General features: G+C 35.9%; 1 pseudogene; it reads right to left on the bottom strand.

Moving 5' to 3' along the window:
- Window positions 1–41,323: 41,323 nt before the first annotated feature.
- LOC143572096 (uncharacterized) lies at window positions 41,324–47,162 on the bottom strand (annotated as a pseudogene).
- Between the last annotated feature and the right edge of the window lie 24,927 nt (window positions 47,163–72,089).

Raw genomic sequence — 72,089 nt, 5'->3', positions numbered from 1 at the left:
CAATTATATTAAGGATGTTCTTTTACCACTCGTTTAATAAACGGAACCATATTAAAGGTTCCAAATAAATTTTTCGTTTAACATTTCCGTTAATATGGATACATTATTATATATAATAATTATTTATTTATATATCAAACATAATAATAATAATAACAATAATAACAACAACAACACAACAACAACTTAAATCCATAAAAGTCTCCAAACTCCTTTTAAACCGATTGGTAGCCATTTTATCACGTTGCATTATTTTTTTATATTGTTTATACTCTCTAGTTATTTTTTTACAAATAGTAAATGTAATAATATTATTAAGTAAATAACTAATAAATAAAATAATCTAAACCCTAAAAGGGGCCAAATCTTTCAACCCGATTATAAACCGCAATGTTGAAAACTAAACTAATAACAAACTTGTACGTAGAACCCTATCGAATCCCAAATCTGTCATAAGTCTTGTTATTATAATTATTTCATTAATTGATTAATATTATCATTAATAACTAGGGACATTTGTTGACATATCCCAATGAGCTCAACCGTTTTTATCTTAATTTATCGTCATCTCGTCTTCGTTAATCCACTCGTTGAGGTTAATTTACATGCCCCCTTTTTCCGTCTTTTATATTTTAGGGGTAGCATGTATACCTTATTAACTTTGCTCATGATTTATTTTCTCATCTATTCAAAACACAATTCAACCTATGTTTATGTGTGATTATTGCATGCTTTATGACTATGCTCTATGTGTTTAAGTGTTTATTTTATGTTTGGTAGTTGGTATCTCATCCTCATCTAGTATGATCATACATTTACCCTAGTACATTGATTTCGTATCAACAGGAACGGGTCCACATCTATATAATTGTTTACATTTGCATAAGAATTGTAATGCTCACCATATACATATGAATTGCGATTTACTTATTTATGTATAAAACAAAACTTATGTATTCTTACCAACATTCGTGTTGACAAACTCTACTTTTATACATGCTACAGGTTCAAGTATTTGGTGTATTCAAGATCGAAGATAGTTAGTTAACCTTAGGATATTTATTCAAATTACAAGTTATAATGTATTAGTTCTAGTTATTGAATTTGTGTACTTGTTTAATGTTAATGAAATTAAATAATTATTGTCACTTTAATTAGTGTCTTTTGAGCTACTGTCCAATCAATACGTTACGCCCCAACATGTTCCACCGCTGTTGGTCGGGGTGACACAGGAGCTGGTTTAAAATTGGTAAGCCCAAGAAAGCAAGAATTCACATATGTCATCCACCTAGATTTCAAAAGTAAAAACAATGAAGGAGATATTGAGGCTTTTTTAGCAGGGTTGCGAATTTCAACAAGTTTGGTGTGTAACACGTCAAAGCCCTTGTTGATTCAATGCTGATATCAAGTCAAGTTAATGAAACTTATGAAGCGAAAGACGAGGTTATACCGTTATATTTGGAACAAGTTAGGCAACTAATCCAGAAGTTCGCGTGATGTAAAGTTTTACACATCAAGAGGAGCGAAAACAAATCCGTAGACGCACTAAGTAAGCTAGTGTCCACAAGCTTCGAGCACCTAGCAAAAGAAGTACGAGTAGAGACCTTGGCGAAACTATCAGTCCCAAAAAGGCAAGTTTGTATAACACAAAATGCAGATGAATCATGGATTACACCGATTAAGTCATATCTGGTGGAATGAATTCTTTCGTATAAGAAACCGATAGCTCAAAAGATAAGATATAAGGCATTACAATACCACTTGAAAGTAGGAGTATTGTATAGACGATCCTTCTTGGGACCATTACTTCGATGTGTCGACGCGGAGGATGCTAGTTATTTGATACGAGAAATCCATGAGGGCATCGGTGGCTTACCTGCGGGGCCAAGGATGGTGGTCGCGAACATTACAAATACAAGGTATTATTTGCCCGGGATACATGTAAATGCCGTGAAAGAACTCCGTATATGTGATGCATGCCAACGCCATTCCCCCAGTACCTTATAACCAAAGAACGATTTGATACTGGTCTCATTAGTGTGGCCCTTTCAAAAATGGGCAATAGATATTATAGTGCCCTTCCCGGAAGCACCCGGGAGAATCAAATTTTTAGTGGTAGCAATTGATTACTTCACAAATGGGTACAGTCCAAGCCACTAGCTTCCATTACCACCATTACCATCAAGAAATTTATATGGGAATTTGTCATTTGTCGGTTCAGGTTCCCGCAAACGATAGTCAGGGACAATGGCACACAGTTTGCCGACAAGAACCTATAGGAATGGCATGCAGAGCTGCACATCAAGCAAGTATTTACATCTGTGGTGCACCCGCAAGGAAACAGTCAGGCAGAAAGGGCCAATCGAAGCATCTTAGATGGGATCAAATCAAGGCTGGGAACAAAATGAGCCGGATGGGTAAATGAACTCCCATACGTCCTATGAGCGTACTGGATATTCAAGAAAACAAGCCATGAGGAGACCCATTCAGTCTAACTTATGGGACTAAAGCAATGATACCCGCGGAAATCGGGTTGCCTTTCGCAAGGGTGTTGTTAGTCAACGAAGATAATGAAGCAGAACCACGATTGCATCTGAATATGTTAGAAGAAAAACGAGAGTTTGCAGCAATGAAATAAGAAAAATATAAACGCTAAATTGAGAAGTACTATAACATACGAGTTAAAAAATGCAGATTTAAGGTTGGATGTTATGTATTCCGCAATCGGGAAGTGTCCAACGCAAAACCTTTAGGGAAATTGGCACCAAGATGGGAAAGGCCTTACAAGGTCACAAAAAGTATTGGGAAAAGGTGCTTACTCCCAAAAGAAAATAGAAGGGACACCAGTCCCGCGCACATGGAACGTAACACAGGTGTGGAAATGTTACATTTGATAGCATGTATTAAACGGGCCTAGGCCCATAATTATTATTTATGGTTATATAAAATCCTTTCTTATAATTTACCTTTTCAAGCGTATTCTAGATGACGTTCACAAGCAAGTGCATAATAGAAAAACCAAGATTGAAAAGGTTACAAAGAGAAAAATAAACCAAAAGGATTTCATTAACGTACAAGAGTAATATACAAGAAGCCCGCGTCATATATGGTAAACAAAAGAAACAAGATATAAGCATGCCAACATGGGAACACAACTGTGTTTTAACAATCATAATGGGAGAGGTTAGTCATAGGCACCTAACTCTTCCTCGTTATCTTCCTCTTCACCACCGCTTCCATAATCACCTCCATGACCACTGGCGGAGGGATCATCACCATGATCAGTCGTTGGGGAATCGACGTTAGTAAAAGTTTCCCACAAGCGGAGAATCCCATTTGGTCTATCAGCCAACTTGGAGACAACCCGGACAACGCCAAAATACAAGTTGTCATACTTCATCTGCATCTACTTGTAAACTTGATCACAATCAGTATCATGCATAGAGAAGTCAGTGATGGGACGGTTGGCCAAAAACAGTTGTTGCGCCTCCTCGAAACCTGTTTTACAACCAGACTGATGAGCCACAGACAAGTGCATTGCGACACAATTAGTTAGTTTAGAACCATCCTTTACTCTATCAACCAACACAGGAAATTTAACATACAAGATAAGTCATACCTCACGAACAAATTCAGTCATAAACCAAGCCTGGTCCGCTTGAAGAGTTTTGATGGTGGTGTCGCACATGAGAAGCTCCTCATCCTTGCCGACAACCTTGAAAAGAAGAGTAGCAATCTCAGACATCAAATATGTCACTTGAGCATCCTTGGAAACAGCGTCAGCTTTCAACCCTTCAAGCTTAGTCTTCAGATTGGAAATCTCATCATCTTTTCCCTAAATAGCTTCATGACGGGTGGTTATCGAAGAATTGAGATCAATAATTAAAGAGTCTTTCTCTTCCAACACAACTATCACATCCCCACCTACGGCAAAAACATGCCGTGGCACGACAATATTTGTATCATATCTCAAAGACACTAACAATATAAAGCATCAATATCTAAATTTATTCATTCATTCATAATTAATGTGGACAAAGTGTTCAAACTAAAAGAAAATACAACATTTGTTTTATCTTTATTTGTTATCCTAAAGTCCAAACTAAAATCTCCACTTCAATTCACTTGATATAACAACCTGCATTATGCATAAAAATAATTTGTCAACAACACATGTTGAGCGAGTAACCACAGTTTAGTATAAATATAATAATAATAATGAGAAATAAAACAATTCCTTGCGTTAGTGAATAACATTAATTAATATAAACAAATATTTATGTTTTTTCAACATGCCACTAGATTCAGACATGTCTAATCAGATAAGTTCTCAACCAATAAGTGTGTATTTTTGAACATGTCACTAGATTCGGACATGTCTACTCGGGCCACGTATGACCAACCAACCATAAAAGCAATAAACACATAAATCATATAGTAATCAACAATTAATCGAGCAATGTCACAACCACGCATATAAGGGAATTGTGTTTGAGTGAAATATGTAATAATAGTAGTTTCTAGTAAGCATAATACCCCCTAAACAAATAGAGAAAAGGGGGATGTGATTACTCACCTTAAATAAAGTAGGCGGTAATGAGAAGATGGTTAAAGTGAACTAGTTAGTTCCACGAAAGTCCAGAAGATTCAACCTGATTTAAAGTGTAAAAGAAAATAATTATCTAACTAAGCAAGACGTGAGATAAAGGGTTTATAACGGAGTTGGGATCGTTAAGTCGTCAAATATATTTAACGTAAATTAGTTGTTATCAACACAATTAGATTGATGATTGGGAGTGTGTTTAATTAATTAGCGTTTAGACGAGGTCCAACCCATGATTCCTGACTTAAATCAAGGGTCAAAATCAAAAGGAAGGGGGTGGTGCTTGGGTTCGACGCGGGGAAGAAGGATACAAAGAAAAAAAATATTGCTTTTCAAAAATAAATTTATGCTTTACCCCCTGGCGTTTGATTAGTTTGCCATGTTAGGAATGAACTTAGATAAGGGTGGATTTTGCACATTCGCGATAGTAATAATTTTTATAAATGAAACGAAGCTAATGCGGGTGACACAAAATGAACTAAATGCTCAAAGACTAAATAAAATAATAATCTTATTGATATGATTTATAACAAAAGTTTGAACATAAAATAACATAAACAGAAATATTAAACAGATCGAGTCTTTGGGTCCAAAAATTGACGAATGTTACAACAGTATCATGGGCCACAACTAAAGCAGCAACAGTTGCATTTTATGATTCTAGGTCAGTTTCAGCCTTCCGCGCCTGCTCACGGGCACCATCCAGATTCAAATTTTCGTTGGCAAGACTCCTTCCAGAAATGGTTGGCTTCAACATGTTTTGCAGCAGCAGACTCTAGCGCTTGACGAGTAGTGGTAAGTTCCCATTCAACGGTACGCGCTTGCGTTCGATATCTATCCGCATCCTTCTCTAGTTTTTAATGTCTCTTAGTCATGTGAGACCAATCCTCTCTCATGCCATTTCAAAACCGGATAACAAAAAATCGAGCCACCCATATGATATAATCATCATAAACATGACCGCGAGAACGCCGATGTTGGTAGTCACGTTCCACTGAGGGCAGGAAGTTGTTCATAAAATCATGACAAGCAGCAAGGTCATTGAAGCGAGAGCATCGAGTGATACTACAAGAGGTAACATAAAGGTCAAAATCAGTGCGAGGCTGGGGACCACGAAAACTATGACATTTGTGACAAAACCAGATACACCTCAGTATTTACATGCCGAATAAGCGATTAACCGCTTATTGCGTATCAAACAAACGATTAAACAAACGGGTCTTGTTATGACCCAGATATCCGGGGGGCCATCTATAAGTGATATACATTTAATATAAGTCAACATATTGATATTGTGACCTTAGTACTATAGTAAACCAGTTAAATAGAAACATGCTCGTTTAACTACCCGCTATAAACTTAAACGCGAAAGATAGTTACAAAACAAGCATTGTATCATCCGTTAAGCCGAAAAAGACTTACAAAACACTTAGTGGAATTTTTTAAGCGATTCGTGAAAATATTTTCGAATTTTGCAAACAAATAGTATTTTTTTTCTAAATTTATAAGAAATTAGCCGAAAAACACTTGTTTTCGCACTGTTTTTCATTCCCGATATATGTTTCGTGTAAAAAACTGAACCTGAAATAAATTTGGACTCGGCATTTCACATTTGAACATGAAAAATGAGATAAGTGGGCCAAATTGGTCCTAAAGGGGGGGGGGGGGGGACTTACGGCCGCTAAAGGGAAATACCCCCACTTATTTGTTATATAGGTATTTTAATACAAAAAATGTCATTTTTAGCCAAAATATCTTACCTCCAACTAGCTAGCTTGTTTCTTCATCATTTTCCAGCCAAACCCTAGGTAAGTACCACCATTTTTATCAATTTTAACTATGTTTAATCATGTTTGAGTACATATAAACATAGTTTGATTACCAAAAATCACTTCTAACCATGCAAAAATCCTAAAATTGTCCAAAAACATGTTTTGATTATACACATGGTTAGGAACATGATTTGATAAGATTTTTGGCCATAAACACGGATTAAGGGGTTTAAGTCGCGTTTTTTACGGTTCTAAAGTTCGTTTTTGGCTCGAAAAGATAATTTGGAAAAATTTTTAGGTTCTGGAAATTTTTCAGGATGTTTTAGGAAATATTTGGATCACTCAGGAATTTTGTCGGATTTTTCAGAAATCATTTGGTATAAGTGGACGATTTTCGGGCTAATTATAGCATATAAAATGAATTTTTGAAAATTAATAAATCAGTAAATAATTACAGAAATATTTTTAAGAAAATCTACATATTTTAATTGATAAGTTTCTAAATTTTCCTAATTTAATGATAAACGGATAATTAATTATGCTAAATTGAAGATTAAACAAATTCAATTCTGACAAAAACTGACGAGTTTGTGATTAACGAACCTGTTGGAATATCAGAACATCAAGACTGATCAAAAATCATATTTTTGGGTTAATTAAGCGAGACCGAACTTTTTGTGAGAAATTCGGACAATTTGGATGGATTGTGCGCGTTTTTCTCCAAACCAGACTGAATAAACGGAAATGGGTCACTTAGCCAATCCAGCCCCCTAATTTGTGATCTTTCTTTATAACTTCAACCAACACATTTACCCAGATTTACATACTCATACCTATTTTCTAAACGCATAAACAATCAACTTGGCCCAGCTGGTAAAACAGGGAAACTAAGCTAAGTTCGGTTTTAAGTATTAGACATTGAACAACATCACAATCTAAGCATTGACACTTTCAGGGCATGACCGCCATACCCAGACTAGTTATATAGCCCAGTTTAGTGTGAAGATTATAATAATATTAAAATATTAATATTATTATAATATTTTTTAAAGGATCTGAGTGCTAGCAAGTGGAACAAATCACTATCCGATTCCGTGTTAAATACCTACTAAACCATGAGTTTCATGAGCCCACTTTTAAACTGTTTTTACGAACTTTTGGGGTTAAAAAGATGTTGATACATATCTATATACTTGGAATTGTTTGATGATGGGAATTACCCAAATGCTAACACAAAAAAGTCTCCACGAACACGGTGATTAACTTCGAGCCGCTGGCTTGTAAATAGTACTATTGGTTTGACAAACCCACATGGAATCAGCCTGGTTGCCGTGTCACACATAACGCTGTTTGCACATGACCATAATTATACAAACACACTATGTAGTGTTAGACATAGCTACTCTGGGCATGTTGTGGGCAGAAGGGGGGTCACAGTAGTTGATTGTGCGTGGGAAATGGAGGCACGTAGCACGAACGAACAGTCAAGGCTTCATTATATCTTAGCATAATGACATCATAAACATAAAAACAAACGTACTTGCGAACATACATACATACACACATACATACATACATACATACATACATACATACATACATATTTGCGTATTTACAAACTATGATTGTTGTACGCACAACTGTTATAGTACATGAAATATGACAAGTGCTGGGAGTTGAACCGGCTCTTTCATTAGAAGAGAATGGTGTTTGGCTACACAAGTGTAACGAATGAAAGAGTTAGGAATTGAGGAGCATCAGTAACGAATGAGACGCTTGCATGGCACATAACGAATGAACATACAACAAGCTTCACGAATATGAGTCAAATGGAAACTTAACGAATGAGAGCCAAAGAAGTTCACGAATGAGTGCATGGAATTAGTAACGAATGAATGGAATCAACTTCACGAATGAGCATGAGCATGTTAGTACAAATTGGTGCTGTACTATAAATAGATTTCACATATTTGTTAAGTTAGTTAGACAAGTCATAACAAACCGTTCATATCTTACGAGAGATTGAATTTTACTGAAACCCAACCGAAATTTATATACTAGCTTCAACAAGTTAATATTTACATCTTGTTTTCGTACTCGGTCATTTTCGTTCACCGATTAGAACCGAAACGCACCGAAACAAAGTCTGTGCGTTTTCAGTTTCGTAGATCAATATCGAGTTCATCGATAATCATCGGAAAAAACAAGTGGTGTCAAAGCTTTTGGTGCTCGATTCTATGCCTAATCGTTGAATATCGTGTTAAAGCGTTAACCGACTGTGCTCGATTTTGATTCTGAAGCGTTCGTGTACTTCTTATTGAGTTTTGATTATTACGGATCAAAATCGGTTGTTGTTTGACATAGAGAACAGTTTAGGATTCATGTACGAATGATTTCGAGTTGAAATCTTGTTTCGATTTTATCTTTGGTGAAGTTTTTTGAGTTTTCCGGCTTGTTCTCATAATTTCGGTGATAATTCCGATTGTAACCGTTTCTCCGACGAGCATAACAGATTTTTCTGGTAACATCCTTTTAATTCCTATCAAATCAGATGTAATGCACACAAATTTTCGTTTTAAAAGGGATTATGCCTTACAAAGCTTGTATTTTAAACGAGACTCGTTCCAGCATCCTAAAGGACCTCCTGGTCGCTCCTGTAAGCCATGTTGTTCAAATTTTGACACAAGTTATCTCAATTAACAAGTTTGGGGGGCTAGAATGTAAGATTATTATAATTAAAAACCTAAAACTTTTTCCCCTTTGTTCTCTTCCGATCGGCACTAATCCCACAGCCCCCACCTCGTTTTTCGTGCAGCTCCAGCCGAGTTCCAGCCCTCCCGAGTTTAATTCAAGGTCAGTTCTATCTTAATATAACTCTTTTCACCATTAAACCCTTTGTTGAACACGTTAGGGTTGAGTTGTGATTATAAAAGTTTCTGACAAATTCGTACTCGTTTATTGTTTGGTTTGTAACTCGATGAAAATTTATTGTTTTTGATCGATTCTTGTTTTCATGATGTTCTACTTTGAGTCTAGTTTCCAGAAAGGTATAATATGTAATTTTTGGACCAGATTTGAATGGTTTTTTATGATTTTATAAGATCATGTGTCAAAGCTGATGCGGGGTGACAGATTCTGGTCTGTCTTTTCGACATCATAACTCTTTTTTGAAAAGTCCAAATTGGTTGGTTCCACTTTTGGATATTTAATCCAAACTCGATCAATATCGATTAGGTTTGCTACGGTATAAATCTAAACCCAAATAAAATTCGTAAAATTAATATATTTAAACAGAAAAACAAAAAAAAAATATTTGAAGACAAAAAAAAATCTAATGAGAAAATAAACAAAAAAAAAAGATTTAGAACGAGTTACTAAAAAAATAAGAAAACGTTGATTGACAAAAAAAATATATAGATTTATTAGATTAAAAATTATAAGAAATATGATAAAAATAAAAAATAAATTAAAAAATAGAAATATTAAATTTAAAAGTAAAAGCTGAATACAAAATAAGTGAAAAACACCAAAATGGTCAATAATTTTTTCCATCAATACTAGTTTGGTAAACTTTTTTAAAGAACACCAAAGTGGTAAATACTTTTTCCGCCAACACTAGTTTGGGAAAAAATTCCAGATTCTGGTCTGTCTTTTCGACATCATAACTCTTTTTTAAAAAGTCCAAATTGGTTGGTTGCACTTCTAGAGCTTCATATTTTGAGTTAAAATTACAACGCAATTGGAATCGTTTAATTTGGTTTAGTAATGATTTTTAAACAAATAAAATCATTCTGCTGCGCAATTAAATAGCTGCATGTACCTTTCGGTGTTGGAGGAATATTTATGATTTTTATGTGCACTAGAAAAATATAATAAAAATATATTTATAAACCTAAGACATTTATTAAACTCTGGTAAAAATTTCATAATTTATTTATATGGTTTTCCTATGTAATAAAATACATCTTTGCATGCTAAAATCAGCGTGTTATACTCGTTATTGATCGATACGTTCATTTTAGGCTTAACTGGTGGCTGTCCAATTGTGTTCTTTCGGGGCTGTTCAAAGTGATAATTTTGCTCCGTCATCTTCCTAGGTATGTCATATGTATCATAATTTTGTATCGTGAGCAATGAAGCTCGTTCGGTTAGTCAAGTGTCAATAGATTGAAAACTATGATTTCGGTTGTCTAGTTTGTTGATTGCTGCGTTTACTACGTTGTTTGAGGGGATTAGCAACCAATTCAGATTGTTTAGCCTCGGTATGTTATACGGTCTGTGAAAAACTTAATTTTATGTTAATGAGGCTGAATTGGTTGTCGGTTTCTCAAACGGGTCGGTACAACGCAAATTCGTGTTTAATGGGTAGTTTATGCGTGGTTCAAGCGAATTACCGACCCATTCAACTCGTGTAGTGTCTTGTGGACTTGTTGGCTGTAATTATAAAAAATTTGGTCCACACGGGGCTGAGATGGTTGCTAAGTAGATAAAAAACTCGTTAACGCGCGTATTCGATATAATTAACAACTTTCGGGTGTAGTTTGGAAATCCATTGTCCCCGGAATTAACTAAGGGTGGCTATGGTAAATACAAGGCCTCGGGGGCTAATGTAATTGGAATTGGTATAGATGAGGCTTTAGGTCAATCAAATCATGTTAGAACGCCTCGTAGGATAAACGAGTCGGTACCGTTTAGTTAGTAATCTTTGTGTGTAATCTGACAGGATTGTGATTTGTGATTTTGCTTAGAGGTCCTTTGACTCATTGGTATTTGCATGACTCGTGTCAGGTGAGTTCATGATGCCCCTTTTTAATCTTTTTACGTTTTGGGCTAGCATACACACTGTATTACAATTTTACCCGATTTTACTCGTTACAACTATTTGGATAGTATTTCATAGCCTTATTCGTATTTGTGCATTTATGAAACTATGTGTGGATTATATTCTATGCCTTAGGATATTTTAGACTTGTTTATGGTCATATATTCCTTAAGGTTATATATATTACTTATGGTCTAGGCTCAAGGATACTATTAGGCCTAGTATTAGTTCATAGATTATCCATTATTTATGGATTACACGTGATTATATTCCTTGGTTGATTAATCAATTAAGATGTTCGTAAGTGTGTATTTGGATGTGTATGTTTTGATAAACTGTGACCGGGTCAAATATATTACATTGGGAGGACCCGGGGTGAGGAGGCCCGTGTTGAATGTTTATGTCCCGGCGGGTCAAATATATTACTTGAGTCCTTGACTTCATGTCTCATGATTTGGGGTGAGGAGGCCCGCCGTCCTGCTAAACCGTGATCGGGTCAAATATATTACTTGGGGAAGACCCGGGGTGAGGAGGCCCGTATCACGTGTTTAGGTTTGTTAAACCTTGACCGAGTCAAATATATTACTTGGGGAAGACCCTGGGTGAGGAGGCTCGTGTTGCGTGATTTTGTTTTGTTAAACCATGACCAAGTCAAATATATTACTTAGGGAAGACCCGGGGTGAGGAGGCTCGTGTTGCATGATTTTGTTTTGTTAAACTATGACCGAGCCAAATATATTACTTGAGGAAGATTCAGGGTGAGGAGGCTCGTGTTACGTGATATTTGTTTTGTTATACCGCGACTGTGTCAAATATATTACTTGGGGAAACCCGGGATGAGGAGGCCCGTGTTGCGTGTTTAACCATGAAAAAAAAATTATTTATTATTTTATTTACTTATGATTTGACCAAGGAAATTTATTTATTTATTTACTTATGATTTTCTTCAACATTTTTATATTTATTAATTTAAATTGATTTATAGATGTCAATTATAAAAACATGAACTCACTCAGCCTTAGCTGACTTTGTGTGTATGTTAGTTTGATTTTCAGGTTAAGGCTAGGGATTATCGCTTGGACATGCTGGAGACTACTCGGACGGTTGAAGGCATTTCTGGTCGAGGACTTCAAATAAAATAAACAATTTATTTATTTATATTTTTATACATTCGATTTTGGGCACCAATTCCCGGTTTTTGGGAATTTTAATACTTATTATTCCGCTGTTTAATTACTCTGAAATGGTTTTAAATAAGATGAACTTGTTTGGTTTTAAATTTTTATGAATTTTAGATATGATTACCAACTGTAGGATTCCCGGGATTCGGGGTCTTACAAGTTGGTATCAGAGCCATGGTTCGAGGGATCCAAGCATTCTTGAATGCTTAGACTCGAACTGTAAAAGAAGGGACTAGAAATGCCAACCGCGAGTAGCTGCACGCCAAGAGGTAAATTTTATATTTGTTTATTCATTTTAATAAGCATTAGGGTTGTATTATGTGCATACTTGTTTAAGTGCTAGATAGGATGCTAATATGGTTAAGGCCGGGGTGCTTAGGATGGGCGGGTAGAGTAAACGATTAATAACACTTGATCAAAGTTATTAGTAGTTTACCATTACCATCCATTTTCTAAACGCTACTTGCGCTTGACTGTGTTAGAGTTCTGTCTTTGTAGGGATAGGACATGGCTAATACTCGTGTTAATAACGTTAAAGTTCCTCTCATTCGTTAAATTCTACCGTTTATTTCTCTTCCACTCGAAAGCTTTTGTGTGTAATAGTTTGGCTAAGATGTAGTACGCTATCATTCAGTGGAGGTTTTACTTATATCAGTCCTGTGTATAATCTAATGATTAGGAGTTGTCTCAACCTGAGCTCGTTCCGTTTAGGGGATTCGGGGACGAATGCCTTTTTAAGGGGGTAGACTTGTAACGCCCGCAAATTTTCGTTAAAAAGGGTTTATGCCTTACAAAGCTTGTATTTTAATCGAGACTCGTTCCGGCATCCTAAAGGACCTCTTGGTCTTTCCTGTTAGCCATGTTCAAATTTTGACACAAGTTATCTCAATTAACAAGTTCGGGAGCTAGAATGTAAGATTATTATAATTAAAAACCTAAAACCCTTTCCCTTTTGCTCTCTTCCGATTGGCACCAATCCCACAACCCCCACCTCGTTTTTCATGCTGCTCCAGCCGAGTTCCAGCCCTCCCGAGTTTAATTCAAGGTCAGTTCTATCTTAATATAACTCTTTTCACCATTAAACCCTTTCTTGAACACGTTAGGGTTGAGTTTTGATTATAACAGTTTCTGACAGATTCGTACTCATTTATTGTTTGGTCTGTAACTCAATGAAAACTTATTGTTTTTGATCGATTCTAGTTTCCATGGTGTTCTACTTTGATTCTAGTTTCCAGAAAGGTATAATATGTAATATTTGGACGAGATTTGAATAGTTTTTATGATTTTATAAGATCGTGTGTCAAAACTGATGCGGGGTGACGGATTCTGGGAGTTTTTTTCCCAAGCTAGTGTTGGTGGAAAACGTATTTACCATTTTGGTGTTTTTTAAAAAATATTAACCAAACTAGTGTTTGTGGAAAAACGTATTTTCCATTTTGGTGTTTTTCATTTATTTTATTAACCTTTTACTTTTAAATCTAGTTTTTCTATTAGTTAATCTATTATTTATTTTTGTTTCATATTTCTTATACATTTTTTATCCAATAAATCCAATAACTTATTTTTTATATTTTTATCAATCAATATTTTTTATTATTTTACTAACTCGTTCTAAATATTTTCTTTTGATTTTTTTTCTCAAATGTATGCATTTTTTTTTGTCTCTTTGTTTAATTATATTCATTTTACGAATCAACATATTTTTTTACTTTCCATTTTGATTCGATTAATCTATTATCTAATTTTATATCATATTTCTTATATATTTTTATGTCCAATCAATCGAAAATATTTTTTTTATTATTTTTCTTAATAGTCAACATTTATATATTTTTGCTAACACATTCTAAATCTTTTCTTGTAGCTAAAAAAGAAAACGTGCAATTAAATTTGACTCGCTTAAATGTTAATGTTGAAGAAAAAACACCAACAAAAGTCAGTAAAACCCATAGGTTGGTAAAAACACATGCGTTGAAGCGATTATTCAATGATAATTCGGTTAGTATCGGCTATTTTCGTTACATTGCTGGAACTAAACCTAAAAAATAATTTCGTAGAACTATCATATTTAATATTAAAAAAATCGCTAAAGCCCGAGTGTTGATAACAACCAAGAGTCGTGGCGGCTATTTAACGCGAATTTGGTCAGTATGAGCCAGGTTTGTTAAGGTATCGGATCTAAACCAAAAATAAAAACTTGTAAAGCGCGCATATTTAAAACAAAATAAAAAAAACAATTTAAAATAGTAAAACTCGGGCATTGGTAAAACGCAAACATTGTGATATTTAATCCAAACTCGATCAATATCGATTAGGTTTGCTACGGTACAAAACTAAACCCAAATAAAATTCGTGAATATATTTAAACAGAAAAACAAAAAAAAATATTTGAAGACAAAAAAAAATGAGAAAATAAATAAAAAAAAGATTTAGAACGAGTTACTAAAAACAAGAAAACGTTGATTGACAAAAAAAATATATAGATTTATTAGATTAAAAATTATAAGAAATAACATAAAAATAAAAAATAAATTAATAAATAGAAATATTAAATCTAAAAGTAAAAGTTGAATACAAAATAAGTGAAAAACACCAAAATGGTCAATACTTTTTTCCATCAACACTAGTTTGGTAAATATTTTTTAAAGAACACCAAAGTGGTAAATACTTTTCCATTAACATTAGTTTGGGAAAAAATTCCGGATTGTAGTATGTCTTTTCGACATCATAACTCTTTTTTGAAAAGTCTAAATTGGTTGATTCCACTTCTAGAGCTTCATATTTTGAGTTAGGATTACAACGCAATTGGAATCGTTTAATTTGGTTTAGTAATGATTTTTAAACAAATAAAATCATTCTGCTGCGCACTGAAATAGCTGCATGTACCTTTCGGTGTTGGAGGAATATTTATGATTTTTATGTGCACTATAAAAATATAATAAAAATATCTTTATAAACCTAAGACATTTATTAAACTGTGGTAAAAATTTCAAATTTATTTCTATGGTTTTCCTATGTAATAAAATACATCTTTGTAAGCTAAAATATGCATGTTATACTCGTTATTGATCGATATGTTCGTTTTAGGCTTAACCGGTGGCTGTCCAATTGTGTTCTTGTCGGGGCTGTTTAAAGTGAGGATTTTTCTCCGTCATCTTCCTAGGTATGTCATATGTATAATACTTTTGTATCGTGAGAAATGAAGCTTGGTCGATAGATTCAAAACTATAATTTCGGTTGTCTAGTTTGTTGATTGCTGCGTTTACTGCGTTGTTTAAGGGGATTAACAACCAATTCAGATTGTGTAGCCTCGGTATGTTATATGGGCTGTGAAAAACTTAATTTTTATGTTAATGGGGCTGAATTGGTTGTCGGTTGCTCAAACGGGTCAGTACAACGCAAGTTCGCGTTTAATGAGTAGTTGATGCGTGTTTCAAGAGAATTGCCGACCCATTCAACTCGTGTAGTGTCGTGTGGACTTGTTGGCTATAATTATAATAAATTTGGTCCACACGGGGCTGAGTTGGTTGCTAAGTGCATAAAAAACTCGTTAACGCGCGTATTCGATACAATTAACAACTTTCGGGTGTAGTTTGGAAATCCATTGTCCCCGGAATTAACTAAGGATGGCTATGGTAAAATAGAAGGCCTCGAGGGCTGATGTAATTGGAATTGGTATGGATGAGGCTTTAGGTCAATCAAATCATGTTAGAACGCCTCGTAGGATAAACGAGTCGGTGCCGTTTAGTTAGTAATCTTTGTGTGTAATCCGACAGGATTGTGATTTGTGGATTTGCTTAGAGGTCCTTTGACTCATTGGTATTTGCATGACTCGTGTCAGGTGAGTTCATGATGCCCCTTTTTAATCTTTTTACGTATTGGGCTAGCATACACACCGTATTACAATTTTATCCGATTTTACTCGTTACAACTATTTGGATGGTATTACATAGCCTTATTCGTATCTGTGCATTTATGTAACTATGTGTGGATTATATTCTATGTCTTAGGATATTTTAGACTCGTTTATGGTGATATATTCCTTAAGAGTATATATATTACTTATGGTATAGGCTCGAGGATACTATTAGGCCTAGTATTAGTTCCTAGATTATCCATTATTTATGGATTACACGTGATGATATTGCTTGGTTGATTAATCAAATAAGATATTCGTAAGTGTGTATTCGGATGTGTATGTTTTGATAAACTGTGACCGGGTCAAATATATTACATTGGGAGGACCAGGGGTGAGGAGGCCCGTGTTGCATGTTTATGTCCCGGCGGGTAAAATATATTTACTTGAGTCCTTGACTTCATGTCTCATGACTTGGGGTGAGGAGGCCCACCGTCCTACTAAACCGTGATCCGGTCAAATATATTACTTGTGGAAGACCCGGGGTGAGGAGGCCCGTATCACATGTTTTGGTTTGTTAAACCGTGACCGAGTCAAATATATTACTTGGGGAAGACCCGGGGTGAGGAGGCTCGTGTTGCGTGATTTTGTTTTGTTAAACCGTGACCGAGTCAAATATATTATTTGGGGAAGACCCGGGGTGAGGAGGCTCGTGTTGCATGATTTTGTTTTGTTAAACTGTGACCGAGCCAAATATATTACTCGAGGAAGACTCAGGGTGAGGAGGCTCTTGTTACGTTATACTTGTTTTGTTATACCGCGACCGGGTCAAATATATTACTTGGGAAAGACCCGGGGTGAGGAGGCCCGTGTTGCGTGTTTAACCAAGAAAAAAAAATTATTTATTATTTTATTTACTTATGATTTGACCAAGGAAAGTTATTTATTTATCCACTTATGATTTTCTTCAACATTTTTATATTTATTAATTAAATTGATTGATGGATGTCAATTTTAAAAACATGAACTCACTCAGATTTAGCTGACTTTATGTGTATGTTAGTTTGATTTTCAGGTTAACTTTTGGGCAATTTGAGACCCTTGAACAAAAAGCTAAACAACAAAGAGTTTATCTTAATTCATTGTTACAGTTTCTTGAAACGTCTCACAGTTCTTATGATGTGAAATTTTTGAGACAACAAGCTGATAAACCGTTTCCAGCTTGGAAATCAAAGATTCCATCAGCATGTGCTAATCATGTTGAGGATACTGGCTGACCTAAGACTGTGGTCTGGGTTCCAGTTTCTCATTAACTTATCTAGTTTTTGTGCAGGGATATCTAAGAAGATCTATCAATGTCATTTGGGTTTTTACTAATTCAAATTTGTTGATAGTGGATTATCTTACATGATGGGTGCTTTTGTTTAGTTTGATTTGATTGTTATTTGCAAAGTTTAAAAAATTCATAAAATTTTCAATCGACAAACTTGTTCACCATTCATATTTTAAAATGCAAGATTTCTTTTTGGTGAATAAGATCTTCAAAAGAGTTATCCATGTTGGAAGATCGTTTTCATTTTTCATTATTTTTTACAAATTTTTTGTTATTATTTATATTTTTAGAGGGGAGAAAATTAGAAAACTCCAAAAAGATTGTTTTTTATGTATGAAAAATATAAAAAATACAAAAATATGTTTTTAATTTTGAAAAATATAAAATTTGATAAATGTGATCCGACATATATGGAAAATGATAGTACATTGACTTGGCGAATCTAACACATGAATAAACTAGACTAAAAAGTGCCGTAAGATCAATTGCATGATGTGTATGATAGGCTTAACAGATCATATAAGTGCTAAAAAGATATAAACCTAAATGCTTGACAAATCTAATGGTGTTACATCTTGATGCATAGTTAATATCTGTATTAAGTATCAAAAAGTTTAAAGATTGCTGTGTGTGCATGTGTTTATTTTGCAAAGAAATTAAACTCATTTTTTTCTTTTTATTTTGCAAAGAAATTCAACTTCATTTTTTCTTTATTTTTATTCAAATCTTGGATCCTCTCCTGTGCGATAAGACTATCCAACCTGAGGTTTAAGATTTTGATATTCTGCTTTATTTTCTTGGTGTTTCGTATAAAGCCTTGGACTTTCTCCGCGCGATAATATGGTATTGTCCGACTTGATTGTTAAGGTCTTATACAACTTCAAATTATTTTTATCTTTTCATTTTGTTAAAATGGAACCTTATCAGCATGTAGTAAAACCGATCTTAAGGGAATTTTAACTTTCTGCTTTATTTTCTTTTTATTATTTTTGCATGAGTCATAACTAAACAATTTAAAGAAAAATGAAACACGTACATGTAAAATTCACTGTATAAGAGATATAAAAATTGTGTATGATTGGTGGGATCCACATAAGATTTGTGATTAATTGAACCATAATACGTATCATAAAGTTACTGAAGGATCTGTAAAAAGTTTAAAGTGGACATTATACCTGCAATAATCATTGGGTTATGTGCATAATAATGTTGAAATTGAAGTGTAGTTTAGGATGTTACTAGTCAATATGATCCCATGTCGCGATCTTTCTCACAAAAATATGTACTGCTTACATTTACTACTCTATTTTCTTTTCGTTATTTTGAGGAAAATACAAAAATATTTTAGGTGTGTTTTGATATAAATTTTGAAAAATCAAAAATATTTTAGGTTTGTTTTAGTATAAATTTTTAAAAAACCAAAAAGAGTTTTCTTTCCAATTTATTTTTGATCTTCCGACAAGTGATATACATTTTTAAATGTTTTTGCCGTGTTACAAAAATGTTTTCACCATTACACATTCTTGTTCATACTATTTGTGCTTAAATGCTAAATCAAGATAAACTTTACGGTTTATTGATGGAATGTGTTGATTGACTGCTGTTTTGACTGAGCGATGTTTATTCAACCCTTGAATCTTCTCAAGATGGTGAATTTAAGGTATGATAGAGTTTTCGTGTTATAGAGGAGTGAAGATGCTGATCGTGTGTACAAGATTGATGCTGATAAAGATTAGAGACATACAGCTAACGCCAAGGAGGAGTTTGTTAGTGAATTGTCTGCATGGCATTATATGTATAAAGACGCACGTGAAGACCAACTGAAATCGACAAAGACTAAAATTTAAACGAACTCCAGCAATTGCCAAGAGGAGTTTGTTAGTACATGAAATGTGACAAGTTCTGTGAATTGAACAGGCTCTTTTGTTAGAAGAGAATGGTGTTTAGCTACACAAGTGTAACGAATTAAGAAGGAGTTAGCAATTGAGGAGCATTAGTAACGAATGAGATGCTTGCATAGCACATAACGAATGAACATACAACAAGCTTCACGAATGTGAGTCAAATGGAAACTTAACGAATGAGAGCCAAAGAAGTTCACGAATGAGTGCATGGATCTAGTAACGAATGAATGGAATCAACTTCACGAATGAGCATTTGGTAACGAATGGGTGCTGCACTATAAATAGATTTCACATATTTGTTCAGTTAGTTAGACAAGTCATAACAAACCGTTCATATCACGAGAGGCCGTATTGTACCGAAACCCTGACGAAATTTATATACGAGCTTCAACGAGTTAATATTTACATCTTGTTTTCATACTCGGTGGTTTTCATTCATTGATTAGTACCAAAACGCACCGAAACAAAGTCCGTGCGTTTTTGGTTTCGTAGATCAATATCGAGTTCATCGATCCTCATCGGGAAAAACAACAACTGATTTCTTGAAACTCGTGAAACTCACCAACTATTTATAGTTGACCCGTTTTAACATGTTTTTCCAGGTATACCGGACATGGACTAGAGTGTCAATGTGCTACGTGTTTGACTTGCAATCAATCCTGGGTGAATTGATGCCAGTGTGCTAGTAAGAAGTAAATCCGCTTAACGGACTGGATTTAGTTTGTATCACTTAGTTGTAAACAAAGTTAGATCGATGTGAAATATTGTAAATTAGTTTGTATTGTTCTTTATTGTAACATTCGTTATTTTTAAAACCCGAAAGTTAAATATATTTATGATATGTTATTATTCGGATTGTTGTTATTCAAGTAAATAAATTTATTATTCGAGTATTTAATTTCATTATGCTTTACTCGGATTAGTTTCGTTATTTTATGAAGCGTTAATTTTCACCCTTAATTATAGCTTTAACCTTTATTACACCTACCTTTAAACACGAGGGACTAAACTGCAAAATAACAAAAAAAAAGATCAACCTCTTTCCCTTCTCTTGCTTCTTCCTGTCGTGACCATAACCCCCCCTCTTTTCTTGCTCCGTAATTCTAGGCATAATAAACGTAATTGAACATAATAAATCATTCCTTGACCAAAATCGCGCATAACCTACACTCTAATTGGGGTAAATGACAACGATTGACAGTGAATTCGTTTTAGAATAAACCGCGACAAATTTTAGGTTTTGGTTCGATAAAAATATCCAAGATTGTCTTAGCTGTTACATATGTGCAAAATATTTTGATCGTCTAATTTTAAGGTTTAAGTTAAGTTGGGGTGGTCTGGTTCCGTAAAACTATAATGAAGCATGGTAAGGCGGCTTTAGGGCTTTGAGGTGTGGGTTCCATTTTAATCATACGAACTAATAAAACTGTCACACTTTATTTTTCCTGGTAAGTAGTGAGGCATGGGTTTAAGTGGACAACAATATCGGCAATCGCAGTTTTTGTGTTCCTTGTGCTTAATTAAGATAACCTAAAAAGCATTTTGTAAAAATAATCTCTTAGTCTGATTCTATTGCAAAGTCTTTTTCAGGACGAAAAAGGATAATGTGATGGTTGGGTAATAGTTAGTTATTTTTATATATTAATTAGTTATATTTAGGTAAATAAATGAATGAACATTGGTACTTCAAGTGTTGCTATGTGTTTTCAGGACAGTGGAAGTTAAGGAGCTTAACCTGTAACATCCCGAAAATTCCAAAATAATATTAATTATATTACTTAATAATAGAGGGAAAGTTACTCGGGTTATCAGGAAATAAATAAAAGAATAGAGGTTGGTATGGGTCGGGCTAGTGTCGGGTAATGGACGTTGGTTATGGATTTGGATTAATTGAGATGGGTTAAATGAGAATGGGATTTCAGGGATATAAATACCCCCAAAATCCCAAAATATCTTCATTTTCACCAAACTCCCTAACACACACACACACCACACACATACCGCCGCCGGACCGAAGGCAGATCCGGGCAGATCCGGCAGACCCGAGTGAGAGAGAGAGATTAGTGGTGATAGGCAAGTAAACGAGATCCAAACAAGACCAAAAAGGTATGGTTCTTGATCTTTGAAGTTTAAAGATCCAAGCTTTTTAGTGTATAAACGACCGAAAATGGTCGGGTAGCGTAGTGGGTGATATTGAACCATAGCAAGGGTGTTAAAATCGCTCGAAATGCCGATCGGAAACTAAAACAGCGGCTGTCTGGGCAACTTCGCCTTCATCTGGGCAACTTCGCCTTCAAAGCGACGAACTTCGCCTGCAAGCTAAGTTCGCCTGATGAACTTCGCCTGCAAGCTAAGTTCGCCTGATGGCAACTTCGCTGTAAAGTTAAGTTCGCCTAACTGGTAACTTCGCCTGAGGCCAAGTTCGCCTGATGACAACTTCGCCTGAAGCTAAGTTCGCATAATGGCAACTTCGCTGTAAAGTTAAGTTCGCCTAACTGGTAACTTCGCCTGAGGCCAAGTTCGCCTGATGACAACTTCGCCTGAAGCCAAGTTCGCCTGATGGCAACTTCGCTGTAAAGCTAAGTTCGCCTAGCTGGTAACTTCGCCTAAAGCTAAGTTCGCCTAAGGTTAACTTCGCCTAAAGTCAAGTTCGATTAGAAAATAAATTAAAAATCTAATGAAAAATGTGTTAAGACGGTTAATGGAAATGAAATTTTTCCAAGCTGACCTGGCAGCCCGACCCCAGCCAGGGGCTCTGCCCCTTGGACCCTGCTAGGGGCTGCCGCCCCTAGACCCCGCTGCCAGGGGCGCTGCCCCCGGACCCCCGTTCGTGGTGGGTAGTAATTAAGATTAGAAAGATGTTATAAGTAGTGATAGTTAAATTGATATGTATACTTGTTATACAGTCAGCCGTGCACAACTGAAGAAAGGGATTACGACCAACGGAGAACGTAACCGTGTTCAGGTGAGTTTCTAGCCCCATTTATGTGTTACGTTTTCGGGGCTGTGTGCATACTCAATATGTTTGTTAATACACTTATCCTAAGAGATAAGTGTATGCCTTATATATGAATGATTGCTTGATGGTACGTGAACGATCTTCGGATATTGCACGTACTGTCAGGTTGCAGCGCTAAGAATAAGGTAAGTATGTTATGTATGTTTATGTGTATGAACATGATAGAGATAATAGAAGAAAGAAATGATAACGTATGGTTGTATGGTTACGAAGAGGGTTCCGAGCCCTAGTAATACTCGAGGAATGTAGGGTGTAATGCTCTTTATAACGTAAGATATGAAAGTAAGATAATACAAAAGAAAGTAAGTAAGTATGAACGAAAGGATATAATTTTATGTGTATGCCGTGTATTGTATATGTGATCGATACGATTGATTGCTTGACGGTACGTGAACGATCTTCGGATATTGCACGTATCGTCAAGGGAAGTGACTAGCTCCTTACATGGATATTAAATAGTAAAGTATAGTGTTCCTTTTATGGAAGGTATAGTGTTCCTTTTATGGAAGGTATAGTGTTCCTTTTATGGATAGTAAAGTGTTCCTTCTATGGATAGTATAGTGTTCCTCCTATGGAAATTATATATGGTAGGGTAATGGTAATGGTTCTCTTAATAGATATTACGTGACGATCCTCCTATGGATATTTATACAAGGTTAAGGTAGTAATATGTGTCTTCGGATACGGGAAGTAATATATGGGAATAGATTGTATGTTGCCTGATTAACTAGAACTCACTCAGCGTAGCTGACTTTTAGTATGCACGCAGGTGAACCGATTACAGAGCTAGCAAGAGGATGACGCATGGCATGGATTGAACGGCTGGCATCTGAAGAAAGAAGTAAAGATGTTTTAAATATAAAGTTTTGTGTTATGGTATCAAAGAAAAGATTTAATGTTTTGTAACAAATGATTGATGTTTTATATTCCGCGAAAAGTTTTAATAAACTCTGATTTGAAGAACTGTGTTTATGAGTAAATCCGACGCTAAAGTAGGGCTACCGGGTTCGGGGCCTTACATAACCGAGCTAATTCAGAGCCATCCAGATGAAGATTAAGCAAGCCTCGAGAAGATGGAAGCGTGGGTAGTAAGAAGGATTCGGGAAAGGTTTGGATGAGAAACCTGAAGCCGAAGTGAAAACTGAACAAGACGGGTTACCAAGAAAATGCCTTTTAGTAAAACTGGCATATCTCGGCCTAGAAAATGAGTTACGGAATCCATAATATATGAATATTGGGTTTCTCAACGAGACAAATCTGAATATGAAGTTAGTTTTCTTTGCGCAACGTGAAGAAAGGGTGAAAGAACTTCGCGCGACGCGAACCGACATAAAAAAAAAGTTAGGGTTAATCACTATATAAACCCATTAAAACCCCCATTCACTATATCATGACTTCTAGAGGTAAAATAGGCGGTTAGGCGACTTCCTACCATTCCAAGGCTTCCGGTTCATCTTGGGTTTGCATGTCATCAAAGATAAGTCATTTAATCGATATGTCGATGTTCGGCTAAGTCCATTATTCATTCTAGGCTAGGGTTTTGTGTAAATCCTCTTAAGACTAGATTTATTAAGCTTAATGCTATGAACTTGATTTGACTTTATTGTTTTTATCTTGTTTAACTTAGTGCTTGATTGTTTAAACAATTTATATTTGCGATTATTGGTTAGTGCATCACTTGTTTGGTTCTATTCATCAACATTTATGGTTAGGCTCTTGTGTCGTTGAATTTATAATCACCAACTATTTTCACCTAATTATTTTTCATAAAATATAAATTGGTAATTAGGTAGATCGAGTTCAATTGTGTCAACAATTCAGTTAGGGTATCGTTTGCCATCACAATCAAACTACTAGGTCTAGTAATTACTGCGTAATCAAGACAAGTGAATCAGGGATTAAGTTGACTAACACATTACCTGAACCTAGAATGAATGCTTTTTATTAATATTGTTTACAAAGTCTTTTTAATTAATCATTTAGTTTTAATTAAATCTTTTTCTAAAATTGCTTGACATCGACTATCCGCATTAGTTTAATAACTAACTTAGTAATATCAAATTAGCACTTTTCTTGAGTTTCTGTGGAGATGAACTTACTTACCAGTACTTATTACAGGTATTTAAGTTAATAAAATCAATTGCTTGAGTAGACCGCGACAGCCTATGTCCAAATGGTGCCGTTGCCAGGGACTCATTGCGCTTAGTGCTAGTTTAGCTAGTCTAGTTTAGTTTCATTTAGCATAATTTAGTTAAGTTTTAGTTTATTTTCTTTTCTTCATTGATTTAACGCGAGGTGTGCTTGTTTGGTGTATGCAGTTAATCTTTCAGGTTGATGCATACCAGATTTTCCCTAGACAATGGGGTGTTGGAGTTTGATCCTGAGATTGAGAAAGCCGCGAGAAGAAACCGAGCAAATCAAAGAAAGGGTGAGTCCTCAAGGCCGAAAGAGGAAGACATGAACCATCAGGAGAATAACCCATACCCAATCCCACCAGTGTTTCAACCCGACAATCTTAACTCACTACATGATCAAGAACAACCCGCTTCACAACACATTCAACAACATCCTCCAATCCATGACTTACCACCACTAAACCAACCAAACCCACCACTCAACCAACATGTTAACCAAAACCAAAACAGGAGACCTCAGTGACAGTATCAGATGAGAAACAATCGTTCCATAAGATCTGAGCCACCAAACAATCGGGTTGAGTTTGAATATGAAAGGGTAGCTAATCGGCGAAGGTTATTCAATGAGTTTGATGAGTTTGAGGATGAAGAAGAGAAGGAAGATGCTCAAGGGGCTCGTTATTATGGAAGACGACAACAACAACCCCCCGAAATCGAACACCCGAGCCCGTTCAACCGCCGAGAAACCGTTGAGCCCAAAGAAGACAAGAGATTCCCGAGCCATAATTTCCCGAGTATGAGTTTCATGATGGGGTCCCAAGGGCATTTGTTCCACCGCCCATTCAGGGGGTTCAAAGTCACTTCATTCCACAAGTGGCCACGAACCCGCTTCCCATTGTGATACCGGTTAGAGAAGGAAGAACGTTTTCGGTAAGACAAAGTAACCTGCGGCCTACTTTTCATGGGAAAGCATCAGAGGAGCCATACCTACACTTAAAAGAATTTAATGCTATTTGTACCACCATCTCAAGTCAAGGGTTCACTGCCGATGAAGTCAAGCTAGTTGTTTTCCAGTTCAGCCTTAAAGATCTAGCAAAGCAGTGGTTCTTGTCTTTACCATCAGCAAGCATTTACATGTGGCAAGATCTGGCTTAGCAGTTTCTGGACAAGTATTGCACACCACAAAGAACGTCCGAGGCCTGAACCTCCATCAAAAATTTTCAGCAAGGATCGGGCGAAACATTCCATGAAGCTTTCATGAGATTCAGGAGGTTACTGTCCTCATCATGGGATAACATTGTGGGAGTTGATTAAGGCATTTCATGACGGGTTATCGAGTGACGATGATCTTCAGTCGACCACAAATGGGTCGTTTTTGACGAATGATTAAAATGAAGATTGGTAACACTTAGAGTGGCATGCAATGAACTCAAAGAGACAAGCTCAGTCAAACCGCATGGTTAAAAGGGCGGTTGTGAAGGCCATAGATAGTGGAGAGTCGGATGATTGGATAGAGAGGTTGTAAAGAAAGTTGGATCAATTGATGGGTGTTGGTACGAAAGAAAAGGGCAAGTCGGGCAAAGCTTATCCCGTGTGTGAAGGTTTGTGGTGGAATAGGCCATGTTGTTGCAACCTGTGGGGTTGTGATGGAAGACGAAGAAGAGGAAGAAGAGGAGGTGAATTTTGTTTAGGGTGAGAAGAGGAACAACAATGGTAACATGAATTCAAACACCTATCACCCGGGCCTCCAGAATCACCCCAACTTCAGCTATGGAAACCCGAACACGCAACAAAACCCGAAACTTTCAAGGTAATTTCCAAAAAGCAGGTTATCAGTAAAATCAGCGTCAGTATGGGAATGAGAGGGGTAACGGTCAAAATGAGTACAATCAAAAGGAGTCAGGGGTTATAACAAGGGTTATCAGAAGAGTTATCAACAAGGTTAGTAAAGTCAAGGAGCAGCTCAAGGTCAAGGAAGTTCTTCGGGTAGTAAGGAAGAGTCAATTAAGGATGTGATGGACTTTTTGAAGCAGATGAAGTCGGATCAGGAGGCTCAGAATAAAAGCGTGAATCAAAGATGAGAGCTCCAGAGAAAGCTAATGCGTCGAGGGATAAACAGGTGAGCCAGCTTGTAGAAGAAGAGGCTAGTTTGAAGAGAAATCCATCCAAATTACCAAGTGATACCGTGAAGAATCCGAGCCATTAGAGTAGCAGTTCATCAAATGGTAAAAACGTACACATTACTGCAATTACAATTAAAGATCATGGGGTGAATGACATGATTGAAGAATTTGAAACAGGGGCACCACTTATTCCCATTTAGATTGGCGAGTTCAAGACCACCAAGGTGTTAGTTGATTATGATGCGAGTGTAAGTGTTCTATCGGGGAGTGTTTATGACCGGTTTGAGTTTGGACCTTTACAAGAAATTGACACCACATTGGTGTTAGCTGATTTCACTTGAAGACAGCCCCGAGGGAAGTTGGTTGGAGTTGCAGTAAAGGTTGGTGATTTCTACTATCCTGAAGATTTTCTTGTTCTTGATTATACACCGGTAGAGAATGAAGAAGAGCCGAGAGTGATATTGGGGAGAACATTTTTGGCAACATCAAATGCTCAAATGTTGGGTTGGATTTTTAATAAGGAAGATTCGAATCTTCTGAACCTCCTCAGGAAAAAACTAAGTATGGACTTCGAGCAAGCTTAGACTATCGAGCATGGTTTTACTACTTCGAGCAAGGTCTTCAGAACCATTTTTGGTTGATTCTTCTAAGTGTTAAAGCTTCGAGCAAGCTACACTTCGACAAGCAAGAGTGTTCTTCTATCAAGTATGGATTGCCAATCGAGCAAACAACTTGATCATTCAAGTTTTAACCAAGTGTTACGAGCACAGGATGTCCGAGCATATGGTGACGAGCATGGATGCAATAAGAAGATGTCATATAACGAGCATGGTTCAATCCCTCGAGCAAGATTTACATCCGAGCATGCTAAAGATTGCTGAATAAGACAAGATTGAAGGCATCAAGAAGAATGAGCTTGCTCGATGGACTAGTTTGAGCAAAGCAATGATTGGTCAAGAAGAATGAAGTTTGCTTGAGGAGAATATTTTCTCTGAAAATATTCTAAGTAAAGTATGCTCGAAGACACTTATCAAGCATACCCTGCATACTGAAGTATGCTTGAGCAGGATACACATTATACTCGAAGACACTTACACTTGTATTTAATTTTGTCAATGATTATGTAATAATTAGGGATTCTAGAAGGAATGTCAGGGTCTATAAATAGAATCCTAAGTTTCCATTTAGACAGGAGGAGACGCACGGAATACGAGAAACATTCCAAAAGAATATTCCTTTGTTTCATCGTACAGCCGCCGCCATCACGAAACCCTAGACATTCCATTTACTGTTTCATTGAATGATACATTTAATACAGCAAATCTTTGTCTTTGAATCTGTCTTTACTAATTATCATTTATTGTTTCGTTTGTTATTGTATCACATCTTCACTCCTATCCGTTGGATATCCTGATTCCGCCGGGGTATTCAATAGGCCTTTGGGTTATTGAGTCTGTGTGTTCTTGTCAGCCTTACTAAGGTTTGCACCAGACTCCCTATCCTGAAAAGTGGTATCAGAGATTTGGAAGCTCGCTAAAGGCCACGGGACTGAAGATTTGTGATAAAGCTTGAAGCTTTACTGTGTTTGACTGCTTGAAAGGTGAGATCTGCTGAAATGGAAGACCATGAAGTATCTACGAACAAGATTCCAAGACTTCTTGGACAAGATAACTTTATAAAATGAAAGGTGCTTTTTGAAGCGGCTGTGAACTACAACGACCCCGAACTCTGGACTTCTATCATAGAAGGATAGTATGTTCCCTCTACTGCTGCAAACAACAATGCCACTATTGAACTGAAAATGAAGAAAAGAGATGACAAAGCTCTATCTATGCTAACGCTAGGTCTATCCTGGGAAATACTGAAAACTGTCAATCATCACAAAACTGCGAAGGAGATGTATGATGCAGTTATTGACATGTTTGAGGGCAATACTGAACTAAGAGACATTAAAAAGGATAGACTGAAGCAACAATTAGATAGATTCAAGTTCAAGGAAGGCGAAAGATTGAAATCTGTGCTGTAGAGATTCATGGTCGTTGTAAATGAGATTAGGACGACTGACTCGCAAATCTCTGACTTTGACCTAAATAAGAAACTATTATCTTCATTGTCTAGTGAATGGTATACAACCAGCAAATTATCAAAGAAAAGGCCAATTTTCCCAACTTTAAGTTGGATGATGTGTTAGCTTTCTTAAATGCTGCTGAGCATGAGATGATTGAGAATCACATGATCAGAGAAGATAAGCCCAGCTTCCCAGTGACAAATGCTCTTGTAGAACCAATGGCAATTCTTTCTGTCAAGAACCAGCAACAACCAATTATTGAAGAACCAGCTGAAACAGGCTCGGTGTATGGAGGAAGTCAGTCAAGGTTCAATGTACAAATGACAGAAGATGACAACATCTCATCAGCAAGTGGACACCCTCCGTACATGCCAAGCAATGAAATCCATGGAACAGACTATCAAGCTCTATTCTCTATGTTCACTGATTCATATCATACCTTTGTGGCCAAGAACCTGATCAACACAAGCATTGTGAAGGAAGATCTTGAGCAAATTGATGCAGATGAATTAGAACATATGGACATCAAATGGCAGGCTGCAATGTTAGCTGTGAGAAGCAAGAGGTTGTACAATATGACAAGAAGAACAAGCTTCTCTGGACGGAATGATAGAATAGGGTTTGACAAATCAAAAGCAATTTGCTACAACTGTCAGCAACCTGGTCACTTTTCCAGAGAATGCAATCAGCCCAAGCAAGTGGGAAACTAGGTTAATCAAAATCAGTTCTACCAGAATCAAAACCAAAATTTCCAGCATCAGAGAAATCAAATGGCCAATCAAAACCCCTACCAACAACAGAACAGACCCTGGCAACAACCTTTCCAACCTCAAAGAAATAACCAATTACAAATTCATAACAACCAGAACAGAGTCAATCCAAATACTGTGAATCAAGTTAGAGACCGAGGGAATGTTGCAGTCATAAGAGTACCTCAAGATAGGGAGTTTGACTGGAGTAATCATGCGGAAGAGATGGAAAAATCAAACTTTGCTTTCATGGCCAAGGTGCAGGACAAAGTAGAATCTTCAAATGCACAGGTATATTCTGATATCTCTATTTCTGATATTCTTTTGACTATCGTTGAAATTAATCAAGAGATTGGAAAGAGAAAGTCAGAATGTGGTAGAAAGAAATCCTTTCTTAATGTGTATGAGACTTAAACCTGATTAAGGGATTAGAAGAAGATTGTATGCAAGCATACATAACTCAATCAAGAATGACTATTGAGATTGAGGGACTGAAAAAGATGTATGCTGATGAGAAGCTTAAGAATGCTGAATTGATGATTCAAATGGAATTCCTGAAGAACATGGTATCTACTGGAAATATAGTTGGATTCGTGGACAAAATGACAGATGAAGAGAAATACAAGAAGGTTCCACCACCTTTTTGTAATAGTTATCCACTAAGAGTAGACAAAGAGAGCAGGCATGAGTACTTGAAACAATTTAAGAATGTTTTTGAAGATGGAACTGAGTTTGTAAAACAATATGAAAATTTGATTGTTGATGAAGAGGGAGAGTTTGTGATGAAGAAAAATGAGAAATCAGAGGAGAAGAAGGTTGCAAAGAATGATGATATGAAGAAGAAATGGAGTGAATACTCCAGTGAGGAGAGTACTTGCAGCTGTGGCAGTACCAAATCATCAAAAGGAAAGAAAAAGAAGAAGGGATCAAGCAAAAAGAATGATGAAAAGATTCCAATTTTGCAAAAAATAACCCTCAAAATGAAAAAGAACTTGGAGAAGATGGGAAGAGAGCATGTGGTGTTTGATATATGTGCCCGACCTCATTCAGAAATCAAGAAAAGGAATGATGTACCAAAGAAGTCCACATATGATCAAACTCATCCGCCAATTTATCTAGTTTACTCCAATCATGAACTGTGTGATATTGGGGATGTGGATTATGTGCCTATGAGAAGATTTGCTAATGAACCAGAAGGAAGCTCCTCAAGATCACCATCTAAAGTGAAGCCAATTGTGTTTGTCAAGGAGAAATCTCCTTTAGTGCCTGATGTGAATAGGCTAATCAAAATGGATTTTAGCAACTCCTTGTGCCCAAAGACATCCCTAGGCTTTGGCTTTCCCAAGCCAAGTGATAGAACCAAAGACAAGAAATTGCTTGAAGATATGGGAAGTTATGCCAAGGTGTGGTGCAAAAAATGTGATGCTTATGGTCATCATACAGATTCCTGCTGGTTTGAGAAAGATAAGTTTGTTGTGCCAGATGTGGTTTGTGGTTTTGATATGAAAGGATACAAATAGATGTATCAAAGGTATTTGAATGAAGAGAAGAACAGCTCAAGTGATGAAAAGAAAACATGATTGGAGAGAAGATTGAAGCAGGTTCTAAAAATCAAAGATGATTCAAAGGAATCAAGCAAACCACTGAAGAACAAAAGGTCAAATGACAAAGAAAAGCCAAAATAAGACCTGGTGTTCTTAATGGTGATGAGAAATTTTTGATGAAGCAAGGGTTTGAACCAAGAGGGTTTCAGTGGAAGACAAAGAAGGAGTTAAATGAGTGGAAAGACTGTGTGATTGATCAGATTGAAAACATCATTAAGTCACCAGTCGTGTCAGTTGGGTCAGACTCAAACTCAGATGAAGAATGTGAAGTAGTCTATGAAGATCCACTTCCACTTCCAATTCCAACTCCTGATGAATCTCCAATTGAATCTGATTCGCAAACTGATACAGTTTGTGACTCAGAATCTAACTGATTCTCTTATGTATGTTTGTGCAGGAACAGTCCATAAATTGTAATGATATATGGTATATGGACAGTGGTTGTTCCAGGCATATGACTTGTGACAGAGGAGCTCTTGTCAACTATGAAAGAAAGTATGAACGTCTAGTTGCTTTTGGGAGTGATCAACATGGAGGGAAGATTGTAGGAAGAGGCACTCTCACGAATGGCAAGGTATCCTTTGAGAATGTGCTTCATGTTGAAGGACTACAATATAACCTACTCAGCATTTCTCAAGTTTGTGACAAAGGATACAAAGTGGCTTTCAATGATGAACACTGTCTAATCCTAAAGCCTGAATTTGTGATTCCAACTGACATGATTATGATGATGGCTCCAAGGAACGGCAACCTCTATGAGCTTAGAATGAATACTGCTACATCTAGAGGTGGTTCATGTCACACCCCAACCTACGGCGGAATATGCCGGGGCGCGACATAATTGTATCATAGCTCAAAAGACACTAAAGTATAATACATGTGTCAACATCTAAATTATTCATTTCATATATCAAGTACGCAAAGCACAACATTGTCTCAAAAGTAATAAACATTACAATTGACAAATATTTAATTTCATCTAAATGTCTTTATCCGTCATGCAACCTAAAGTCCAACTATTCTTTAACTCGTTTTCTTCATCCAATATAGCTACTTGCGCCATGCGTAAAAATACATAGTTTGTAAACATAAAGTTGAGCAAGTAATCAGGGTTTTTGAATATATATAATATTAAAATGACAATTCCTTGCGATAAATATGAATTATAACAACTAGCATAACAATAAATATAAGAATTGTCTTTTCACTCGAATCACATAGATAGCGAGCTACTTCGACGGCGTATGATCATACTAATGAGGATGTGGATGAGGATGAGATACCAACCACCAAACATAAAATAAACACCTAGTCACATTTGCACATATAACTAGTTGAGCAATACCATATAACGCAAATAATGGAATTGTAGTGTGAAATAAAAATGTGAACGCATAACGCCCCCAAAATATAAAATGGTAGAAAGGGGGATGTGAGTTACTTACTTTACAGGTGGAATAAATGTTGATATGATGATAAAATTAGGATGAAAACGATTGCGCTCCTCGAGGTACGTCAACAAAAATGGCCTAATTCTTAATGATATATTAATTAATTATATATGAAATAATTATAATAACAAGAGTTATGACGTATTTGAGATTCTATGGGTTCAAGTAAAATTTTAATTTATATATTATTAGTTTAACTATCATAATTATTATGGTTATTATTATTATTATTATTATTATTACTATTATTATTATTATTAGCATTTATTATTATTAAGTTTATGTATGATTTACAAATAAAAGAGAATATATATATATATATATATATATATATATTATATATATATATATATATATATATATAATAACGAGAAAGTTAAACGAAAATAAGTTTTTTTTCAACAAATAAAGTTCGGTTCAACGAGTGATCCTAATCCAATAACAATATCCGAATAAGTGAAATCCCTGAACTAAAAGTAACTGATGCAAAACCTGTATTTATTATTACCATTTATACTTCAATTTACCTTAACGGTTGTACGAAAATTCTTGAAATGTTTACATGTAAAACAATATTGTATGCTATTTATAACAAGAATTGATGACATAATTTATAAATTATTTTGAAAGACCCGATAATTTCAAAATATCCGCACAATTTTTATTAATAAATAAAAGACATAATTTTGTTCAAGTTCCTTATTATTCACATACGATTTGTTCATTAAAGTCTTATTATATTTGTTCATATTTATAAGACTTACACTTTAAAATAATAATGATATTAATAATAGTTATCTAATATTTAAATATTAGAGCAGAACCAAGTTTGGTTAGCTATTTATCAAAAAGAAAATAAATAAATAAAATAAAATACAATATTTAATTGAAAGAAACTCATACCACTACATACAATATAATACAGTTATGGATAAATAATTTTTGCATTTTGGTTAATAGTGACCTAAAACAGAGGGAATAAGTTTTCAAGAAAACAGGCTTTGATAAATTCCGAGAACGCACACCAAATTGAAGTTTCAAAATTTGCTTTTAATGTTTTCAATTTAAAAAAAAATAATAATAATAAAAATAGAAAAATAAACGTAAGCTTTCATTCGGAAAAACAGAGACGAGCAGAATTAATATAATAATTACCTCGAGCGGTGGTCTAATCGACGACTTAAACGGTTTGGCCGGAGTTCACTTGTGGCGGCGGCGACGTAATAACATTATGGATCGATGAGGTGACCGGGGTTGTTTCCATAAAGACATGACAACGTCACGTACAAGACATAAATTAAGTTTCTCAATTTGACATAACAGCCCTCCAACTATACCCTTATATGAAATCAAATATTTAAAAATATAACCCTTTCAGATTTATAAAATTCATATTAGCATTTATAAATTTTAACACTACCATAGTTAAAGGATTTTCAGTTCGAAAAATATGGATAATGACTTCATGATTAAAATACTCGCGTGATGAACTAAAAACAGTAATGATTAAATAAAATAATAACAATAATTCATCCTTTTAGTTAAACAAGGAAGCAAAAGAAAAAAAAATAAAGATATATATATATATATATATATATATATATATATATATATATATAATTTTAAACGGCTCGGGTTTTCAGGTTTGAAATTTGACGAATGTTACAATTCATGCTTTTTTTCTAAAGCCACTGAAAATGAGACTAAGTTGTGAGATAGGAAGACGTGTCATGTCAACTTGAAGTATATGAAGAAGCTAGAGAAAGGTGAACATATTGTTGGCCTTCCAATAAGAGAATTTAAGGTTGAAGAAAAATGCACATCTTGCCTCAAGGAAAAACAACATAAATCCTCTCATAAGAGCAAACTGATCAATACAATTGATGAGATATTGGAATTACTCCACATGGATATGTTTGATCCTGTGAGTGTTTCAAGCATTGGAAAGAAAAGATGTTGTCTAGTCATCACTGATGACTACTCAAGATTCACATGGGTTTACTTCTTGGGAACAAAGGATGAAACACTTGAATTGATCAAAGGATGTTTGATCAGAATGGAAAATCTACTTGACAAGGAGGTGAAGGTCATTAGAAGTGACAATGACATAGAAGGCAACCTGAAAATATAGTGATAACCATTCCCAACTTATGCCTTAATTGAACATTAAAATGTATCACAGAAAAGCAATGAAAATTATGCTAAGTATACCTGCTGTTAACCTGGCTTAAGTCATAATAACACTGACCATGAAGTGGTGTGAAATTGCCTTAAACAATCTGATCCCATGTTGAGATCTTTCTATAAAATGTTTTAAAGAAATATTCAACGGAAATTTGATCTCTTATTTCACCTTAAACTAATTGCTTATGTCAGTTCAATGTCCAAAATGATTATCTTTTTTGCAAAATTGCAAATTGAGCAAAGTTTATCAGTAAAAATGTCTAGACTGATAGACATATGATGTGTTGGTTTCACAGTCTAAATTGAAAAGCATTTAAGTGTTTCGAGTAAAGAAACTGTGCTTGTTTGTGTGATTATATTGCTTCTAGTATACTATGTCAACTGTTAGATTCATCTATGTATTTCGAGCATGCATCTTATTTTTAAGCACCTGCTATGATATGATATTCGATGTTATGTGTTTCGAGCATGATTGCATGTTGGATACTTAGACCTAAGTATTCGAGCAAAGGAAATTGAAAGATACGAGATGTTAAGTATTTCGAGCAAACTTGTGTGCTAGATTGACGTGAGGTTGTAGACTCACTCAAAAATAAACTGATTACTACTAATTAGATAGCGGTAAGCAGGTATCGAACACAGGGAGTTTGTGGAAAGTGCGTTCACTAGTAGTTTTATCGAATGTCTGACTTAAACTAATTTGCAGAAAATAAATTCAAAGATTTGGTTGTTTGGTTTGATTAGCAAAATTAATTAAAACACTTGACACGATTTTTCAATCAAAGATGAGAGGATATGCTATCCCTCGGTTTCAGGTTTCAATGAATGTTAATATAAACGTTTAATCTGAGACGAATTATAAAAACATAATTCATGAATATGCAAATGATTGTGGTAATTGAAGACTAAGTACTTGGATTAATAAACGCAAGGCAATCACTCAAAAACCAATTGGATTATCCAACCCCGAATTCCACCTGATTAATCCTGATTGCCTATGGCACCGAGAACTGACAGATTAGAACACGAACTTAAAAAACTAACAACTTATCAATCAATACACGAATATCATAATAATGCAATCAATAAGATTAAATTACTATCTCAGCAAAGACATAAATATTCAATCAACAAACAATACGAAACCTTACAATCCGAGGGAAAACACAAAGGAGATTAGCCGAGCATGGTTTGTTTCGTCATTCCTTCGATTACAATGAGCATAGGAATCAAAAACAAGTCTCTAATGATTACACAACCCACAATTGAGTTATAAAACCTAAAAATCGCCTCCTAAGTCTCTCCAATCGAATAAAAATGAAAAAACTCCCAAAAGTCGTCCCAAAACGAACTATAAATGGCAGTTACATATTCTGCATCAGGGTCCACCGTAAGCTACGGTGGCCACCGTAGCTTACGGTAGCCTTCAAAAATCCTACGGTGGCTTCTCTCTGTTTTACGCTAGGCTTTTCATCAGTTTCCACCGTAGCTTACGGTAGACACCGTAGGTTACGGTGGATTTTGACATGATCTTGTTTTCTTCATAACTTTCTCGTTCCATGTCCGTTTTCCTCACCGTTTCCGCCCATGTGCTCGTAATTTCGTTCTCCATCTCCTCCTACTTGCAATTATACAAGTACGCGTAGTCAACTAATTCCACAAAATAAATGTGTTAAGCGTAGGATTTTAATATCGTTTTTTTAACAATAAAAGGTTGTCCAATGGACCACCCGTCACATTCCCACACTTACCCGTTGCTTACCCTCAAGCAACTCAATCATCAAAGTTAAACATTAACTCATTCAACAAAACGCATCTCGATTAAGGTCCCAAATCATACCCTATTCTCACATGTTTCGTACTTGCAATATTAACGCGTTTATTTATCAAACCTAGAAATTCAACCAAACCTAACACGTTTCCTGTTTTTTCTTTCACGCAACACACCCCTCTTGAACTTTCCACTTAATAACTTTTCTCAAAGCTAGCATGATGTGCTAGTCCACCCAAATGCACGTGTGCCAATCTACTATAATAAGCTTGTGTAACTATCGAACCTCCACCTAATGAATGCATAGACATTCGCATAAATCAAGAGGTCTTATTATGGGTTGTAACGGGGCCAAGTGTTCGGGTACGAAATGGGAATGTCGAAAGTAGCTCAACGATTCGATCCGGCTTATTACATAAATTCTAAGAAAACCTAAGAAATAAAATAACAACTATATACACGACTAACTTTTTTTTTTTATTTTTTTTGCAATAAACAACCTTCTAATAAACATCATATCAAATACCCAACTCACTTTCCAAATGATAATACAATTACAAGAAATAACCTAAAGCCGGATCATCTCGCAATTTAACATCGGGGTTGATTGAATAAGAAGAATAAGTCCAAAATTGTTTTCTAAGGAAACCAACCCCCCGCCCCTCTCGTTAACCACGCTCATATGTATAATTTATGAGGCCCAACCCCCGAAACCCACACTCGCACTCATCTAGACGAGGCTATACCTAAATGCCTCTATCATTTTTGTGCTAGTGCCAAGCTAAGGTCTCAGAACGCATTCATTACACAAGTTCTAACAAGAAGGGTCACACTGCTATCTTCAACTAATGCCAACTATGAAAACCCGTGGTACAAAGTTCCAACCCAACATTTGTTACTGGCATGTTACGCGAAATAAATAATCAAAAGCATGTCATTCTTGGCTGAAAATCAAATACCATTTCCTTTAAAAATTTTGAAATACTCACACAGAGAAATTATAACCATGAAAAGTGACCTTTATCTCAACACATCTTTTGAACCACACACAAAAGTTTAATTTTTTTTTTACCAATTTTGAACAAGACGAAAAAGTCCCTCGTCCCCACACTTGGGTTACATTGTCCCCAATGTATGGTTCGAAGAGATTAAAACAAAACCTACAATTTAAAAATAAAAACTAGCAAAAGGCAATTAATGCACATAATAAACAAAATGGGGTTCACCTGATATGAAGAGGAGATCAATAGTACGGCGGTTGGGGCGGCCCAAAAATGGACGTCATGAAGTCCGAAAATTCACTACAGTTGAAAGCCCCGCTGCTGTTACTACTTCCTTCTCCTGTCGATGGTGGTGGTGTTGCCATGCCCTGCATTGGTGGTACCCCCATGGAATGGTGTAAGGGCGGTTCGGGGTAGCGCACGGACCCGTCAAACGGTGGTAGAGTCGTGTAATCCACACTTGGTGGATCCGGCACAATTGGTTCCCCCGCGTGCCACTGATCATGTATGCGTCTATTTCTGTCATCCATATACCTCATATTTATTTCGTGCTCTCGCCCATAAACTTGAGCACGATTCCACATCTCCAAACGATCATGCATCTCCTTTTCGGCCAGCTCAGCCTGGGCCCCCATGAAAGTCTGATGGTCAAATAGAGCACGTGACTCTTCCGACCAATTCCCATATGTCGAGGGCCTATGCCGTTCTACTACCTCCCTCATCGACCCCATGTGGGTCTAATTATTACCATATGAATCATACCCAAAGGCACTTCCCACATAACCTGATTAAGCACCCGATTGATACTCCCCCCAACTTGGTCCTGTCTGACCCGCACCCATGTGAGTTACATGCGGATTATCTTGGTAAGTTTCATCACCACTTACTTCCTCTTCACTTTCGGGATCATCTTCTTCATTAACACCCAATTGCCTTGCATCTACTTTCAATACTCTCCATCTCCTTCCATCACTTTTCAGCTTATGATATCGTTCAAATTGTGAGTATGTCCACCCAAACCCCAAAAGTGTAATATCGAATGGTTTAAACTTTTTATAGGAACCCTTGTAACCTTCACCAATTGCCCCATACCTCTTTAACAGCGCCGTGATCAGTCGACAGTGAGGTATGATTTTCCGATCCACACTGTTTCGGCTTATCCAGATATTACTCATTACTAGTAAACGGTATGGAACAAGCGGTGATCCGCATAACAACATGTATAAAATCGGTACCTCCGGATACCGTACCTCAATCCTGTCACCTCGTCGTGGAATGACATTATTGATGCTTATCATTAACATCAACTTTGCTTCTATCTTCAAATTTTTTCGGTACAACTTCCTGGCATATGTTCCGGGCAAAAACAAATAATCCAACATGGTGTTCCACATTGGGTGTTTCTCTGGTGCATAATAGAAATCGTCTAAACTTGGACACATATACTGGTTGTGCGGCTTACTATCAAACTTCGCTATACGTTTTAAACTATCGAATGACATTTCCACCTCAATCCCGTTCACCATACCAATTAACTTATTCTTTGACGGATGAGTACCTGTAACCCGTTTCAACGTAGCCAGCCATTCTTGTCTCTCTCTATCAAACAAGTTAGTTGACTCTCTATCATAACACTTTAAGGCCGCTTCCCAACCCAACGCTCGGAACTTATCTGTGACCCCAAACGGACCAAAATCCACTTCCCTCACCTCTTTTTCACAAATAAACGCATCTGTTAGCTGCCTTAACGAGTTCATTTGTTCATGAAATAGCTCGGCTTGCCATTCAATCGGTTGATCCGCCAATGAGCCGGATCTCCAGATCGGCTTTTCATTCCTTGCCTCATATTCCTCAAATTCATCTTCTTCCTCATCTCTTACTACCAGTCTTCTTCTTTTCTGTTGTTCAGCAGGATTACTAGAGGACCCAACAGGTTCCTTCCCTTTTCGACCCATTCTTAATGTTGTAGAAGAGGAAGATGACTAAAGCTTCAAAATAAACCCAAAATTTGTCGGACCAAATTGTCCAACATCGACCAACAAAACTTGAAATTCTTCACAAACCGAGCACACAATTGAATTCCTTGCGAAATTCTAACCAAGATAGACCCAAAAAACACTTGATTTGGTTGAGAGATGAGAGAATTATGGTGGATTGAAGTAATGTGTTAGGGTTTTGATGTTTTGAGAGATGATGAAAATAATGGTGAAGTGTGTGGTGAACAACACAAAGAACCCGGTTTTAGATAATATGCAAAATATAAATATTTTTTTTTTCAAATTTCGGGTCGCTAGCCCAGCGTCCACCGTAAGCTACGGTGGCCCCTAGGCACAAATTCCTACCGTAAGGCAGAGTTTAGCCAGCGTAGGCTTTTTGTACTCCGCCGTAACCTACGGCATACACCGTAGGTTACGATGTGACCTGCAAAATATATTTTTTATTTTTATTTTTATTTTTTTTTAAACACGCAACAAAAAAAAGACAATTAATCGGAAAATCAAAAACAAAAACGGACCATTACTCGGAAAAACAAAAACAAAAACGGGATTACCCTACCCCCCACGACAAATCCGAGTTCTCCCCAACATCGGGTTAAAGAAAATTCAAAAGAATTTCCCACACTTAACTCGAAAATAGTCCAAGACAAAAACGGTAATCCCAAAGACACATTAAAATAAACTAAACTAAAATGTACAACAAACCTGGGCCTTTTAGTTGGTTACCTCATCCGGTGAACGCAAGATGTAGCTCACCTCATCAACGTCGAGCATGTTGATGTCTTTTCCTTCCAAATACGGTTTAAGTCGATGTCCGTTTACAACTTGTTTCGTTTGGTCTTGAGCATCTTCTATCTCTACATCTCCAAACCGACCCACTCGTGTAATCATACGGGCCATCCATTTACTTTTAAGTTTTCTCGGAAACAACTTTAACCTTGAATTATACAACCACACTTTTTGACCAACTTCAAAAATCCTCTTCCTCAATTTTGCATCATGAACCTTTTTCAGTTTATCTTTATACACGAAAGCACATTCATAGGCCTCATCCCGGATTTCTTCAATCTCATTCAACTTCAATTTTCTTAACTCGCCCGCTTCCTTGTAATCCGCGTTAACCTTCTTTATCGCCCAAAACGCCCGATGTGCCAACTCTATTGGTAAACGACACCCTTTCCATACACTAACCTATAAGGAGTTGTACCAATGGGAGTTTTGTAAGCGGTCCGATATGCCCATAACGCATCATCTAGCCTGGATGACAAATCCTTTCTATCAACCCGCACCGTCTTCATCAAAATTTCTTTATTTCTCGGTTGGACACTTCGACTTGTCCACTCGTTTGCGGATGGTAAGGAGTAGGAATTCGGTGATTCACATTATATCTTTTTAAGAGTTTCCCAAAATTGAAAATTTTAAAATGTGACCCACCATCGCTAATAATAACCCGCGGGATACCAAACTGAGCAAAAATGTTCGTTTGAAAGAATTTGCCAACCACCGAATGATCATTAGTTGTCGTAGCTACCGCTTCTACCCACTTGGATACATAATCAACCGCAACCAATATGTATAAAAACCCATCTGAATTTGGAAACGGGCCCATGAAGTCAATACCCCATATATCAAAAATCTCTACCACCAAGATTGGTTGCAATGGCATTGCATCTCTCTTCGATATACTACCCATCTTTTGACAATTTAAACAATGTCGAGCAAACTCACTTGCATCCTTGAAAATGGTGGGCTAATAAACCCCACATTGAAGAACCCGATAACCCGTTTTCTGACCACTAAAATGACCCCCACACGCCGATGTATGTGCATGAGTCAACACTTCCAAAACTTCGGAATCGGGAATACACCTCCTTATCACTTGATCCGAACCAATCTTAAACAAGTCCGGTTCATCCCAAATATATTGTTTCACTTGGGCCATGAACCGTTGTCTTCTTTTCTTCTCCCAATGACTTGGAATAGCCCCCGTGGCTAAATAATTCACAAAATGAGCATACCACGGTGCAGTCGATACGGCTAACAATTGTTCATCGGGAAACCGTTCATTTATTTCCATTGTGTCATCAACACCTTCTAATGGAATTCGGGATAAGTGATCCGCCACTACATTTTCACACCCCTTTTATCCCGAACCTCCAAATCAAACTCTTGCAAAAGCAATACCCACCGAATTAAACGCGCCTTTGCATCCTTTTTATCCATCAAATATCGGACCACGCTATGATCAGAATACACCACAACTTTACTTCCCAAAATATATGACCGAAATTTTTCCAAGGCATACACCACTGAAAGTAACTCTTTTTCGGTAGTAGTGTAATTCAATTGTGCCTCGGATAAGGTTTTGCTCGCATAATATATCACCACCGGCTTTTTATCCACTCGTTGGCCCAATACCGCTCCAACCATGCTATCGCTAGCATCACACATTATTTCAAACGGATTTGACCAATCTGGTGATTGTAAAATGGGTGCTTCCACTAACTTCTCCTTCAAGCTGTCAAAAGCTTGCAAACATTCATCAGTAAACTCAAAGGGGACATCTTTCAATAAGAGATTACATAAGGGTTTTGCAATTGCACTAAAACCCTTAATGAATCTCCTATAGAATCCGGCATGTCCCAAAAATGATCTCACCCCTTTGACATTTTTCGGGGGGGTGGCAAAGATGAAATTACTTTTATTTTAGCTTGATCAACTTCCATTCCCCTACTTGAAACTACATGACCCAACACAATACCCTCTTGAATCATGAAATGACTTTTCTCCCAACTTAAAACCAAGTTTGTCTCAACACATCGTTTCAAAACTCTTTCTAAATCATTGAGACAAGACTCGAAAGTTGGGCCAAAAATTGAAAAGTCATCCATAAAGACTTTAAGTGAATCCCCGACCATGTCTGAAAAAATACTCATCATACATCTTTGAAAAGTGGCCGGGGCATTACATAATCCAAATGGCATCCGCCTAAAGGAAAAAGTACCATATGGACAAGTGAAGGTGGTCTTGTGTTGGTCATCCGGGTGAATTGCAATTTGGTTATACCCCGAATACCCATCCAAAAAACAATAATACTTTTGACCCGATAATTTTTCAATAATTTGGTCAATAAAAGGTAATGGAAAATGGTCTTTAGATGTAGCGGCATTTAATTTATGATAATCAATGCAAACTCGCCACCCGGTGACCGATCAGGTGGCGATTTGTTTACCACTTCCATCTTTAATTACCTGTATACCTGCTTTTTTCGGTACCACTTGTGTAGGACTTACCCAAGCACTATCCGAGATAGGATAGATAATTCCTGCATCTAACCACTTTATTACCTCCTTCTTCACAACTTCTCTCAAATTTGGATTCAACCTTCTTTGAGTCTCCCGAGTCGGTTTTGCATCCTCGTTGGTGATAATTTTGTGCATGACTATGGATAGACTAATGCCTTTTAAGTCGGCAATTGTCCAACCTATAGCCGCTTTGTTCATCTTCAACACCTTTAACAATTCTTGTTCTTAAGACTCGTCCAAATTAGAGGCAATAATGACCGGTAATGTGTCATTTTCTCCCAAAAACGCATACTTCGAATGGCTAGGCAAGTTTTTCAACTCCAGTTTCGGTGGACATTCCAAAGATGGTTTTGTATCCGAGTTGATTTCTACCAGTAAACTTTCAATTTGATGAGTCCATGGCAGTCGTCCCTCTCTCGCCGCCAACACTTCTTGATTTTTCTCTTCCATCCTCAAAGCAAAAATGTGTACCTGTTCAGAAAAATCACAAATACATGTTTCCAAAGCATCTTCCTCATACTCATGCGGTTCACACCTGTCAACGATGTCTGCCATGAAACACTAATCATCACATAAAGAATTAGAAACGTTAGTGAAAACATTTAATCTCATCTTTCTATTTCCAAAAGCCATATCAACCGTACCCGATCTACAGTCAATAATAGCATGGGCGGTGTTTAAAAATGGTCGACCCAAGATAACTTTTTGTTGAGTCGGATCAACCGATGAGTAGTCCAAAACCAAAAAAGTCAACCGGATAGTAAAACTCTTCCACTTTTACTATAACATCCCGTACAATCCCTCGGGGAATTTTATGAGATAAATCTGCTAAAACAACCGTTGTCTCAACCCGTTTTAATGGACCAAAGTCATATTGGTCGTATAAACCCCCCGGTAAAATGCTTACTCCCGCTCCAAGATCTAATAACGCCATCGACATTTGAAAATCACCTACTTGTATATTTATTAATGGCGTTCCTGGATCTTTGAGCTTTGGAGGAAGATCCCCTTTTAGAACCGCACTTACCCGCTCAGTCAAATCAACCTGTTTAGGCACTTTTTGTTGCCTCTTTTGAGTACACAATTCTTTTAAAAATTTTGCATAAGCGGGTACTTGTTTGATTGCCTCAAGGAGTGGTAAGTTGACTTTTACCTGTTTAAAAACCTCCCACATTTCTTCTTTTTGAGGACCCCATTTTGAAATTATGTTTTTCTTACTCGAGTCAAGTAAAGCCGAAGGAAATGGAACCGCACTTGGTTCAACTCCCGTGTTTTTACTTTTTAAATTTGGGGTTTGACCCGGTGTGTGTAACGGTTTTTAAAAAATGACATATTTAGTGGGTTTGTTTGTTTTAACTTCATCATCACTCTCATTACCCATAATATCCTCAACCACCCTATCAACCAAACCCGGTGATAAATCAGTTTTATACTCTTTACCACTTCTCAAAACACTAACGTGGTTAATAGGTACATTACGAGAAAATCTATGGGAAGGATTTACCTTGGTGTCGCTCGACAATTGGCCTTTGTTTTTCTTCAAATCTGCCACTTCGGTTGCAAGTTGACCCATTTGAGTAGTCAAAGATTGGATGGCTTTGTCACGAACTTCGTCTTTTTGCATGCGCGCTTCATCGAGTTGATTTCTTCTTTGCATGTCTTGTTGCATCATCTTTAGCATGTCCATGAATTCATTCCCACTTGATGACCCTTGACCCGAAGATCCACTTTGACCACTTCCCTTTTGTTGAAATTGACTTTGGAAGCTTTGATTGTTCCCGCCTCTTAAATTCCCTTGATTATTGTATTGTTGGCGCGGAACAAAATTACCTTGACTCCCTTGGAAATTCGGGTTGGATTGAGTAGTCGGATTCCCATAACTAAAGTTTGGATGATTCCTCAACCCGGGGTGGTAAGTATTCGAGTTCATATTGTAATTTCTACCACCTCTCCCTTGACCTTGAATAGCATTGACTTCTTCACTTTGTTCATGACCCACCATACACACATCCGCCGCATGACCCAATTCAATACAATTCAAGCATACATCAATTACTTGATTTGTTGCTTGTACTCCTCCATCTTCAACCGCATGCACTTGTGGTCTCGTCACAGCCGGTCTTGCTCTCCTTGACGTTTGAGCCTTTCTTTTTGATGTAACAGCCATTTGTTCCAAGAACGCCCAATCATCTTGTTCATAATTGGTACCAAAAGTACCATTTGTGATTGCGTTCAAATCCCGTTCATCTTCCGGATTTAAACCTTCGTGAAAGGCATTCAACAACTCCCATAAAGCAATTCCATGATGAGGACAATTTTTAATCATCATGTTGAAACGCTCAAATGCCTCATGAAACGTCTCCCCCGACTGTTGTTGAAAACTTCTTAAACCCCGTCTTGCATCCGTTGCCTTTTGAGTTGTGTAAAATTCCTCTAAAAACCACTGTTGCATCTCGGCCCAAGTATAAACCGATGCGGAAGGCAAGGTGTAAAACCATCTCTTCGCCTTGTCCTCCAAGGAAAACTGGAACAACACCAATTTTACCTCATCCGCTGTAAAGCCCTGTCCCCCTATCGTGTTGCATATAGAATCATACGCTTCTAAATGAAAATAGGGTTCTTCCATTGCTAACCCTTTGTACTTAGGTAAACTTTGCAGCGCATTAGTTCTAACCTCAAAATTTTTCCATCTTGACGTTGAGGAATCACTACCGGACACGGGTTGAATGTGATAACGGGTCGAAAATGGGCTTCGATTCCCCGTACAGCTTTTTGAAGATGTCTTCTTGGTACCCCCAAAGGTACTCTCGGTTGGCCCATTTGCCTTTGCATTGGCCCTTGAGGTACAAATTGTTGAAACTGTTGTTGAGGCATTTGTCTTGGAATTTGTTGCTGCCCTTGTTGAGGATTTTGTTGAAATCCTTGTACTTGTGGTTGTGGGGCAGCTCCTTGAACAGGCCCAAATCGTCGTCCTTGTTGAGGAATTTGTTGTTGAAACTGTTGCCCTTGTGCCAGTTGTTGTCTAGCATACACAAAGTTCCCTTGATTTACTTGGCCGCTATCACCCCCCGTGTAGTAACCTTCCGCTTCATAACCCTCAAACTCTTCCTCGTATCCATCACTATAATCAATACCTTGAGTTCTCAAAGGTTGTTGATATTGAAAACTTGTCTGTGGTGGTGGTTGAAAGTTAGAAGTGGTATGGACTATGGGTGGTTCTTGTTGATAAGGAGAGGGTTGGTTCTGTTGAGATGATGATGGTCCGAAATTAGGGAAAAATTGGGAGAATGGTGGTAATGTTAATGAGGTTGGGTAAGTATATGGAGTACTTGTGGGTAAAGTTGTGTATGTTGGTTTCGGTTCATTTGGTGAAGCACAAAGGAGATTAGCCGAGCATGGTTCGGTTCGTCATTCCTTCGATTATAATGTGCATAGGAATAAAAAACAAGTCTCTAATGATTACAAAACCCACAATTGAGTTTTAAAACCTGAAAATCGCCTCCTAAGTCTCTCCAATCGAAAAAAAATGAAAAAACTCTCAAAAGTCGTCCCAAAACGAACTATAAATGGTAGTTACATATTCTGCATCAGGGTCCACCGTAAGCTACGGTGGCCACCGTAGCTTACGGTAGCCTTCAAAAATCCCACGGTGGCTTCTCTCTGTTTTACGCTAGGCTTTTCATCAGTTTCCACCGTAGCTTACGGTGGACACCGTAGGCTACGGTGGATTTTGACATGATCTTGTTTTCTTCATAACTTTCTCGTTTCATGTCCGTTTTCTTCACCGTTTCCGCCCATGTGCTCGTAATTTCGTTCTCCATATCCTCCTACCTGCAATTATACAAGTACGCGTAGTCAACTAATTCCACAAAATAAACGTGTTAAGCATAGGATTTTAATATCGTTTTTTTAACAATAAAGGGTTGTCCAATGGACTACCCGTCATAGATACCTAGGTCTATGAGTTCTAGCTTAGGAACTTGATCGATATGCTTGGGTGCTAGACTCGTAGTTTTGAGTGTTCGAGTACAGACATAGGAAGGATAAAATCTGCAAAGGATTTCGAGCATGAATGTATTTCAAGCACAAAAGGGTGTAGTAATCTAAGTCATTCGAGCATAGGTTACAACACTGCTAAGAGGAGTTACATCACCAGCATATGTTTTGTCATGATAGAGTTTTAAGTAATGTCAAGCACAATGAATAGTCGAGTAAGATTCAGCAATGAGTGTCTCGAGTATACATAACTGTGAATTTTACTAAGTACTGTCGATTACACTCCATGTCGAGCATGATCCTATACTCGAGAAGGTGAAGTCACTTCAATTTTCATTTGGCTAAGGCATCTAGCACAAGTGTATTCGAGCAACCTATCTCGAGTATATGGTTCTCGAACATCTTAATCATACAAGTACGTCGAGCATGGATAGTGCTATGGTTTCGAGTACAGTGGGATACAGCTGTTCTTTTGGCTGTATGCTCGAGCAAGGGAGGTACATTAAATTTGAATTAAATGACAACTGTCTGCACTAGACGACAAAAAGGTACTGTACTACCCAAACATTAGGTATAAAAGGGGGACTTAGAAACTTTTTCACAAATTTCTTTTCCCTCTCAAAACCTAATTGGAAAACCCTCTTGCTCGTGCATTCCCTGCTTACTCGAATACTCAATCACTGCTCGATTATACTTCGAAAAATAGCCATTAGCTCTGTTTCGACTTTGGTAAGATATCGATACTCGATTATCGTATCACCGATTTTGGAATTAGGGTTTCTAATTGATTATCTTACTAATCGTTTACTTGTTTGTGAAGGTACGCATATTACTACGGAACAGGTTACTGAAGACGCTACTCTTCTCTAACTATCCTTGAATATTGTTTCTGCATCTACTCATATTGACTATTCTTTTATTTTTGCAGAACTGATGGCGATGAAATTCGAAAAGAGACACAATATGTGTGCCCGGTTGGAGGTTGATAATGACAACAGGGAACTCGAGCTTATGCTAAATTTCTTAACTAATTCCAACTTGAGGGTAGCTTTGATTGAGAGCCCAACGATCTACAATAATCATATTACCGACTTTTGGGGCTCAGCTACATATGCGGACGATGTGAATGGAAAGAGGATTGAGGCCTCTGTGTTAAATCATGATATTTAAGTTACTGAAGCTTCAATCCGAGCAGCACTACACTTAAACAACAATCATGAAGATCAACCACTGTACTCTGTTCCAAGATTGCTGAGAGTATTTCAAGAAACAATGGGGTATCAAGGGGGTGTGAAAGAAGAACAGTTGCAGAAAGGGAGTTTTCCGATGATTTATAGATTCCTTATTCATCATGTCATCCAGTCTCTATCTCCAAGGAGAGGGACTTGGACTTTACTGAGCAGGGAACTTGAAACCTTGACAGTAGCTATTCTGTATCAGCAACCTTTTAATGTTTCAAGACTAATTTTCAATGGTCTAGTTTCCAACGCTGAGAAGGCTGTAAACCAACGATTCCTAATGTACCCAAGATTTCTATAGATTCTTATAAATAGGTCTTTGCAGAACCTACAGCAGACAGGAGAAGTACTGGAACTACAAGATCCAAACATATGTCAATGAATGAAGGATGCCAAGAGAAAATTCATTGATAATAATGATTGGGATGTTCTCCCATGGCTGTTTGTTCCTGCATTGGGTGCCATTAATGTACCTCGAACTCCAGGAAACAGTGATGATGATGATAATAGTGAAGATGGTGATGATGATGTAGATGCTGGGAATGATGGAGTTGATGATGATAATGATAATCAAGGTGGTGTTGCTGATGTTGAGCCTGTTATTGACCAAATTGCTCATGAGGAGGAAGTTGTAGAGAATTTGGGTGGCAATAATGAAGTGAATGAACAGACTGATGAACCTGTTGTGGGTCCTAGCAACATGGCAACTGAGCAGATAGACGATGATGACTTCATAGCCTCTGTAATATCAAATGTTGCTGAAACTATCCAAAAGATCACTCCACCAGAGTCAACACCACCTGAAGAACATCATGGTGATACTGACTCTTTTGAGGCTGAAGATGCTGATAACAATATCCATTCCTCCCCTGCCACTACTAGTCCTGCATTGTCTGACACTGAACAACTTCATGATACACATATTCCGTCACCACCTCCATCCCAACTACAAGAACCAATCATTTCCTCACCACCTGTTTCCCCACCAGCCCAAACAAACACTACCAATTGTCACTGCTCAACCTTCCCAGCCCATTACCATAGAACCTGAACCATACAGAATACCCTCACCAGAAACCTCTACATCTGAACAATCATCAGAACCAGCACCTAAACCTACTCAAGAAACACGACCATCCAGCCCAAATGTCTATGACTTGATTTCAGAAAATGCTACCTTAGAGTTTGAGAACATCATGTTGAGGGAGAAGAATGCATTTCTAGAAACAAGAAACAAGGCTCTTGAAACAGCTTTGCAATAGGCTTTGAGGAAGATTCAAACCCTGGAGCACTCTGAGGTTAAGAAGACCTCAGATGCACCAAAACAGGGGGAGAATATTGAGGACACAGGAGGACTGAAACTGATTGAAGATCTTTATGCTAGTTCAGGTGAAGAAGATGAAGATGAGGTTGAAGTAGAAGTTGCTGGAACATCTAATGTCCCTGAAATGATATATCAAGAAGTTATTGAAGGAGATGTTCAGGTTGAGGGGGAGTCTGGAGAAAAGGTGAATGAAGAAGAAGAAGAAGAAGAGACCCCTGAACAACTTGCCCAAAGACAAATTAAAGGCAAAGGGGTGGCTCAAACTGAAGAAGATTTGCATCCTAAAGCCATTCCAAGGGTAAGTTCTGGAGATGAGATACTACATAAAGAGGACATAGTTGATGCAGATATAGCAGAAGTTCAATCAGTTCAAAAAGTAATAGAATTGATAAATCAAGAAAAAGACAGGATATTGGTTGAAGAAGAGGATGATGGAATTGATCAAGAAGTGCTTGAGGCACTTATAGAGATGAGGAAGAAGGAGGCAGAAGAAGAGAGGTTAAGGAAAGAAGCTGATGAAGCTATTAGGGCAGCATTGGAGTCATTAAAAGCAACACTAACTAATGAACAAACTCCAATTACACAAAGTAATGATGAACATGAGCCCATACAAACTGAGCTAGTAATAACTGAACTTGAAACTGAAGAACCTGAACCTGAAACACCAAAAGAACAGGAGTTCGGTTTAGGTCCAGTAGCCTATGAAGATGATACAATTGAGATATCTGCAAGCTCAATGGTTAAACTGGTCATAATGAGAACACTCATAGATGTATTGAATAAACCAGAAGGTCATCATCTTGAGATTGTATCTGCTGCAAGAAAGGCTCAAAAAGATTTTATCAACTTAAGCAGTGGCGTGCAATCCGAACCAAGAGTAGAGGAAGAGGTTGAAACTACTGAACCCATCATACATGAAGTTATTGAAGAGAGTGAAAATACTTATGTCAAGGAACCGATCATTGAAGAAATTGTTAAGGAAGAGCCTGCAACTCAAACCACTCAACTGATTGTTGAAGAAGTTGCTGATGAAGAACAAGGAACCGTGAATGAAGAACCAATTGTTACTAAACCAACCGAGCATGAAACTGAAGCAAGAGACTCCTTAAAAAGAAAAGAAAATACTGAACTTGAAATACCCAACCCAAAAAGGCAGAAGTCTGTGAATGTAAAAATGTACAAGAGAAGGCAGGCCAAATTTGCAGAAGTTGAAGGGGCTCAGTCAATCAATCTTGAAGAACCAATGATTGGAGCCCTTCACAATCTTGATGAACAAATTGATCTTGATGATGAAGAAAAGAGAGGTTTGAAGGATGATGATAAAGAAGATGAAGACAAACATATCTCATAAGCCTTGACTATGACTTGAAGTACCTTCAAAGATTATCAAAAGAAGAAATTGCAAAAGAAGCTGAAGGATGGAGACAGAGGGAATCAAAGAGACTATTTCTGATAAAGGCTGGACACAAGCCTGCCTTCCTGAACCTCCAGTCATTTGACTCAATCGAAAAAATCTACAAGAATGCTCTTGTAGTCATTGCAAACTTTGTGGAAAGGGTAAACAAGAAGAAGAGGGTAAGTGATGACACATAATATGAGTTAATCAAAGCAAAACATAAAGAAATTCAATTTTTGCAAGTACACGGCTTTGAATACAATTCTTTAATCAAACTTTCTCTGGATGAATTGAAAAGAAAAGTAAAAAGTGTTAAAGATTCTCACAAAATTCAAAAGAATAATGTTGTTCTTGAAAGAGAAAAGAAGGTAAGGCTGCAGATGGAGAAGGAGAAGGAGGAATATGAAAAGAAAGAGGCTGAAGCTAGAGAGTGGTTTAAAGACCCACAAAGAGTCCAAACGTTAAAAGATATAGTGATGGAAAAGGGCATGACTGAGGAAGAATTTGACAAAATGCCTCATGCTCAACTCCTGTACATATACAAAAGAGAGCAGAGAATGTATCTGGAGACTCAGAGAAAATTGGAGGAAGACAAAAGAAGAATGGAGGAGTTAGTCAGAGCTGAAATGATGAGTGCCTTACACAAAAAGGGTGCTAATATGGGAAGACTCATGGTATAATCTGACGAGACAATCAAGATATGGTATGAAGAGGCTAGATTGGAAGAAGCGAAGAAGAAGCAACATGTCAGTACAAGTCGTAACCCACAAGGTCTGAGATTGTGAGGCCTGAGCATCCAAGAAATTTGAATTTTCCCACAAATTTCTACTTTGACAAAAGATTCAAGACCTTAAGGGTGATCACTGAAGACAAAGAAGAGACTCTTATTATCTTTAGGGATGATTTGAGAAATTTTTCAGAAGAACAGCTGAAGAAGATGGCAGAACTCAACCTATATGATAATCAAGATAGGACTCAACCTGCTGGGCAACAAAGGAATGACCTCTCCAAATTCATCAAGGAGCAATCTGCAAGGGGGTTTCCATTCCTGAAACAAAAGAAAAGAGAAATACATAGCCAAGCAGAAAAAGAGAGAAGACGGAAGAGAATAAATGAAGTTCACACTCTAGAACTCTCTATTTGAGTCAAAGAAGAGAAAGACTCAACAGGAAAGTAGCTCTACAGCAAAAAGAATGACTTTGAGGGAATGCTTAGCCATGAGAAGGGAAATGCATGAGCCAAACTCAACAAAATGGAAGGATTTCCCATCTCACCTATAATAGACATAATGACTCAATTTCGTTGAAGAATGAATCAGGAGGAACAATTGCAGTGATCAAGAATGATGAAGATCTTCGATTTATACATCCTCAAGACCTTCAAGACATAATAGATGCTGAGTTTCCTTTTGACTCTCTAGATGTAGTGGAGCTTGATATGATCAAACAGAAGGCTGCCCTTGTTATACTCGAAAAGGAAAAATCTGACACAAGGAGCAGAAGGAGGAGAGAGCAGAATAAAGACTAAATGATGATCATTTCTTTTTTGTTTATCTTTGTATTTTGGTTTTACTTGTATTTTGATATGTAAAATTTGATGTGTAATGCCCAAGAGGCAAAATTCCTTTTATGTAATGAAATGACATGTTCTTAAAATGATTGTCTTAGATATTTGATACATGTGTAACTCTGTGCAGGTGTGTTTGGGTGCATCTGAGTTTGTTCCAGTCTAGGAGGAGATTGTTGGGTTTGATTTTCAATAAGGAAGATTGGAATCTTTTCAACCTCCTCAGGAAACGGCTAAGTATGGACTTTGAGCAAGCTTAAACTATCGAGCATGGTTTTACTACTTTGAGCAAGCTTAAACTATCGAGCATGATTCTTCTAAGTGTTAAAGCTTCGAGCAAGCTACACTTCGACGAGCAAGAGTGTTCTTCTATCAAGTATGGATTGCCAATCGAGCAAACAACATGATCATTCAAGTTTTAACAAAGTGTTACAAGCACAGGATGTCCAAGCACATGGTGACGAGCATGGATGCAATAAGAAGATGTCATATGCTCGAAGCATGGACTACGAGCATGGTTCAATCTCCCGAGCAAGATTTACATCCGAGCATGCTAAAGATTGCTGAATAAGACAAGATTGAAGGCATCAAGAAGAATGAGCTTGCTCAATGGACTAGTTCGAGCAAAGCAAGGATTAGTCAAGAAGAATGAAGTCTATTGGAGGAGAATATTTTCTCTGAAAATATTCTAAATAAAGTATGCTCGAAGACACTCATCAAGCATACCCTGCATACTGAAGTATAGTCGAGCAGGATACACATCATGCTCGAAGACACTTACACTTGTATTTAATTTTGTCAATCATCTATACTACTAAATAAATAAACCTTTCCTCTAGCCACGTGTCATTCATTTAGCCCACCCTCACTCATCCATTCCCGCCTATGTCCACAATCCATTTACAAACCATTTTCATAAACCCGGTCCGATTCTAATTGTTACCACCAGTGTTGAACGCCTATCTTTCAAACAAACCCTAATTCATCCTTCGTCTCCTCCTGACTGGTGTAATCAGGCTATGGAATGCCTTCATCTCTATTCGTCTCCTCTCCTGTGTTGCAGCCACACCCGCACCCGCCACCGCCATCGCCACCCCCGTTTTCTCACTGGATTCCACTTCTCCGGTGTTGCAGCACCCGCCACCACCACCGCCACCGCACCCGCCACCGCCACCGCTGGTATGTTAGAGTTGTTGCTTTCTCATTTGATTCGGTGTTCTTTAACTATTAATATAAACCCTAAATCGATTTGATTATATATTTAGGCATTAACCGATATTGATTCCACTTCTCCGGTGTTACCGCAGCATGTTCGGACCGCCAATATGTTATAGTTGTTGCTTTCTCATTTGATTCGGTGTTCATTAATTATTTATATAAACACTAAATCGATTTGATTATATATTTAGGCATTAATCGATTCCACTTCTCCAGTGTTGCAGCAACATGTTCGGACAGCCGGTATGTTATAGTTGTTGCTTTCTCATTTGATTCGGTGTTCGTTAATTATTTATCAACACCAAATCGATTTCATTATGTACTTTGGCATTAATTGATTAATAAGCGTCATCTTTGGTGTTCGTTAATTACTTATATAATTAAGCTATTTCAAGTTATATTAATCTGTCATCCCTCTTTTCTCATGATGCGAACTAATACTATACAAATGACTAATCGAATATTTATGAGTAGCAAATTCTAAGTTTTAGATCCTTGTCAGCTTCAACTGAACTCTGGTGTGGTCACATGCATCCCCAAAAAAGAATGCTACAACAAATGTTTTAAATCTTTGTACATTTTGTGTTCGTTAATTATTTATATAAACCCTAAATCGATTTCGTTGTTTTAACAAAATGTTCTTCAATATTGTGAATTTCGATTAAGATGTTTGTTATTAATGCATAGATGTTATATCACTAATACAAGTATATGTTATTTATCTTTAACATAAAAGAATATGTTTATTAACATAAACGAATATGTTTGCCATATATATCAAAATATCAAATTTTTATAAATATTTGTTACTAACTTTTAAATTTCATCTATTTTTGTTAACGTAAAAAAATATGTTTGCCATATATATCAAAATATTCTGTTTGACTTTGTTTTGTATTTAACCCATTTCTAATAATTTTAATTATGGAAAATAATATCTAAGGAAAATCAAGACCCCATATTGGTTACTATCTTTTAAATTTCTTCTATTTTTGTAAACATAAAAGAATATGTTTGGCATATATATCAAAATATTATGTTTGACTTTGCTTTGTATTTAACCCATTTCTAATACTTTTAATTACGGAAAATAATAACTAACGGAAATCAAGACCCCAGATTGGTTATTAACTTTTATATTTCTTCTATTTTTGTTAACATAAAAAGAATATGTTTGCTATATATATCAAATTATTCTGTTTGCATTTGCTATATATTCTTTAATAACAATCCACCCTCATCACTATCACCATCGAAGACGATCTAACTATCACGGTAATAGTAATAAGTCTCTCCCTTTAATTTGTATACTTTGTTATATGTTATTACTTACGAAACACATTTTTTTTATCAATGACTCTAATACACAAAAACATGGAGCCAAAAAATTTGATCAAACTTAGGGAACTTGATGCTACCAAGACAAACTATACAATCAAAGTTCTAGTTGTTAGACTATGGAGAAAACCTAACGAAATTTGGTCGATCGAAATGATTATAATGGATGAGGAGGTAAATATTTACCAAATTTTTTTTTCTTTTTATAATATTCAGCAGTTTCAACTACATAAACTTTCAGGGAACAAAGATGCAGGCAAGCGTCTTCAAAACTTTCTTTCCTAAGTTTGAAGAACATCTCCGAGAGAATGAGTGCTACTTCATTTTTAGGCCCACACTAGCCGACAGTGACGCAAAAATCAAGCATGTGGACAATGGCCAGAAAATTTCTTTCCATTGGCAAACAGACCTAAAAAAATGCACCACCTTCAAAGGCTCCAAGTATGGTTTTGAATTCACCAATTTTGGTTCCATTTTAAAAGGCCCCCTACTTCAGTACAGTTGACTCGGTTAGATACCGTATTATTTTTTTATTATTTACTCTTAATTGTTTAACACACATTAAAACTCTTAACGCTCTAACTTTATTTCACACTAGATATTATTGGATATGTCTACAAATGCTATGAGGTGGAGAAGAAACCGGTAAGAGGTGGCAAAGAAGCAATCAAGATGGACATCAAATTAGAAGATTTGGAGTAAACAACTCAAATATACTTTTTTTATTCATTTGCACTTAACTATATTTATGTTATTCATATCGACAATCTTACAGTGGTAATCACATCATATTAACCTTGTAGGAGGAACATTGTCAGCAAATGTTGAACTACATGCAAAATAAGCAAGAGGCTCATGTTTTCCTTATTCTTCAATTCAGAAATCTGCATATATACGGACGTAAGTAAAAAATCATGTCATTATTTCATTGTACTTTAAATAACTAACGAATTTCTGTTTATATTACAGATAACAAGACTGTTTCTAATGTTTATGATGCGACACGGCTGTTTATAAATTCGCCAATTGATGAAATCCTAGAATTTAAGAAAAGGTACATTGTTATTAAACTGCATGTTTAAAATAATTACCATTTATATTACCTTTACTTTCTAAAGGTAATACTACCATTGTAATACTATAACTTAAAAATAGAATCTGTACAGCCCATTCTTGTAACATCTCAAATTTTTCGAAACCGCATTCGTTTAAGTTTAACCCGACCGGAAATATTTTTAGATCTTTAATATTAATCAAAATCCAATATTTTTAAGTAAATAAGTTTCCTAGTGTTCACTTTAGGTCCCTCATACTTAATATATTGTTCAAACCTTAAACAATTCACAAAAGATTCATTTAAAGTCCAAATATCAAACTTCAATGGCCATAATCGTCAAAAAAATCAAATCTCTCTTTTCCTCCCCAGAGCGCCGCGCGTGGGGCTGCTCTTGGTTGGCCGCGCAGCGTGGGGAACCCTCTGATCAGATCGTTTAAGCTCTAGTTCGTTTCCTAGTTCGTTTAAGGCATAAAATCATTTATTTTAGGCATGTTTGAGTGAATTAAGGTCCAAGTAAACATCCTATAACTAAAATGCAAGTCCTAGTTCGTTTCCCTTGCCCAAGATCAGATCTTTATGGATCTTTCATTGATTATTTCCTTTAAACCATATTTACTTGCTTAAACGGGCCAAAAGTCCATAATTAGTTTGGTTTAGCTATTCCTATATAAACACATCATAATTTCCTGCTGTAAACCTTAATCTAACCCTACTAGACCTCCTCCAGCCGTCACCTACCTTTGTTCATCCTCCAACCCTTCGGTTCTTGCATATTCGTTAAAGATTCAAGACTTGTTCGTTGACTTTGCTTGCTTTAGGATCTTTGACTCCCGTTTCTCATTCTATTGACCACCGCCCGATTCGCTTGGCAACGGTCTTATTCTATTTATTTGCTCATGGTTGATTTACCGGCGCCCGATTCGCTTGGCAATGGTTTAATCGACAACTTACTTGCTTATGGTTTGATTTCATTACCGCATTTATTACGTTTTGCTTATTTATCATATTAACATTATTTTGGTGTCAAAACTTGGTGGTAAACTCACTCAACATGTTTGTTGACAAAAACTCAATTTTCTACGCATATCCAGGTTGTTTGAAGTTGAAGTATGGACGCTTAGAAAGACCTTAGGGTTATAATGAAGGCAAACTTGGATTTAAACTTGTTATATTTATTTATTTGAATTGTTTTTGTTGTATTTGATTATTGTGTGTATTATTTGAATGAAATAATTAGTCAGATATTGTCATTTATAATTATGACAGTATCTTCGAGCTGTGAGCAATCGGATCTCGCCTCGACATTTCCGCCTTAGGTTGGGGTGTGACAATTCTTCCATACCAAATTTGTGATCGTACAATTGTAATAGTATTATTTAAAAATTGATTCTGTTTTTATAAAAGCTATTAGCCAAACACCGTAACACATGAAAACAGACCATCCATAAGTCTTGATATTCTTTTATTAAAAGTTACCTATTCATTATAACAAATAATGTTTCATCACACCAGCTTCCTGTCTAACATTGATGAAAAACATCCTCTCATCGGTCCGTTGGTACCTCTATGGTCTCGTTACTGGAAGACGAATTTCTTAATGAAATTGATTTCATCAACATTCGTGAAATTAACGAAATCAAAGAGGTATGTTGTTTTTTAAATTCTTTGTTTTTAGATTCATTGAAACATCATTATTAAAATTCTCTTAATTCTGGATAGGTTAAATCCCTTATTGTTGTTGGTAAGATCAAAGCTCTATGCATTGAGAAATCATGGAATTATCGTAGTTGTGATTTATATAAAAATGGAGTTGAAACCACAACTGTCAGAATTAAAGAGGGACCGAATCCAGCCGATTTTGAAGTGGTGAAGCAGTACAAATGTCTCAATGACAATTGCACTTAGACTATAGTATCATCTCCTATGATTAGGTTCTCAAATCTTTTAACTTTTTTTTTACAATATTAAGCATGCTTTATCTTTTTAATTTATTTTAATCATTTTTTTAAGATACAAGATCCCCATACGAGTCCAGGATTGCACAGGGACTGTGACTCTTATAATGTTTGAGCGGGAGGCTAACAAGCTTATAGGACGAATTGCTAAAGACGTGTTGGACGAACAGGAACAAGTAAACTTTTTGTCTTTTTTGAATCGTTTTATAATAACATTACTATAATAGTGAAATTCTATCTTTTTTTATTTGAAATTAAAACATCTGATGCTTTTCATAGTCGGCTGAATTTTTAACTCTTCCTGCTGCCTTCAACGTTTTATTAGAAAGAAAGTTCGCCTTTAGAATCGAGATCAAGAACTATAATCTTGATAACAATGCTGAATATTTTTCCATTACAAAATTTACTGAAGATTCGAACATTATTTCTGAGCTCGAAAAGAATTTCTATAATAATCAGGTAATTTCTTAATTTCTTCATTTATATAATAAACCGGTCAAAACTGTACACGTAAAGCATGTGAGTTTACATACAAAATGCAGGTTGAAGATTCTAATTCGGTGAACCCAAGTAACTCAGAGTTGCCATTACAGACGGATGTTTCTTTGAAGGTTATTTACTATTTTTAGTTATTTATATTTTCGCTGTCTACTTAAATAAAACTAACTATATTAAACTTATAATTCCTTTATTTTCTTTTGATTATATAGGATTCTATTTCATGTACCGCTGACAATGGAAGCCCAATTTCAATAGCAATGAAAGTATGGGCACGGCTGCTAGTGTTGATTTGAAGCGTAATCTTGAAGATGTATACGAAGTTGATGACTCATCCTCTCTGTCATCAAGTAAACAACAGAAGATTCACACAAAGGATTTTCCGGATGCAAATTGGAATGAGACGCTGTTGATTCCTAAAACCGAGAAGTAGTAGTCGGTTCCTTTATAATTTCAAAAACTTTCCTTTTTATTGTCTTTTTTGCATGGTTTGCTGAGACTATGTTTCTTTATATTTTCTGTTTTGATTGTGTTAGAGATTTTTCTTTTTGTTTGATTGCATGGAGATTCCTTTTTTAGATGAAATTTTATGATTGCTTATGAAATGCTATGTTTTTATATGGTACATATATTTTGCAAAACTTCAAATTACTTTTATAGACAAATAATATTTCACTTCCTTAAAGTATAATTACTATAAAAAATATTCCAATTACTATTAAATATTTTTTTCATTAAAATATAATTCTACATTAGTAGTTAAATGTATGACTTTAAACTACCTACAAGCAAAATTAAGATAAGATACGAAAGACTTTAAAAAAAATTATATTTCTACGAAAAACTACCTACATGGATATTCCTTTTTCATTAAAGTCATCAAATTTATATTTATGATGACAAAAATTCTATATTTATGCCACTAAAATTTAGTTTTAATATATGCCCCATTCAATAATTCTTTAAATACGTAAATTTATTTTATATATATAATTTGTTAACTTGATTGATTTATTCTCAATCAAATTACTCTGTTAAGTCTGAACTTTTAAAAAGAGAATCTTTTTTTGTAACATGACATACGAAAAACTTAAAAAAAATTAGACATTCAAAAACAATAGAATACAGAATATTTTCGTAAAGACATTAAATTTATATTTATGATGACGAAAATTCAATACTTATGCAGCTAAAAATTCAGACTAATATAAGCCCATTCAATAATTCTTTAATTAGGTAAATTTATTTTAAATATATAATTTTTTAGGTTGACTGACTTATGCTCGAACCATTATCTTTGTTAACTTTTGACTTATATAAATATATATTTAGCCCAATTTATAATAGTTTTAATTAAGGAAAATATTTACTAACGTAAATCATGGGCAGAGATTGGTTTATAACTTTTAAATTTAATCTATTTTTAACATAAAAGAATATATTTGCCATATCAAATAATTTTGTTACCTAACGTAACCCTATATGAAAAACTTTAAATAACTAATTTCAACTTTAAGTAGCATATATATGTAAACTGTTTGCCCTTGCTTTATATTCTTTAATAATAACAATCCACCCTTATCACCATCACAATCGAAGTCGAGCTAATTGCCACGATAGTAGTAATAGTTCTCCACCTTTAATTTTTTTGTTTTGTTTTCGTGATCTAATAGTTCCCTATGTATGTAATTGCTTTTATTTTTATTTATTTTACCCAGCCTCATCACTACACCAAAGTTCGTCATTCAAGTAAGTAATTCATTAGTCTTTTACTTTTATTTAGTCACATGTTAGATTTCATAATAAATACTTTATACATTAAATTATTTAGACATTCATGTTGGTTGTTCTACTGTTGGTATTGTCGCCGCAACTGCTCCTCTTGATTCTGGTTGTAATCTTTGTTGCTCTTCTTTTGTTGGCTTTTACACCAATCAAGGGCACACCATAGACCATTATAACACTGCGTCATGCTTCATAAACAATTAAATTCAGTTGTCGTATATATGCATATAATTATTTGTTAGGCATTTAGGCTTGTGATAACTTTTCATCGTTGTAAGTGGTTAATGATGTGAGTCTATTCAGACGAATAATCCTAAAAATATATGCAATTTCACATAACTAATTTAATATGTTACCAGACAAATTAGAATTTTATTTCATATTTTCAAATTGTTACATGTTAATAATAATATTCTATTTCTTTTCTTTGACCATATATCTGATATCTAAAAATAAAATTTTTAAAATAAACACGCATTCCTACATATCTCGTGTGCGTAGTGTTTTTGCACAAATAACACTCTAGACCAAAATTAGAAGAGGAAATATTTAAGTCCTCATGTCACTAAAATACCCATATGTTACCTATATAAGTAAAGCCTTTTTTATTGATTTTATGCTTCCGTATGATTGCATGCATATGCTATAACAAAACAAAGATTATTTAACAATAATAAGAATTAAGTAAATAACTTTTTTAGTGACATTTATTAACCAATAGCATGTAAACTGTTAAAAATATAGTAGTAATAAATCCTTTTTCGATTTTATAACTTTTAAGGTTTTGTATTCTAATTAAGCTCAATCGTGTAATACAAACGGTGCAATCCCATCACCTCTAAATATAAAGTCTTTGACTGCATACTGTTGACTTTAATTATATTTGGACCTTATAGATATACAAGGACATGCCTAAAAGGAAAACCCCTCAAATTGCATCTTCCTCTAAAGTGTCACTCCCCGGCGATGCTTCAAATAGTAAGATTTCCATTTTGTATTATATAACCCTTAGAACAACTTTTTATCTTTTTTTTTTCTTTTTTTTTATTTTTTTTGTAGGGGACATGCAAAGAACTAATTTATCTGACATTTCTAATGGTAAATTAATTTATTTGTTACTTATGTTAAACTTAACTCTATCATCTAATAATATGTTTATTTTATTTTTTTCTTTATTTCTTATAGCTTATGTAAACAACTTTCGTTATGCAAATGCTTCAGAGGCAGTAAAATTCAGGAAAGTAGATCTACATGTCAATAAATCCAATATTGTTCAAGTAAATAATTCCTTGTTCCCACTGCTATAAGTTTCAATCTACCTAAACTGGGAATGTGTTTAGTTTTTAACATCGTTTTTTTTTCAAGTCATTTATGCACCTTTTAACTTTAAAAGAATATAAAATCTATCCTTAACTACAATAGATTGAAAACACAAACAGAATTTTAATTTTTAATATATATATATATATATAACAATTATATAGTTTCGTATTAGATATAAAACTTTTGTACTTTGTAATATATACAAACTATTTTCCTTGTCTTTACGTCATTGGCATGAATTTCAAGTTTTAAACTGTAAATGCTCAATGAAATTGTATATGTAATTTTAAAACACAAAAACATTTTAATTTATCGATATTATAAAATTAATAGATAACATTAAATAGTTGTTGTTTACTTTGTAAATCTATTTCTTATGCTTCTATTTGCACTCTATTATACAAGGAAATGTCTAAAAGCAACACCCCTCAAAGTGCGTCATCCTCTAAAGCGTCTGTCAACGGTCATGCTTCAAATTGTAAGATTTCAATTTGTATTATATAACGTTCACTTTTGTAATTCATAAAATTTAAATTTTTCCGCGTAGAACAACATTTCTACAATTATTTTCTTTTATGTAGGGGACATGCTAAGAACCGCTATATCTTCAGCCGACGTTCGTAAGATAAATGCTTCAGATCCGAGGAAATCAAGAAAGCTACTTCTAGATAGAAGAAGATCTAATATTGCTCCTTACACACAAAAGTCTAATAAACCGTTTTTGTCATCAATAAATTCTAGATCAATTACACAGGGCAAAGAAAATGTGACACCAAATACTAATGTGTTGTAAAACACACTTACTTTCCGCACCTTTTATCTACGTTATTATATTATATTTTGGGTATTTTAGCTTGTTTTATATAGGTTATACATAGTTTTAATTATCTTGTAGGCTAAGGGTTAAAGAATGAAGAAACCGGACTTTTCGAGGAGCTTACGGAATTTTTACACATACGATTTCAAGACAAAGCTCAAAGCCAGGCCCAATTACATGTTATACAAGCCCAAGCTACCTTTATATCATAATACAAAAAAGAAAAAAAACCCTAAGTGGGCAGCAGCTGGCCGATCGCAACTCAGCAGGGAAAAGAAGATAGAAAAAGTTTTTTCGGCTTAAGGTTGGAGCTTGTGACGACTAAGGAAGGAATAAGAGGCAAGAATCAAGGCTTGGGATCATTCACCATCAGTTGTTGCAGCCGAGAGCAGCCCCAGAACATCTCATATCCTTTCATTCATTACTTTGATCATCACACTTTGGTTTTCTTGTTCAATTGTTAATTTGTTTTGCAATTGCTTGAGAGATTGACTTGTTTATGATTATTGTTGATCATTGAATGATTGGTATGATTTATATGATGTTTTTAATGAGTATTAGTTGCTGTCCAAATATGATTAGAGGCTAAACTTGTCGGTTCTACCTAGGAATGATGATAATTGCTAGTGCTTGATGAGTTTTATGGATTGTTTGATTAATAGACTTTAATTGTTATTGTAAAGTTTGATTTAGACATGGAATAGGTTATGTTTAATGGCTGGAAATTTTAGTAATTCATTGCTTAAACCTCTTGCGTTGGTTGATTAGTTTGGTATTGATTGATCGGTGCTTGTTTGATTCTAGACTTTGTGTTTAGGGTTTGTTTGCGGTAGGTACAACCGTAGGGTTTTGTTGCATGAATTTGTGGTTAAAGTACAGCGGTCAGACACCTTCTTAGAGACCGAGAGGTGATAAGAAGTTAGGGTTGTCTCATTTTCTTTGCATGCTAGAATAAGAATTGCGCGAGAGCGAGTTCGTTTCTTGTCAGGTTTAGGTGTTTTGAGCGACTAGTTGATCTATTTTGGTTTAAGTTGAATTGTTCCTCTATCCTTGGTTGTGTAGTATTCATTACCACTAGGGTCGAGTGTTGGTGCGACCGAGAGGTGAGTCAATATTAGAACACGTTAAAATTGTTTCCCGGTTTGGTCGTTTTAGCCGATTAAGAGTAGTTAGGGTTTGTTGAGTGAGACCGAGATGTAATCCAGTGAGCCTGAGCGATCCTTAGTCGTGTCATCTTTAGGGACCGGTGTCTAGATATCATTCAATCCATTTGCTTGTTAGGCCTACAGTTTGATTCAGACCTAGGTAGATGTTTTTCTCCATCCAAAGTTAACACAGTTAGTTTGTCGTTAAGTTTTCTATTTTTGGTAACTTTTGTTAGTCAGTCCTGTTAGTGCAGTTAAGTTATAAGAAAATCAAAATCAATTAAATATTATTTTTGGGTAGGTCTTGTCTAGGGTTAGTGATCTTTAGCGTTCTTACGTGTCCTCGTGTTCGATACTCGGACTTCCTAGGTCTATGCTACTTGCGATCGGTACACTTGCCGGTTGTGTGTGGTTTTAGATTTTTGTTTTATATTTAAAGCTTAGTTGTGAGGGTTATCCGACGCACATCAAATACAATGTTTACAAATCAAAGAACTTTGCATACTTTTCATGCAAATACAAAGAATCCAACTTCATTCGATGATATCAATAATGGTAAGGTACCCGTTTACTGGTAATTTTTAATAATTTAAACATAAACGTTAATATCAATTATTATCAAGTTGCTCATGTTACCATATTTTGAATCTTAATTTTTTCCCTAGGGGCATCTACTTCCAAAAACAACAGGTCTACCTCATTATGTGATACTCGTCGAGTTTATATTTCTTCACCTATCATGGCATCCAGCAATTGTACATCTACTTCTTTAACAAAGTTATCCTCAGGAAAGCGTAAATTAATAAGTAACTCGCGGATTACAAATCCTATACCTATGCTTGACTTGACGTCGGATGAAGAAGTTGATGTCGAAGTTTTGGTTAAAGACCCATTCAAAGGAATCTCAACAGGTACTTATAATACATCAATTCCAATTAATAATGCACATACATTTTTTGACCACCAGTTAATTTAACAGATTACTTGGATCATGGTAATCAGAATCTTATCTGTGAATTATGCCATGCAAAATTGTGGAAAAATGAGGGTGGAATAGGGAAAAAAAGAAGGAAAAACAACTTATTTCCTATGTTGTGGTTACAGTAAGGTCGAGCTACTTGAATTTAAAAATGCTCCGCCAGCTTACAAAGATCTATTTAGCAATGTTGGTCCTAAAAGCAAGTTTTTCTAAAAGAACATTAGACGCTACAATTCTATGTTCACGTTTACCTCAATGGGCAGAAAGGTTGATTCCTCCATCAATAGAGGTAACGCTCCATTCGTGTTTAGGATTAGCGGTCAGAATTATCATTCTATTGGAAGTCTTCTGCTGGAGAATGGATCAAAACCAAAGTTTTCGCAACTATGCATATATGACACGGAAAATGAAGTCTCAAATAGACAATGCTTATTTAGATATGTATTAACTCCATTAATTAACTATTTTTACACATTTGACCTCATGTAATTTTTTAAATAATGACAAACGAATATTCTTGTTCCTACCAGCGAATCAAAAAAGCAATCTACAAGAGGTTCCAACTTGCTAGATCTTGAGATAATAAAGGATCTACAGCGTATGTTAGATTCTCATAATGAGCTGGTGAAATCTTATAGGATTGCAAGAGATCGTTTTCAAGAAAATCCTCATGCTAACCTTAAGTTGCGTCTTATTGGAAGAAGACAACAAGATGGAAGAACATACAACTTGTCGAGTTCCTCTGAAGTTACTGCGCTGATTGTTGGTGATATTGGTAATATTGAGCCTCGAGACATTATTGTTGAAACTCAAACAGGAAGTCCAAAGCATATAAGTGAATTGCATCCTTCATACGTTCCTCTTCAATATCCACTTTTGTATATTTACGGTGTTGATTGTTATAGGGTTGACATCCCTCATAGAGATTTTAGAAGCTTACAAAAAAGTAAACGGCCAAACTGCACCATGAGAGAATTTTTTGCCTATAGAATTTAAGATAGGCCAAATATTTTCTCATTGCCTCTGAATGGAAGAAGACTTTTTCAACAACAGTTAGTTGATATATACACAATGATTGAAACCGAAAGACTCAACAACATACGCAAAAAAACAAAAGGTTCTTAGATGTGAGTCATACGAGAATACTCATAACTTAAAAAACACTGACAACCAAGACATGTCCCGCGTTGGTCAACGTGTGATATTACCTTCATCTTTTACCGGAGGTTCTCAGCACATGATGCAAAACTACCTAGATGCCATGGCTATTTGTAGGTGGTATGGATATCCAGATTTTTTCATAACTATAACATGCAATCCTAAATGGCCTGAAGTTAAAAGATTCCTGAATAGTACCACCATTAATCCTGAAGACAGGCCTGACATCATGTGTAGATTATTTAAAGTTAAGATTGATGCAATCATCAAAGACTTAAAAAAGGACGAAGTTCTGGGAAAGGTTCAAGGACGAAGTTCTGGGAAAGGTTCAAGCAGGTGATTTACTTTATTATTTACTTAATATAATAGTATTTGTTAAACATGGTCTTCTTTTTAGCAACTTTCAATGTATATCTAACATTAATAATATTCATTTTTTATGTAGTTGTTTATACCGTGGAGTTCCAAAAGCGTGGTTTGCCTCATGCCCATATATGTTTATTCATGCGTGCTGATCACAAGCTTCCTACCGTTGATCATATTGACCCGTTTATTTCGGCCGAGATTCCAGACAAGAAGGAAGATCCTGAATTATATTCCCTTGTGAGTGAATTCATGATGCATGGTCCTTGTGGTTATCATAACATGAATGTTCATGCATGATTAATAGAAGGTGTTCTAAAAAGTTCCCTAAAAAGTTTACGCCTCACAATTCTATTGATTCAAATGGTTATCCTATATATAGAAGAAGAGATTTTGGACGCACAGTTTAAAAATTCTGCTGTGGACTTAGACAACAGAAGTGTCGTGCCATATAATAAAACGCTTCTGAAAAGATATCAAGCACATATTAACGTTAAGTGGTGTAATCAGGCTGCATCCATAAAGTATTTATTCAAATATATTAACAAAGGTCCTGAAAGGGCTACAGTTGCTGTTGTAGACGCTGACAATCAAGATGATCATGATCAAGCAAGAGATGAAATTAGAGAATATTACGATTGTCGATACCTTTCTGCGTGTGAAGCAGCATGGAGGATATTTGCATTTGAAGTACATTACAACTCTCCTTCAGTAATTAGGCTTCCTTTCCATCTTCCTGGTCAACAACAGGTTACGTACGGGCCTGATGATGATATTGATAATGTCCTTAACAAACCGCCAGTTTCTTCATCAATGTTTTCAGCTTGGATGTTGTGTAACCAAATTAATGACGAAGCACGAAACCTTACTTATGATGAATTTCCTACTAAGTTTGTTTGGAAACTTGAACAACGAAGGTGGGAATGATGAAATCAGGGTTTTTCAATTGGAAGAATTCATCAAGTTTCTCCGTCTCTCGGTGAGGCGTATTTCTTAAGAATTCTTCTAAACAAAGTCAAAGACCAAAATCTTTTGATGATATTCGGACGGTAGATGGCCAGACATTTCCTACATTTAAAGATGCTTGCTATGCACGTGGACTACTCGATGATGACAAGGAATATATCGAAGCAATTAAGGAGGCGAGTGCATCCGGTTCTGGTTATTACCTTCGTGCTTTATTTGGATCAATGTTATTGTCCAGCTCTCTTTCTAGACCTGATTTTGTGTGGGAAAAAACATGGGAATATCTATCAGATGTCATTATTTACACACAACAAAAAATATTGAATATTCCAGGTACTCCATTTTGTTATTCAATACTAAAACATATGAACCATATTATACTTTCAAATGAAGATTAATTATAAATTTTCAATTTTTACCATGCTTAGTGAATTTGGTTTTTTGTTTTTATGTTTTGTTCGTATACGTACTTCATATAATATTATGTATATTTTATTTATACAATTTTGCAGATTTATCACTTCCAGAAAGTCAAATTAAGAACTTAACTTTGTATGAGATTGAGAAGTACCTACTTCGAAATAACTCAAGCCTACATAGATTTCAAACTATGTCGTATCCTGATAACGATTCTATAGCATCTTCAAACAATCGTTTAATTGTTGACGAACTCTCTTATGACCTTTACAAAATGAGTCTCACAACCTTATAAGTTCATTAACAGATGAACAACGAAAAGTGTTTGATGAAATCATGAACGCAGTTGAAGCTAACAAAGGAGGTGTATTTTTTCTTTACGGCTATGGTGAAACAGAAAAGACATTTTTGTGGAAGACATTATCTTTGGCAATACGATCTAAAGGTCAAATTGTATTGAATGTTGCTTCAAGTGGTATTGCATCATTGCTGTTGTCAGGAGGTAGAACAGCACACTCGAGAATTCATATTCCTATAAATCTTAACGAGGACTCAACTTACAGCATAAAACCAGGAAGTGATGATGCGCATTTACTAAAGGAAACGAAATTAATTATATGGGATGAATCCCTAATGATACATAAACATGCATTTGAAGCTCTTGATAGAACAATGACGGACATATTAACTCCTAATACTTCTATCAATTCGGGAATCCCATTTGGAGGTAAAGTTATTGTTTTTGGTGGTTATTTTAGGCAAGTTCTTCCTGTTATTACAAACGGAAGCAGAAAACAGATTGTGAATGCATCTTTATGTTCTTCCTATATTTGGGGTAAATGCAAACTTCTTAGGTTAACAAAAAACATGCGGTATTGCGGTTAACCATCGGAGCTCAAGCATCTGTTATTGAGCAGACAAAACAGTTTGCTAAATGGCTGCTGGATATAGGTGAGGGAAATGTCGGTGGTTCAAATGATGGTGAAGCAACAATAGACATACCTCATGATCTTTTGATCAATGACTCGTCTGATCCGATTCAAAGTTTAATTGATTTTGTTTATCCCTCAATTCTACAAAATATCGAAAATATTGAATTCTTTCATGAAAGAGCAATACTTGCACCTACCAATGAAGATTTCCAAGACATTAATGATCGATTGATCTCACTTTTTCCCGGATATGAAAAGAAGTACATTGGCACGGATAGTATCTGTCCGACAGAAAACTTCGTTGATCCATTGCAAGCAAATTTATAATCGCCCGACGTGTTAAACGGTCTTAAAATGTCCGGATTGCCAAATCATAGATTGGTCTTAAAGGTGGGTGTTCCTGTTTTGTTACTCCGAAACATTGACCATCAAATTGGTTTGTGTAATGGAACTAGGCTGCGAGTCATATCTCTTAAAAAACATGTGGTAGTAGCTGAAATAATATCTGGAGGTAATATTGGTACTCGCACATATATTCACAGAGTAAATATGATACCTACAGATAACAATATTCCTTTCAAGTTTCAGAGAAGACAATTTCCAATTTCAGTATGTTTTGCAATGACGATTAACAAAAGCCAAGGACAGTCACTATCAAAAGTTGGTTTGTATTTAAAGCATCCGGTTTTCAGCCATGAACAGTTGTATGTGGCACTATCAAGAGTGAAGAGTAGAGACAGAGTCAAATTATTAATATTGGACGTAGATAGCAAACTTACAAATAAGACATCTAATGTTATCTACAAAGAGATATTTTGAGATTTGTGATTTATGTTTAACTTTGTCAAATTTGATTGTAACTTACTTTCTTCCTTAGTTTCAACAATTTACCAGTTTTTTGTGTCTTTTTTTTCACTCTACATGAATAAATCTATCATTTATATTACCATTTATATTGTGTCCAATCATATAATATTTTAGATGTTTTAAAATTACTGTGTTAGTAAATTAAATGTATGTTTCTACCTTTAATATTTAATACCACATTGTTTCTTCAAATATTTCAAATGTTTTTAGAATTATAACGTTAAATTTCTTAAACCCGTGTTCTACACGGGTAACTAACCTAGTTATGTAATAATTAGGGATTCTAGAATAAATGTCAGGGTCTATAAATAGGATCCTAGGTTTCCATTTAGACAGGAGGAGACGCAAGGAATACGAGAAACATTCCAAAAGAATATTCCTTTGTTTCCTCGTACCACCGCTGCCGTCACAAAACCCTAGACATGCCATTTACTGTTTCATTGAATGATACATTTAATACAGTAAATCTTTGTCTTTGAATCTGTGTTTACTGATTATCATTTATTGTTTCGTTTGTTATTGTATCACGTATTCACTCCCATCCGTTGGATATCCTGATTCCGCCGGGATATTCAATAGACCTTTGAGTTATTGAGTCTGTGTGTTCTTGTCAGCCTTACTAAGGTTTGCACCAGACTCCCGGTCCTGACATCAAATCAATTGCCGAGACGAAACAGTGTGCATGACCTTTGGTAACCGTAAGTTAGTTTTGCATATCTTTTCAAATTCATTTAATTATTCTTGTAAAATTAAATCTTCAAGGTCAGGTGTTACTAACAGGTGTTTTCCTCATGTGAGCGAGGAGGACACCAGAAAAGAAGAAAGTTTTGTGTTTGATAAGTCGAAGCGGGAGAGAGAAAAAAAGGAGCTGAATGCGGTAGAGATTCATGTTGGAGAGTTGGCGATTTCATGTGATGATATCAAGAATGCAAGGGAAAAGTGGTTAATAATGAGACTAGTAAAACAAGTAAGAAGAAATCGCCGTAGAAGGAGAAGGTGAGGAAGCCACTAGGGTTTGAAAATGAACAAAGAAGGTTGACGTGCTTCAGGCCAAGGTGGAATGTTCTGCATACTAATATACCCATTTGTTGGAGGAGTAAGAAGAATGAGGTGGAGGAAGGTAAGCACTCCATTAAACCACCATATCCAAGAAATCAGGTAACGGTCCGGCTGAAGACCTTAACAGAAACTTAGCGCTAACCGGGAGGCAACCCGGCCTTGTATTCAGGTATTTGTATATTTTTGTTGTAGTTGAACTTTGTGGGTGTAGTTCACTATAAACCCTGACGAGACCATACTCGTCCACCCGGGCTACCAGGGGGTTTAAAGGGCTTGTTGCATACTCTAAATGCAATCGTGATTCCTACGAAAGTGAGTTAGGTCTTTTAACATTTTTACTAGTTTAACAAATTTGGTAATTTAAAATGAATGGTTTTTACAAATGGTTTAAAAGACCTATATTTTTAACACTTGTGAGAAGCATGCTTCTACATATTTGAGAGTTTGTAGATTTCCTTTTGAGAGTTGAGGAGGTAAGTTCACTGAGAGAATCACCGAGGGCACAAGAGTTGCACATGAAAGTTTTTCTAATTTATCAGGTGATTTCGTTTTCATAACCGTTTTTGTTTTTCTATTTTTTGTGTTAAAAGTGTAATAGTATTTGTGTATATTTAGTTATAACCATCACATTAGGCACAGTTTTTAAAATATTCTACGTGAATTTTAACCCGTCCCTTTGTTAAATTTTAAACATTGAGGACAATGTTTGCCTCAAGTGTGGGGATGGGGGGAGAAATTGAAAATTTAAAAAGTTTAATGTTCCTTGAATTAAGATTTTTTTTTGGATAATAAATGAAAAATGATAGAAAAATCGGGGATTATTTTTCAAAATTATTATATAATATGAGATAATAAAAACGGGAACACACTTAATTTTGGGATGTATCGGTAGGCTCAGCTTTAAGAATGAAAGGATGGTTTGGTTGTAGACTTAATAGAACTTTAAAATGCTTGATTTTTAGTGGAAAATGCCTTCAGGGTTTCGTCTGTTTAGCTAAGCCTGTGTATGGACTATAATGAAAGATTAGGCCATACTCAAGCCTTTTATTTGATTTGATCACCAAAAATAAATTTTTAGTATGAATTGTCTATAGTACAATGCTTGGATAGGCTTAAAGTTAGAGTATGCTAGATGGTTTGTGATATAAACCTAAATAAAAATACTGCTAGTTAAGTAGTTAACACTTCATAGGAGTATGGTTTTATAACCTTAAATCTTGTATTGATGGGATGCTCCGGGGTTCGGAGACCATGGGTCTGTATGCGGTTTATCAACTGGGTATGCGTAATTCCTAAGTGGAATTATGTATATTAAATAAGCTTAAAAAGAGTAAACCCGCAGTTTATCTGTCAAATCATAAGTCATTAAACATGATCACTACGTGCTTTAAAAGTACAAATTCACTACTGACTTAATCATCCACGCTGTTAGTCATAAGAGTTCCCCGTGCTCTCATCTCATTACCATTAAGAAACAGACTACACGGGACACGTCATATATAAGCCCTACAGATGAATTCGTACCTACTCACCTATGGTGATGAACTTTGGGGTATTGCTTGATAACGGGGGTATGTCATGTAGTGGGGACTATTTGCAAGTTAGTTACTTAATTGCAACTTAATCGTATCTAATTGTCATTCTGGTAAACTTTGATGCTTCAGTTTAGGTTTTTGTTTGATAAAAATATTCAAGATTGTCTTAGCTGTTACATATGTGCTTAAAAAATTGTACAAATGTGCAAAATATTTTGATTGTCTAATTTTAAGGTTTACATTAAATTGGGGTGGTCTGGTTCGGTAAAACTATAATGA

Source organism: Bidens hawaiensis, unplaced genomic scaffold (assembly GCF_021521415.1).
Source record: "Bidens hawaiensis isolate Kalapana, Puna unplaced genomic scaffold, B.hawaiensis_p1.1 tig00025723_1, whole genome shotgun sequence".
In the NCBI taxonomy this organism is placed as follows: Eukaryota; Viridiplantae; Streptophyta; class Magnoliopsida; order Asterales; family Asteraceae; genus Bidens; species Bidens hawaiensis.
Note: the sequence above shows the minus strand (reverse complement) of the source record. Positions and strands in the feature narration are given on the sequence as shown.